Here is a 55816-nt window from a genome sequence, read left to right as displayed (position 1 = left end):
AGGGAGGGGAGGAGCTGGGAAGGAGGGAGGGAGGAGGGAGGGGAGGAGGAAGGGCAGGAGGAAGGGGAGGAGGGAGAAGAGAAGAGGAGGGGAGGAGGGAGGGGAGGAGGGAGAAGGAGAGGAGGGAGGGGAGGAGGGAGGGGGAGGAGGGAGGAGAGAAGAGGATAGGAGGAGGGAGAGGAGAAGAGGAGGAAAGGAGAGGAGAGGAAGGGAGTGAAGAAGAGGAGACAAGCTCCTGGTGGTTTTCCACTTACTGGGTTTGGGCTCTCATAAAGCTCTGACCGCCCTTGGGATCTGTGAGGTACTGAGGATTTTTATGCACCCCCCCCCCGTACACACATCTTCTCCACACTACTTTGAATACGTTTCTAGTCTTCTATCAGCAACCAGAAGACCTTTGACTAAGATAGCCAGAGCATACTTCCAATACTTCCAGTTGTTTCTGATTCCTGGAAGAGAAAATAATCCCCCTTTTCTGATTTAATTAAATATAGTAATGGGAATTTAGAGCAGGAGTTCTATCCTCCATTTGTTTTCTTTGTGAAGTGGTGGTATCTGAGGAAACCATAGCTACCCAAGGTCCCTCTTAGGCAATAGCAGAACTAGAACAAAACCAGAGGGACAATGCTGGCCCTTTGCAAGGCCTCAGTACAAAGGCTCCCTCTGTAGAGAAGCAGTCATGCCATCGGGTCAACTGAAGTGCTGTATCCAGGCCCAGTACTGTGGTAGCTCTGGTGCCACCCCATCAGCGGTGGGGTGGGCAGCAGATCCAGGCTGAGCACTTAGAGTACTTCACAGTCTGGGCTGTGCTCTCAGACATGAGACGTAGCTGAAGAACTATGCAAGGCCTTCTGGGAGAACGATCAGAACCTGGGAGAGAAGGAAGGAATTCGAATCTCTCACTTTTGGGGTACAAAGCATGTAAGTGATAGTTGCTTGGGGTTGTGCTACAGAATAAGAAGGTAGGTTGCTGAGTAGCAGGCCAGTGCTGAGGAAGAAAACAAACAGGGAGACAGAAGGAAACAGGCATTCAGCCATGCCTGTGGTTGGAATTAACTGCTAGGTTCTCAGCTACCATATTAATAATAATTATCATTACATCATATTTTAATGTGGTGTGTGTATATGTGTGTGTATGTGTGTATATGTGTGTATATATGTGTGTGTCTATGTGTGTATATGTGTATGTGTGTGTGTGTATGTGTGTGTATGTATGTATGTGTGTGTGTGTGTGTATATGTGTGTGTATGTATATGTGTGTGTATATGTGTGTATTTGGGTGTATGTGTGTATGGTGTATATGTATATGTGTGTGTATGTGTTTGTGTATGTGTGTGTATGTGTGTGTATATGTGTGATGTGTGTGTGATGTGTGTGTGTGTGTGTGTGTGTGTGTGTTGGGAAGTGGACATGCCACAGCAAGCGTGTGGAAGTCAGAGGACAACTTACAGCATTAGGTTCTCTCTTTCCACCATGTGGGTTGTACGGATTGAATGTAGGTTCTCCGGCTTAGCATCAGGGCCTTTACCCACTAAGCCACCTTGGTAGCCAAGTGTTCTTGGCTTAAGCTACTTTAACTACCTTTCTGATGTAACCACCTTGGATGTCTGTGATCATTGTTTTTGGGTGTCTCTATCAATACAAACATCTGTCGCTGCTCAAGACCTTTAAATAGAATGGCATAGCGCTTGTATTTGATTTTCGAATGGTCTCCTTCATACTTTAAATTGTCTCAGGACTACTTATCATACTGAACGCAATGTTTCTTAGTTAGGGTTTCCATTGCTGTGATAAAATGTCATGACCAAAAGTAACGTAGGGAGGAAAGTGTGTTTATTTCGTCTCACGACTCTCAAAAAAGTCCAGCCAAAATCTGAAGGTAGAAACCCGGAAGCAGAGGCCATGGAGGGGTGATGGTTAAGGGCTTGCTCCCCTGCCTACTATCTTTCTCTTCATAGAAGAAAGAATGTACTGAGGACTTACAGTTTCAGAGCTCATGTTAGTTGAGTCCATAATTATCATGGCAGCAAGCGTGCCAGCAGACAGGCAGGCATGGTGCAGGAGCAGCAGCTGAGAGCTTACATATGACCCACAAGCAGGAGGTAGGGGGTGGGGATATATCGTTAACTGGGAACCACGTGAGCTCTTGAAGTCTCAAAGCCTTCCTCCAGTGACACACCCCGTCTGTCGATGGGGACCAAGCACGACAGGACTGGATAAGCCTGTCAGGCGTTCTCACTCCAATGAGTTGGGCTGTGTTTAGTCCAAGTTCAGAAGCCCCTACAGTCTTTCACAGTCTCAAGTCTAAGGTCTCTTCTACGACTTAAGGTGCCCAGGAGTGGTGGTGCACGCCTTTAATCCCAGCACTTGGGAGGCAGAGGCAGGCGGATTTTTGAGTTCGAGGCCAGCCTGGTCTACAGAGTGAGTTCCAGGACAGCCAGGGCTACACAGAGAAACCCTGTCTTGCAAAAACCAAACCAAAACAAACAAACAAACAAAAAAGACTTAAGCCAATCTTTTAATACTAACTACCTCGTAAAAGCAAAAGTTTGTTGTGGTAAATCTCCAACCCAAATAAAAGACCAGTCAAAGAAAACACAACTCAATAATTATGAATATATGTGCAAGTCTAGATTGGGCAGATTCACCACGTCACTACTCTGTTCCCCAGATATGAGACCCTTGTAACTTTCGGGTTTTCCATACCCTGCGTTTGTCCTTCTACCTCCTGCTTCCCAGTTCTCCTCCATCGTCCTCTGTCATCTCTCTCCTCTCTCTCTGCTCTCTTCCCACCAACCTTTATTTCTCCACCTCTTCCTCTGCCCAATCACTGGCTCCAGCCTTTATTTTACAAATTAAGATGGGCAGAAAGTTCACTAGAAATCACCTGTGTAGTTCACTAGAAATCACCTGTGTAAAGACTCACACCTCCTCTGCAGCCCTTCACAGGAAAGGGGAATTAACGATTAAATACAAATTAAATACAAGGCTGAGGCTATCCACAACAAAAGTTAAATTGCATACTTCCAACATACAATAGCACAGAGAATATATTACCATCCCTAAAGGGAGGAAAGAGGGAGTCATAAGAAAAGACTGGACCAGCCGGGCGTGGTGGCGCATGCCTTTAATCCCAGCACTTGGGAGGCAGAGGCAGGCAGATTTCTGAGTTCAAGAGTTTGAGGCTAGCCTGGTCTACAGAGTGAGTTCCAGGACAGCCAGGACTACACAGAGAAACCCTGTCTCGAAACCACCCCCCCCCAAAAAAAAAAAAAGACTGGACCAAACCAAGACAAAGACCCAACAGGGCAAACTCCAAATCTTGTAGCGCCGTGTCTGATATAGCTCTAAGTCAGATGTCAAGAGTTCAGATGACTCTTCTCTTCCAGCTTTGCTGACTACAACACACTGCTCTTTGGGGCTGGCTCCATTTCCTGTGTGTAGCTCTCCTTGGCAGGTACGCCTCGGCTCTGGCATCTCTAACACCTTGGGATCTCCAACTCAATCCAGAGTTTACTTTCATAGTTTCATGAAATGGCCTCTCCAGGACTCTGTAGGATCTCCCTGACACATGCCTGGCCTCAGTGACCTTTCTTAACCTTAGAGGAAGATCCCACAACCCAAGTGACAGATGGTTTTAATCTACTATGTGGGTGATGAGAATTAAAGCTGGATCCCCTGGAAGAGCAGCCAGTGCTCTAACCACTGGATAATCTCTCTCTGTTTGTTTTAAAAAGATTTATTTAGTTATTTAGTTATTATGTATGTAGTGTTTTGCCTGCATGTATGCCTGCACACCAGAAGAGGGCACCAGATCTCACTATAGATGGTTGTGAGCCACCATGTGGTTGTGGGGAATTGAACTCAGGACCTCTGGAAGAGTAGCCAGTGCTCTTAACCTCTGAGCCATCTGTAGGCTTAGATTTTTTTCAAAGTTTACTTTAATTATGGTCCATTTTAGCCCACCACCCACCAGAGGTAGGGGAAAAGAAAGATTAATAGGAAATAGGGTTTGTGAACCTGTTTAGAAATAGTTCTTTGGGGCAATTCCAATCTTTGTAATCAGCAGTCCAGTCCACCAGTAAACCTGAAACACAAATCAGCAGCAGAGCAGCAGCTTAATCCAGAAGAAACCAAGAGGCTCTGCTGATCTACTTGAGTCAGCAGAAGCAGCAAGAAGCACCCAGATTACCACCAGAAGTTCTTTGGTGCACTTCTTTCCATGAAGTCATGACAAGCGAAGATCAGTGAAGAAAGCAAGGCAAACCAATGCAATAGTGTCATCAGTGGAGCTCAGTGATGACTAGCAAAGTGTTGCAAGGAGAACCAATGCCAGAGCATCATCCACTGTCTGTTGGGTTATACTTAGACTCTTTCCAAACATCGTGTGTCCTCTCAAACGTCTGCTTCAGCAAAACATCACATGGCCTTTCACCAGGCAGCTTTTCAGAAAAACATCATGTGTCTGTTCTCAACAAAACATACTCTCATGTGTCTGCTTCAGAAAAATATCCTAAGACAGTTTCAAAAAAAAAAAAAAGAGAGAGAGAGAGAGAGAGAAAGAGAGAAAGGAGAGAGAGAGAGAGAGAGAGAGAGAGAGAGAGAGAGAGAGAGAGAGAGAGAGAAAGGAATCACATGTAGCCACCTGCGGCCACGGATCAACTGGGTTCACCTGAAAGGGGGGCTGGGAATGAAAGGAGGATGGAGGGCGAGAAAAGATGAAACCAAGACAAAGTTCTCTGAAAAGATGAAACCAAGACAAAGTTCTCTGATCAAGGTTCAATGCTTTAATGTTCAGCTCTCAATTTAAAGGGAAAGGCCCCACCAAAACGCTTTCTGGTTTAAGGTAGAGATGGGTGGGATAATCCAGCCATGGTCAAGGCTGGAGATATCTCAAGGCAAGCCCAGGGGCAGTTCTTCTTCTAAGTTCCAGGCAGCCAAGGTGGGTAACTCCACCTAGATCCTATCACTTGGTCTGTTGTGGTAAACAAGGTCTTTCAGGCCTGCTCAAGGCTCCGGGAAGGGTACAATCACATGACACTACGGAGTCTCCAACAAAAGCAGAAGTCCCTACTTCAGCCATCTCTCCTTCTTGCTTTTTTTTTTTTTTTCTTTTGAAAAAAAGCTTTTCTGGATAAGAGCAGCAGGCCGGGCAGTATCACAAATATTGCCTTGGGCTCTTCTTTAATGATGTTTTTAAAAATCTGCCTCATTATAGTAAAGTACATGCACCCCAAAATCTATTATGCTATCCTTTGAAGTGTTAAGAAAGTCACGGTGACGATTCTAGTGAGCCCTTTGTCATGCCCCACTCCCCGACAATCATGGAAAGGTCCTGGTTTCTTTGATGCTAGGGTAAGAGTTGCTTAAGAAAGATTACCAAATCCAAAGGGATGCCTGACCTTCGGCAGGCTAATTAATATGTATGGATAAAGCATTGGGGTGAGGTTCAAAAAAAAGCCCTGGACACTCGTCAGTGCCTTGACTGTTTGTAGTTTGTTCTAATCCTCTAGGAAAATACTGATCAAGACTCTTCTAACTTGGTCTTCCTTCCTCCCTCCCTTTTTCTTTCTTTATTCCCTTTTTATTCTTTCTTTTTCTTTTCCTTTCTTTCTTTTTTCCCCTTTCCTTTCCGTTGAGAGCAGGGACTCTTATCTATTACGAGCAAGGGGTTTGAATGCCCCTCGGGGAGAGGAGCAACAGGTCCTGCTCCACTCAGGGATCCTATACTGGATTTGACTGTGAGATCATCAGCTCCTAGAGAGGGAAGAGAGTACGCCAAGAGACAGAGAGTTTGTGGAATTCAGTTACTTCTTTAATGATAATGCATAGCAAGCAAACACAAACACAAATGCTAAGGCTATTGCTACAAGATATTGTCACATTTCCTATAGGTTGCCTCTAACAATATGCATAATTAACACAAATAATAAGTTGCTAATAAATTGCTAATTACCAAAGAAACAAGCATAGCAATAGACACGTCATTCATTCATGGATTATACAACCTGAGTCCTTTTGATGGTGTCGGGTTACAGGTTCGAGTCCGAGAAGGCGGGGTCAGGGTGTGGCTTCCAGATAGTTGAATTGCTAATTTGACCTCCAAGGGTGCTTGACCACGAAGCTGGAGGCATTGGTCTCTGGGTTTGAAGCTGGGGCTTGGCCATGAAGTTGGAGGCATAGGTCTCTCAGTTAACTCTTTGATGACCGGGTGCTGAGGAGGCACTGTTCGGAGGATCACATTGGCCAGTCATGGCTACAAGTGTGATGAAGTGCTCGGGACAGGCTCCTCTTTTATGCTGAATTTGGAGTTACTGATGACATACATGGCAGATAACCACTCGTGTCTGGTTATCGCCGGGCTCTGACCATTTCCAGACATGTCTTTACAAGTACCAGACATGTCCAGAAATGTCTTACAAGTTTCCTATTACAAAATGGAGTTGGTCCTGTTTAAGGGCCTGCTCCTTACACTGTCCTTCCTTCCTCTTTCTTCCTTCTCTCTCCCTCTCCCTCTCCCTCTCTCTCTTTCTTTGAGACAAGGTTTCCCTGTATAGCCCAGCCTGTCCTGAAACTCTTTCTGTTGACCAGGCTGGCCTTGAACTCACCTGCCTCTGCCTCCCAAGTGCTGGGATTAAAAGTGTGCACCACCACCACCCAGCCGACATGGTTTTTTTTGAGCACCAAATATTGGCAATGCTTTGCCTGATCTTCTGGGAGAAGGTGTGTCTCTAGAGGTGGGTTTTGAGGTTTCAAAAGCCCATTGCTATTCCCAGCTCCCTCTCCTTCTCTGACTCAGTTGCTGCTCCAGTGCCACGCCTGCCTGTCATGGTCATGGACTCCCGCCTTTTAGAACCGTGAGTGAGGCCACAATTAAAAGCTTTCTTCTGTAAGTTGCCTTTGTCATTGTATCTTATCATAATAATAATTAGGTAACCAAGACAGTGAGGAAGACGTGGTGGCTGGAGGGAGGAAAGATTTATTTGGTCTTTCTCTTTGGAAGGTATAGTCCATCATTGGTTGGCCTCTGTGTAACCTTGCAGAACAAAATGGGAGTGAAAAGAGGGAAGAGAAAAGGTGTTGGCCCCATGGCCCACCAGGAAGCAGGAAATAGCAAGGGATAATATATCCTCTTTAAGGATCAGCTTCCTTGCTGGGAGGTGGTGGTGCACGCCTTTAATCCCAGCACTTGGGAGGCAGAGGCAGGCGGATTTCTGAGTTTGAGAGTTCGAGGCCAGCCTGGTCTACAGAGTGAGTTCCAGGACAGCCAGGGCTACACAGGGAAACCCTGTCTCGAAAAACAAAACAAAGAAAAAAAGGATCAGCTTCCTTCACCTAGTAGCTACCTCCACTAGCTCTCCTCAAACAGCACCACCATCTGGGAAGCAAGCATTCCAAATATGTGCCTGTGGGATACAATCCATGTTCAGTTCACACCAGAGACAACCCACGTTCAGTTCACACCAGAGACAGTCCATGTTCAGTTCACACCAGAGACAATCCACGTTCAGTTCACACAAGAGACAATCCACATTCAGTTCACACCAGAGACAATCCACGTTCAGTTCACACCAGAGACAGTCCACGTTCAGTTCACACCAGAGACAATCCACGTTCAGTTCACACCAGAGACTGTCCACGTTCAGTTCACACAAGAGACAATCTATGTTCAGTTCACACAAAAGACAATCTATGTTCAGTTCACGCCAGACACAATCCATATTGAGTTCACACCAGAGGATAATACTTCTTTCATCTGATTTTGGCTATCCACTGAGGTTTTTTTTGTTTATTTGTTGCAGCTTTTGAAATTGGATTGCCATATGTAGTTCAGGCTAACTTGAACTGTGTAGCCCAGGCTTTCCTCGAACTACCAATCTTCTTGCTTCAGTTTCCAACATATTAAGATTATAAACATTGTTATCATGTCTAGCTTGACTTTAAAGCTAAAGAAAACACGATTTACTTCATTCACCCACACTCACGAAGATGGCTTAGAGAGATTGTCTGACATCTGGCTTGTAAGATCCCAGCTAAAGAGGGAAAAATGTGCTACTTCCAGGAAACAAGATTTGAGGAGAATTTAAGAAGAAATAAAATCATCAAGATTTAGAGATCTGTGGATGAATGTGACTGTAAAGGTTTCTTAGCCACAGGATTACAAATCTTTTTATAATCTGTCAGATTCCTCATGGAAACGTCTAGAAAGAACTTAATTTTATACTGTATGAACCTGGATTGCACAGTACTAGACTAAACTTGTTTTGAGGCTGAGGGTGTAACTCAGTGGTAGAGCGCCTGCCTTACATGCATAAGACCCTAGCTTCAACCTCCAACACTGCCGTGATGATGATGATGGTGGTGGTGGTGATGGTGATGATGATGATAGTAATAGACAACCTTTCTTTGAGATTATTATGATCACAAAAGGAAAAGGAGTCTGTATTGGTTTGCTTTATATTGCTGTAGATTTGGAAAAAAACTAACAAAAAAAAATGACCTGGAGAGGAAAGAGTTTATTTGGGGTATATAGCCTACTCACAGTCTATCACAGTAGGAAGCCTAGGCAGTACCTGAGTCAGGAACTGGAGCTGAAACAATGGAGTCTGTTTACTGCTTGCTCTTGGGATCAAGGCCATTTTCCTGGACCCCTTGCCCAGGAGTGGCACCTCCATGGTGGACTGGGTCCTCCTACATCAGTCAACAATCAAGAAAATGTCCCACGGACATGTCTACGGGCCAATCTGAACAAGACATTCCTTTCTTTCTTTCTTTCTTTCTTTCTTTCTTTCTTTCTTTCTTTCTTTCTTTCTTTTTTTTGTTTGTTTTTTGAGACAGGGTTTCTCTGTGTAGCCCTGGCTGTCCTGGAACTCACTCTGTAGACCAGGCTGGCCTCGAACTCAGAAATCTGCCTGTCTCTGCCTCCCAAGTGATGGGGTTAAAGGCGCGTGCCACCACCGCCAGGCTGTTTTGCATTTCTGTAAGTATCATGATTTTACCTTTGAAAGAGTGGCCTGGACCTGCAGCGTATTGGGAAAGTACTTGTCTGACAAGTGAAAGGACCTGGGTTCCTCCATCCTCAACACCAATAAACAAACAAACAAAAAACAAACAAAATCAAAAAGCTTTGAAGTGGACGTTTCTGGTTATGTCATGTGATGCAGACTCACGTGGTGTTTTGCTGAGTCACGAGGACTTTGTGATGTTAGGAGAGAGTATAACTAGGACTCAAGGACAGGACCTCGACAGTGTGCTTGCAGAGCTAGCTTTGCACTGCTCCGCTGGTCCCAAGTCTTCTGCTGATTTTCACTTCCTTGAGAGAGGCACAGCAGAGAACTTCCCCTGGAGTCCGGGCGGCTCCTAGTCCCTCCCACTATCTCAGAGACCTGGCTGCTTCTGCTGGTTCATGCCACCACTGCTGGTTCCTGATTGTTATCCTGACACTACTGAACGGGACTGCTGGTATCCTGACAAACAGAGACTGGAATTGCCCCAAAGAACTACTTCTAAGTAGGTCCACATCCCTTTGTCCTATTAACCATCTTTTCTCCCCTACCTTCAGTCGGTGGGCTAGAAGAAGGGTTGAAGTGTTTGAGAACACTTATTAAAAGTAAGGTTTTAAGGGTTGAAGTGTTTGAGAATGCTTATTAAAAGTAAGGTTTTAAAACTCAGCCTAGCAAGCTTCAGCAGCCATCTACCCGAACAAGTGTCTTGGTCCTGTGCTACGCTGCCTCTGTTCTAATGTGCGTCTCTAGTGAGGCAGCAGAGATGAGTTTGTCTCAACTCAACTGTCAAGCTATATGAAGTCTCTCACTGGGAAGCCTCGTGATCAAAGGCCCGCCAGATGTGTTCTGACTGGCCCTCCTCCAGACACTGTTCCTGTGTAACAAAGATAACCCCTCCCTGCTTTTTCATTATTTCAGTCAAAATGTAGATTATGAGACATGAATGTAATTAATGCACTGTTAAATTTTAGCATCCAGAATGAATGCTAGACAGCCTCAAGCTCGCTCATATTTCTACACAGATTACATAAACGCAATGTCAAATCAGCGGGCATCGAAAATTTACCATTCAGGCTTGGTTTAACAGAATGTCGAGTTAATCAATACTGCTACACACATCGGACACCAAAGAGCATTGCTATAAGCCTAAGCAAATAATCAAATTTCTTACATTTAAAAAAACCCAGGGCTAGAGAGATGGCTCAGTGGTTAAGCTGTTCTCCCAAAGGACCTAGATGTGACTCCTAGCACACACGTGGTGGCTTACAAAGGTCTGTAGCTCCAGTCCCGGAGTATCCAATATCCTCTTCTGGTCTCTATGGGCACCAGGCATGTGCATGATATACAAATGTACATTTATGCAAAAACACTCATATGCATAAAAATAATGAATAAAATGTAAAAAAAACCCACTGGATTTCTATTCCTTACACACGCGCACACACACACACACTTTCTCAAACCCTTATTACAAGCTCATGAATATATACCCATTTTCACAGATGTGGAAACTGAGGTTCCCAGGACTTAGGTAACATACCCCAGTCACGCTGTCAAGTAGTGTACAGGTTACCATCCAAGGTCTCGCTCCCACCCATCCTGGCCTTGCATCACAGTCTGAGCTCTACTCGTGTAGCTTCTTTCCCATCACCCTCACTGATGCTGAGCACGCTTGTCCAGAGAGTTGTGCTGGTCGTCCTGGTGGCAGTGTCACAGTAACCAGACTGCAGCATAAGAAACTTGCTAAGAGAGCAACAGCTTCCAATCGGGAGGTCAGCCGGGTCCCACCTTTTCCTGGAGTAGACCCTTCATGCCCACAGGTGCTCTGGAGCAAAGCTCTTGGGACACCTCTCTAAAAGGCAAGTTTATGTCACTGGATTCTGTTAACCTCGGACGGCAGGAAGTAGAAGAAGGATCAGCCCCACAGTCTACAGGCAAACGCAAAGACAAGTAAAGAAATAAACGGAAGAAAATTCTGTCACAGAAATGATCAAAGCAGACAACTGTGGAATAACGTCTCTTGCCTGTAATAAATAGTAGGTGTATTAGCTGGGCTCCCCCTGGCTAGACTGCCAGCTTACTGAGGCGGAGACCTACCACTCAAGTTTACACCCTGGCCAGCAAGGCTTCTGGTTCAGAAGGCACACTAAAAATAACCACGGATGGATGTTTATAGAATGAATGCTATTTATTCCGTGTCCCTTCCGGAAGCCAAGTGTTCAGACGAGGACTCTTGTACTCCCTGTAATCCAGTGTGTCTGTTGGGCACGCAGCAGCCAGGACATTCAACAGGTTTAGTCAAGGGGCAGGTCCTCTGCTTTCCAAGCAGGGCGGGGGGTGTGGCTCTGTGGTGACGTGCCTGAAAAGCACGACCCTGGGGTTCAATTTCCCAGCAACTCAGAATACAAAACAAAACTTTAAACCCAACCAACAAAACAACAACTGGCCATTTTAGGTCATATAACATAAGTTCAAGCCAAATATCATAGTGAAGGCATTTGTCAGGAGCACGCACGCAGCTTGATGTGCGTGTTTGAGTACACACTTCCTTCCGAATCAGTCTAGAAAACACATTCAGGGGTCCTTGGAGGACCGAATTTTGGTTTCTGGACAAAGCAAAGCTGTTTCCTCGGGTGCTAGCAACACCTCTACAATCAGTCCTGGCAAGGACCAAGCAGCCAGTACTTCTGGGCGCGCCCCAGGCCGTTTGTAGCGGATTCCAGAGAAAGCCTTCCAAACTGGCTCCAAACCAGGGGTCCGAAGCCGGCCCCGCCCCACCCCGCCGCCACCTGCGGAGATGGGCGCGCCGCCCACATCCTGACGTCACCGGGGCTGGCGGGGCCCCGGGGTGCTCGCGGGGCGGGGCGGAGGCGGAGCGGGCGGTGTAAACAGACCCGGGAGCCCTGAGCCCCGGAGGTGGCGCGGGCGGCGCCGCCATGGACTTCCAGCAGCTGGCAGAGGTCGCGGAGAAGTGGTGTTCCAGCACGCCCTTTGAGCTCATCGCCGCCGAGGAGACCGAGTGCAGGATAGACTTCTACGCCGACCCGGGCGTCTCCTTCTACGTGCTGTGTCCGGACAACGGCTGCGGCGACAGCTTTGTGAGTACATGGGACGGGCGCGCTCCGCTTCGCCCGAGCTCCTCCAGGGCGGCCGGGTGGGGCGGAGAGCGGTGGCAGGGGGCCAGGGACTGGGGAGCGGAGGTGTGGCGACCTCTCGGACCATCCCGCACCGGGCGCGTGGTTAAGAGCATCTCAGGAGAGCCTCTGTGTGGCACCCACCGGGTGGGGCTCACAGCTCCTGCCGCAGGATCCGAGGTCCGGTCCGGGAGCGGTGTCAGTCCCCCTCGGGGTCTCAGACACAACTCTGCAGCCGCCCCTCCCAGCAGGGTCCCCTTCCCTGCCTGCGAGTCTCTGGAACGGACACAAAGCCTCTGTCCACACCCGCAATGATAGATCTTTCGGACCCTCTTTGCGGAATTACGCCCTGGAGCTTAAAAATGCAGGCGCGTGCACAGGCGCGCGCTCGCGGGGGCACGCCTATCCCGGGTCTCCTGCTTCCCTAGCTCCTCACCGAGCTGCCAGCAAGTGTGTGTAGCACATGCGGGTTCTAGCCTGCCATGAGGCTACTGTGTCCTCGCCGAGGCCTTTCGGCTTTTCCAGAGGAAGAACACACACACCCCTGTCCAGAGGGACCAGAACCGGGAACTACAGTGGCCAAACCTTTAGCCTGCATCCCTCCCACTAGGTATTCTGGCGCTGACAGTTTAGGAAGAAGATGCAGAGAACACGCGGTTGTGAGGGGAAGTGTGGAGGCAGGGCGGGGATGGCGCGCCACGGAGTGTTTGTAAGCATTGTCAATAATAGTCCCCAAATGAAAGATGGAGGCAGCTGGGGATGAGGGTTATCGCATGGTCGACGGCCTGAGGCTGGAGGCTCTGTAGCAGCAGAGGGAGATGGGATGGTGCATCGACCGTCTTGGCTCATCAGGTGGAATGATAAAGCTGGACATAACCCCCAACCCCTGGGTCGGCACACCTCATCCATCCATGGGAAGTTCAGCCTAGGATCCGTGAAACCAGGAAAGGACAGGTGTAGGCTGGTGCACATCTGCCCAATAAAGTATGCTCCTGGCTTTGGGTGGCAGCTGGACTTAGATTCTGTCCACTTGTCTTCCCTTGAGTTGTCTGTCCCGAAAATTAGTTTCCTGAGAAATTATTCCCGAGAATAAGTTCTCTGGCGATCTTAGAAGTAGACCCAGCAGGCTGATGCAGAACAAGAGTCCTGCAAACTTCAAGTTCAGAGCCCTGTGTTCTCTCCTGTCTTTGTATAAACCCTTACCTAACTAAGGATGTGGCTCAGTCAGTAGAGCACTTGTGTAGTGTGTGTAAAATCCTGGGTTGGATCCCCAACACTGCAAAAGTGTGTTGTGTATGCAGAGGATGGGGTGGGGGCACACATCTGTAATCCCTACACTTAAAGGAGGAAGCAGATGAATCAGAAGTTCAAGGTCTTCCAGGGAGGCTTCATGAGTTCAAAGTCAGCCTAGGATCCTAAAGACGCTACTTCAAAAATAGTACCTCAGGGAGGAGTTTTCACAGTAGAGACAGGTTATTGATTCATGTAAGCACAGATTAGCTCTTTTTTGTAACAGGAGTAAAGTGTTGGCTGACCATTAAATGGAGGAGATAAGGAAGGTAGAAGATAATTCCTTGGACACACTAGAACTTTCTCCAAGTTTCTAGAGGCCGTGATGTTTGCCAGCCACGGGTGGATTTTTTTTTTTTTTTTTTAGTTAAACTGTCCCTCGAATCTGTATCACACCTGCTGTGTTTTTCAATTTTGTCATTTCTCTAGGAAAATCCCTTAAGCCTTTGAAGAAATTCGAGTTAAGTGGCATTTCTGCTATTGGAGATTTTGTTAACCATGAGATTGTTACATAGCATCTTTTACTTTACAAAGTTTAAGGTCATTTAAATAGTTACAAACAGTGATGAAGGTTTGGTCTTTCCTTGGTCAGAGCTCCCTGACTTGTGGACGACACTGTGCCTATAAGGACAGGTAGCTCTGAAGGAACGTAGTAGTGCTTAGCCCTGATTCTGTTCAGACATCTAATTGTACACTTCTGTCTGTGTTCTTGGGGACATCACTCTCTGCCAAGCTTAAACAACTATGTCCTCCTGTTACCTGACTTCAAGTGGCAGCCTGTTGTCACTGAATGCCTGGCAAGACTGTTTGGGAGCACGTGGAGTGTATGCTGCTCATATCTGGGAGCCCGTGTTAGTGTAATCGCTGTAAATGTCACTGCCATCTGCACGGCAGATTCCAGGCCCAATTCTAAAAACCTCCTAACTCCCCCTGTTCCCCACTCCATGTCCATATCCTCAGAGTTCTGCCACCATCGTGAGGAAAGCATAGACAGAGCCCTTTTCCTCCATGCCTGTGAGGGCACTCCGGGGAGGAACCCTCACATGGCTTGTTCCTTCTTGTACTCCACCAGTGTCTCTCTAACGTAGCTAAAATATGATCTGGAGCTGGACATGATGAGAATTCCAGCATTCGGAAGGCAGAGGCAGAGGGATCTCAGGTCTTTACATGACCTGTCTCCTGCCACTTCCTGCTGCACATGCACTTCCTGCCTCAGGGCCTTACCACTTGCTATTCTCTGCCTTGAGCACCTTTTCTGGCCGTCAAGATCCCAAGATTTTGTCTTTTCGCGCTGGGGACGTGAATTCAGGTCTTCGTGCTTGTATGGCAAACACTTTACTCACTGAGCCGTCTGCTCAGCCTTGAAAGATGTCTTCTTACTGGGCTTCACAAAAATTCTCTGAGGTAGATGTACCCATTTTATAGATGAGGTGAGACCCAAGGAGCTGCCCAGTGGAGTGGCATTCAAAGGCATCTTTGTTCTTGAGCCTCTGGAGCTACCATGGGCCACTTAACAGTGAGGCGACAGAGATCTGGGCTATCAGAGTCTCTTACACATTAAACCCCAGTTTCCTCACCCGGATCCTCTGGGTTCTCACCTCGCAGGCTACCTGCCAACGTAGCCCCTTTCCAAATTACCCACCACTTGGGGATCATGGCTTTGCAAGTGACAGGAAGGGCTGTGACACCCAGGCAGAGGGGGCAGGAACTGGGAAACCAGCTGGCAGTTCCCTCTTCTACCAACTCGGAAGGTCTTTAAGGTCTATCAGCCCTGAGAAAGGAATTGTGGGCAACCATTCAGGTACTGGGGAACAGAAGTGTGTGTGTATGTGAGTGTGTGTGTGTGGGTGTATGTGTGTGTGTGTGCATACACATCTACGTGGGCCTCTGTATGCTCACAAATATGTCAGTTCGTGTCCAGTCAGAGCACTGGCTACCCTCCTCACCTGTCCTCTAATTAAAGAGTGCCTACACATCACCTAGAATAGAAATTACTGATTGTAGGCACGGTCGGTTTACCTTATAGTTCCACCTTCCTGACAACCCATCAGAAACATATTTGGATGCACATTTTTGTGCAGTTTCAACCTCTGTGATCCAAACAAATAGCAATAGTCATATTATTAAAGAAACAGTACTCGTGGAGGGACTCGTGGTCAGCTCTTACACGCATGTTTACACGGTTCTCATTTGTGAGCGTGCCCGTGATGGATTTAGAAGGAGCTGCACTGCAGTCTTGCGATGGTGAGAAGGAGGAAAGGCATCTCTATCTCTTTACCTACGACTTCTGGTTGCTCCATCCAGAGTGGGAAAATCAGACTCTAACCTACTAACTACTACTGTGAGCATTGTATGAGGAGTCAAATGCAAGGTGGAATCACTTCATAGAAGTTACTTCAAGGAAGAACAAAGCCACTTATATAGTGAGCTAATCATGAACAGGGTAACATTGGGGTGTTATGAGCTCAGATGATTGGGAACAAGCAGTTACTTATCTACTAATTGATAGGCAGTCTGCAGGCAGACTGTGATTTTTCAGACCCCCTCTAAATATAACTGTTGTCTGTGACTTACACATGGCTTAAGCAGCATGCACAGAGGCAGTTGAGGGCACACATACATAACCCCTGTGGGGTGTTCTCTGCCTTCTGCTGCCTGTGTAGCCACGAGCAAAGTACTTAACCTTTTAAGCACCTGTTTCCTCCCTGACAGAATGCTCAATACAGTGAGCTGGCTGCTTTAGTAATGGCTGATTGTGCTCTCCCTGCTGTGTGTGCAAGTATGTTGGGCACCACAAGGTGGCTTGTGGTTTCTGTGTTCTGTCTGTTATGTGGTCAGACAGCAATTTTAGATGAAGAGACACCGATTACAAATAGAGCGAGAATAGCAGACACTCCGCACTTAAGCTGGGATGGTCCATGGGGGTATTGGTTTGGGGACCTTTTTTTAGATTCCAAAATCTGAGGCTGCTCAGAGCTAGTATGCGAAATTATTTACACACACCCTGCACCTAACCCTGTATGTATGCCTTAACTCGGTTAGATTACTTAGAGTGTTTAGTACAGTGGGAATGGGAAGTAAATAGGTTTTGTTTTATTTTGTCCAGGGAATAATCTGTGCTCTGAACTCCTTGGTTTCACCAGCTTGTAGCTGTAAGTCTAGCAAGAAGAACTCGGGCTGGAGTTAGCTTAGTGATCTAATGTCACGTTTTGATGACCAGATCTTGTCATCTTTATACAGAAAGTGCAACACATTCCCTCCAGGTGACTTGCTTGTGCTGTCTTAGCTGGGTGAGCTCAGGCCTGATGTAACAGAAAGAGGTACAGATGGCCTACAGTCACAGTGCTCCCATGGGGCATTTGCTATAGGAGTGGTAGGTCACTCGGGGTGGGGACAGCAAAGGCTAAGTCACTGCAGCTCATGGTTGTGGCCAGTAGTGAAACTGCTTGAGTTCTCCGTGAAAATTTTGAAATGTAGCCAGCCACCATTCAGAGACTCTGGGAGGCAGGCCTGGAAGTCTACATTGTAACAAGTTTCCAGGTGACTATCAACAGTTAAGACCCCAATTCTGCTGCACTTCCTGTTCCTCGGCATCTCCTGCTATCACAGGAGGCCTGCAGCTCACCCGGGATCCAAGGGCCCTCCATACCCAGGACAGCCAGTATTCTTCAGTCTGACACTCCCAGCTCAGCTATTTCTGAGGCTGCAGCTAGTTTCTCCAGTTCCTGCTGTAGTTTTATCCAGACTAATGTGGGCATTTGGTTAAATGTGCTTGGAGTATTTTCCAAGCTGCGGTTACAGTGGCTGGACCTCATGGCCCAGGACTCTGGGACTTCAGCAACCCAATTTGTCTTTGTATGGAGTTAACTTCAGACTCTGATTGGAGGCTCTGCCCTCTCACCTGGCTACTTTCTCTCTTCTCCAATCTGGTTTCATGTTTCTTTTCTTTTATCATTTTTCTTTTAGTATAACACACACACACACACACACACACACACACACACACACACACACGCTTCAGGCTTACGTCTCAGGTTATCCTGTCTTGTATTCTAGACACTGCTAGATACCTTTACTTTTGGAAAGAAATAGTTTAAATAAAATTAAGTACTTTGTATTTGTAAAGACAGTAGAAATAAGATGATTAGTAGTAAACGGTGTCTTTACAACTGTCATGTCTGACCCAAGCTCCATGTCTCTTTGTGGTACCTTGCAGACAGTGATTCAAGTTAAGGGGTTTTGTTTTTGTTTTTCTGATTTATTTATTACTTTGTGCGTATGAGTCTTTTGCCTGCATGTATGCATGTGCACTGCGTGTGTGTGCCTGGTATCCATAGACGTGCTGGCTACCCTGGAACCGGAGTCCCAGACAGTCAGTCATGCACTGTCATGTAGGTGCCAGGGATCACACCAGCACCTCTCCAAGAGCAGCAAGTGTTCTTAACTTTTTGGTCATTTTCACAAACACTTAATTTTTTTTTTTCTTAAACCAATAAGGCTGGGACTCTGTGTAAAGCTAGACCAGTAGATGAAGGCTCTTTAGGCAGAAGACCCTTTCCTGGGGCTCAAAGTCTAAATTCTCCAACATATACCAGTAAATAGTTCCGGAAGTGGAGTCAGGAGATGGGGGTGAAGAATGTCTTCCTGAGGCTAAAGGAGTTTAGAAATGCCTCACTGGTGCTCTCCACCGCCAGGAGTCGGGCACACCGTGCCATTCTACCTTTGACTAAACAAGGCACTTCTGCTTACTTTTTAAATTTAAAACCCAAATGCACTTTTTAAAAAAGAAGTCTATAAGGCTTTGTCTATGTATTTGTTTATTTTAGATCCACCTGCTTAAGAATCGATATTTCATCCCAAGTGGCCTAGGAGAGCAGTCACAGCAAAGTCACCCTTGGTATCAGGTTTACTCAGCCTGTGACTCTTGTCTGTGGCAGGTGGGAAACCCAGCTTGTCACCCTCCTGGCTACAGATGCAGAGAGGGAGAAAAGCTCCCTGAGCCCACTACTTACAGACCAGGCCCAGGCTGCCAGCCAGCACTGCACACACACTGATACACCTCCAGCTTTTCACTCTGTACTCACACAGTGCCCAGGGAAGGCAGACAGGATGTTAAGTGCTGCTAGGTGGTCACCCCACATCTACCTTGGGTTCAACTTTGAGAGAATCTGGACCGTTTCAGATGTGGTGTAGTAGCAAGCGCTGTGCAAAGCTTATTAGCCGAGCATAGTGATGGTCTGGCTGCATCCCTGTCGACTGAGAACAGGCAATGACTTGGAGTGCTCTGTGCAGCTAGCCTTCTGTACTCAGTAAGAAGTAGTTGTATAAGTGACCCTCAGTGTTAGGGTCTGCGATAGGGAAGGATTTGAGGAGCTCTCCAGTGGCTCTGTGAGGTGGTGGAGGGAACGCTAGAGGACACTGCAGGAATAGAGCTGCTGGGTCGGAAAGCCACCAGCCAGACTGTGACACAGATAATCAGAGTCTGGAGGTGACACATGCACCTTCTTATCCTCACTTAGACCCCAGCTGTGTTGGGAATCTACGCAGCCAATCTTAGACATCCCGCAGAGAGAAGAAGACAGTGAGTGTGCTCACTGGGTGGCCAACTGAACTTTGTAAGGTGATGCCTGCTCATGTACATGAATAGAAGCAGGCAGGGGGGTGCCACACGGACCTCTTGAACCATTTTCTAACTAGCTCTTGTCTGCTCCTTCCATCCACCAAACACCTCCCTTTCCCCAGGCCTCAGCACTGCCCTTTCAGTTGAAACCGTTGAGACAGACCCATCGTACCTGTGGGGTGCCCCGTGTTCCTGGCTTGTTGGTTCTGCAGAACTACTGCTTCTTCATCCGGACTTCAAGTCTGTTTCTCCAGCTTTTTCTAGACCTTTGACCATTATGGGAAAACCTTGCTTTAATTTGAAAGATGTCATAACGTGGATTTCCTCACATAGATAAAGGGTCCCCAGCCCCAGTAACAAGAGCAAACCTGGATGCAGACTGTTGTCCTGAGTGTTCTAGGTCGATTATGATATCTGGACAGGATGTCCTCCTAATGTGCCAAGGGATATGAGGACCCTGAGCAAGACTAGGCTTCCTAAGTGACCCAGCGCCGACTTTTTATATTCTCCTAAATTCATTTCATTCTGAAGAAATTAACCAACATCCCCACTCAGGGGCCGATCTGCAGAGGGAACATGTTGTTCCAAGTTCATGATTACAAACTAGTTAATTAATTCTTCAGCTGTAGCTGGAGGCAAAGTTAAGGAACTTGAAGGCAAAGGCTCTGATTCTCTGCCCCACCCCTGGTTTAAAGTCACCCTCAGGTGCCTGCCGAGAAGGTGGGCAGGGTGATACCTGTTGGCCTCAAAGGTAAGCCTGGAAGCAAAAATCGAGGAGGAATTCTATGACTTTGACATTGATTGCTTGCCATGCAAACAAATGAAGACCAAGGGGGTGGATTTCACTCTGTAATGGAGGCTGGCTTCCAGTGAGAGACTCTCTAAAACTCTAGGGTAGTGACTTGTGTCCTTTGTTTCCTCCTCGCCCTCATGGGCCACAGCACGTGTGGAGTGAGAGCGAGGACTGCCTGCCCTTCTTACAGCTGGCGCAAGATTACATCTCTTCCTGCGGCAAGAAGACTCTCCATGAAGTCTTGGAAAAGGTCTTCAAGTCCTTCAGACCTGTAGGTGCTGCACTGCACGGCTTCTGAAGCCACCCTGTGCCCCTCTGTGACTTCACACTGATAGCAGGATGGGTGGGAAAGTAGCGGGACCCAGGACTGTTCTCCCGTCTGCTTGTTGGCTGGCATTGGAGTATGAAGATAGCAGCCACTGTGGAGAGGCTGAAAGCGGGGTGCACAGCAGCTGTTGGGTGCAGGGCCGAGAGCTATTTCTAGCCTCAGTTTAGAAGTACTGACAGGGTGGAGGCAAAGAGTCTGTATGGGAAGTCTTTATGGGTACTCTAGTTCTCACCCAGTAGACTTGAAACCCACCAGTAAGCCGTGGGTTTTCTCTGTTTGTTTTATTTTGCTTTTTATCGTGGTGGTATTTGCATCAGGGGTGTGGCTGGACATCTAGATAAAGGATGTCCACGTTTGTGCCTGTGGGGAAGGGCGCCTTTGGATCCTGAGCCCCTTCTTGTTTCAGTTCTAAAAAACACTTGCAGAAAGCTTGCCTCCTCTCTCAGGATTTCGGACTGTGTGTTTCCATGGCAAGCGAGTGTCCAGTCTGCCTTCATGCTAGCTGATGAACACGGCCAGTGAATACTCAGTCCTAATTTGATGTTTATTTACTTCCCTCCCTCTTCCAACATCATCCCCAGCATCACAGGATGCCCCGCCCTGACCTCCTTCTTCGCCCACTGTGGTTTTATTGCATGTATACGGTGGTGTGTTGTAGAATTTCTGTGTATTTCTCAAACTGTTTTTCAGTCTTCTCTACTAAAGATCTCCAGCTTGTTTTATAGTCCCCTGAACACAGGGCAGTTGGTTACATAACAGCCTGTCTGACATTCTGACCTTTCAAGGTTAGGAAGTCCGTTTGGCATCTTTTGTGTCTCCTGGCTCGCACTTCTGGTATCCCTCGTTTGTGTGTGGCATTGTCTAAATGCAGGTTAGCCTGTCTGAGAGTTCATGGACAGGAATAAATGGAGACCCAGGATGATAGCATCTTTCACACAACTTGTTGGCCCTGCTAGGACTTGAGAGCCATGTCAGTCTGAGGTGGCCCTCGCTGCTTGATTTGTAGTTCCTAGGCACTCTAGGTGACACAAAAAAACAAAACAACAAAAAAACAACAAAAAAACAGGCTTCAGAGCATGTCTGTTTTAGCTCATTGTCCCAGGAATGTGGACCTTTGGGGGCCCTCCCAGGGAAAGTGGGGACCCTGCTGGAGTCTGTTCCTTTAGAGGACCCTGGGCTTTGACCCGTATATACAGTATACTTTCTTGCTTCCCCATCCAGGTTAGGTTGACCTCTCTGGCTTCCAAGTCCTCACTGTACTCAAGAGGTTATCTTCATGTCTAATGCTTGAAAAAAAAACTTCAGCTGTTCCCAGGGGGAGGGTTGGTTATAATCATTCAGTCCACCATTAAGAGAGGTGGAACTTTGGTGGGTTTTGCCTGGGAGTCTTCAATGAGAAGGATATTTCAGAGTCAGCACAGTAACCATGGGGAGAGCCAGGGGGAGGGGGTGTCAGACACAAAGACAGCTGAGATTGCCTGTGTTCCTGATATAGGAGGTACCCATGGAACTACAGGGTTTGGAGTTGGGCACCCGGGCACAGTGAGAGAGAAGTTCAGGGAGACAGGGTCTCATAGCTGTGGAAGGACTTGTGTTTGCCAGCCATGGAGAGCCTGCAGAAGTCGAGCAGGGGTGGGGGTGGGGACATGGTGATGATGTCCTTTCTTGAGAGGTGCCCTCTTGCAGACTAAAGTGCTCGGATTGGTTGTCAGCAGGGAGAGTCGGACCAGAACAGAAAGCAGTGCCATTTTCCAGGCAGATGTGAGGCCAGCTTAAAAAGAGCAAAGTGGGACAAGAGACACAGATGCTGGAGACACCTGGAAGGCAGACCCAGCTTGCCTCGCTGTTGGGTTGAAGTGGAGTCTAAGAAAACGAGGAAAAGATGAAACCTGAGTTTCTTGGCAGTGCAGTGAAGGACCTTTACAGCGGTGGGTGAGGCTGGGAGGGCTTGTGGGAGGGAAAGCTAGGGCCTGGTGCTGTTAGAACTCAGTTTTGCATCAACAAGAAGTCAGTGGGGAGCCTTGTGCCCCTCCTCTTCCTGCTGTGCTCACCTCTTTATGGAGCTTGGAAAGAAGGCACGGGCAGGGTTCGGCTGCTGCTCTCCTAGTTGAGAGAAGACCTTATTCAGTCAGGAAGATTATGAGCCAGGAAACCAGTGCTGAGTTCCCCTGGGTATCGTATCGGTAGTTAAATGGCGGCATCCCCAAGACAAGTGCATTCACCTGTGCCTTAAGACAGCTGCATTCTGGGTGTGGGACTTTAAAATGCCAGTGTGCCCACTTGCATTCATGATTGTTTTCACAAGGTCATCAGCCAATCACCTGCCTTGTGCAGTCTCTCCACAGAGCTAAGGACATATCTCTCTGTAGCCTTCCTCTGCCCCCAAGGAGCCTCATCAACCCTGTCTGCTTGACCTTGCTAAAGCTGGGCCTGTGGCAGCCGTAGGCTAGAGCAGTATCACCACAAGGCCATGCCACCTGGATGGAGCAGTGTCTGCGAACTGCGTTCCATTCTTCTTACCTGCACTTCCTACACCAAAATAATCAGTGTCACAGAGCCTCATTCCACACACTCTGAGATCTGGTTGGATCTTTGAAGAAAATGTAACTCTTCCCCCCTCCCCCCTTTTGAGCCATCCTTCTTCCTTCTGTTTTTCTTCTGCTTCATCAGATTTCCCACAAAAAATGTTCTAATTGTCTATCACCAGAGCCCCGTTCTGAAGGTTAAAGGACAGCACAGCATATGTGGGTTTTGAAGTCAGGGTAAAGGGAGAGCCTGTGTTGGCTCAGATTGCTGCTCTCTCAGGGAGGAACCTCTCTCCCCTCTCTCCTTCATGGAGCTTGGGTATCTACCTGTGCCTGTGGCAGTGTTGAATGCTGTTTTGGCTAATGTTCCCATGATGGTCCAGGTTGGCTTTAGTTCCTGTGGCTCCTATCCCATGGCTTCTTCCTCTGGGTGGCCCAGTCTTATCTCTGAGAATGCTGTGAGACCGTTTCTTTTCTTCAGAAGGGGTTCCTACCAGAAAAACACAGTCCTGATTCTGGACACTGGTGTGAAGACCAGTGTTAAGGCTGCATCCAGCGGCTGGGGAGGCAGGGAGATGCCACACGGCCCAGAACAGTGCAATCCTTGCCTCTGTCTTTGCCATCTGGTCAGTAGCCTTGAAGAAATGAAAGACTCCACCACTGCCAAGCTGCCTAAGTGGGGCAGAAAGCCCAAGAGAAAAATATTTTTTCTTGTCCGTGTGGATTTGCAATGAATGACATTAAAAATTGGAAATTTAACCTTTCCATATCTTTTGTTTTCTGCTCATGTTATGAACACTCAAAACTTGTCATTTTTAGCCAGGTGGTGGTGACGCCTTTAATGCCAGCAACCAGGAGGCAGAAGGCGGCAAATTTCTGATATTGAGGCCAACCTGGTCTACAGAACAGATTTCAGGACAGTCAGGACTAAACTGAGAAACCATGTCTCAAGAAAACCAAAAGAAAAAAAAAAAACAGAACAAAGTAAACAAACAGAAGCAAAACCTTGTCATTTTGAGGAAGGCCCGTGCCAGTGCCACCACCACAGTGCATCTGTGGCTCTTCCTCACTTCACCCCCCACCTCCGTCTTGCCTCTCCCTCTCCCTCCTAATCTAGTGGAGACTGAAACTCACCATGAGTTTTAGGACTGACAGTTTCAACCCCCCCAATACTTTAACTAGTCTTGCTGCCCAGAATAGGGTTTCTGGGCCCCCACAGAGCAGAAATGCAGAGACAAGTTCTCCCTCAGGCTCAGTGGGTCAGGATCTCCATTGTAGGTAGTGGTCTTGGTGATCCAGAGGCATGGCCAAGTGTGAGAAATGCTCCTCCCCTGGAAGAAGCATGCAGCTGCAAGGACATGCTTCCGGCATTCTAGCAGATCCAAGATGCTCTGGACTCCAGAAGTCGCATACACCTCCACTCCCGGCATAAAGACACCAGCCCAAGGTGACTGATGTACACTCCTTCAGGGTGCCACATGCTGGCCACAGCCTCAAGTAATTTGCACCTTTGTCCACAGGACCTGAAATTAGTCCCATAGGGGACCAGGGCCTAGAGAATTTCAATTCTCAAGTGGTGGCAGCTCTTCCTTTCCAGTGGAGGCCCACGAAGCCTGGTGGGCCTAGCAGTTTATGTGATTTCGGACTGTTCCACGGGAGTTCTGTGGACAGCCAGGCCTGGGAACGCCAGTGTGTCCCTTTACACAACGAGCAGAAACTTGTTTGAGTCCCGGGTTGCTGAAGAAGGTAATCACTGAACTAGGATTGCACAGCTGTAACTGTCAAGAGTCATTCAGACAGATCAGGCCTGTCAGCGATGGTTTCGCCGTTTCCGGTTTCACATAAGAGCATGTGGGCACAGACACAATAAGGGCTCCAGCTCCTTAGCAGGCTGTTTGTCATCTCACCTCCGGTTTAGATCCTCCACCACCCATGGTATGGAACATTGGCAGCCATGCTGGATTGCTACGGATCTGTATGATGCTTTTGGAACTCTGGGCTCTAGTTCTGGTAGTTTGCCAGGCAGTTTGTGCTAACAGGTTGCCATAATGTAAATATTAATTGTATACATTTCCTACTGGGGATGCATTTTGAAAACACATATTGCCCAGTAGAAAGCATGGAAACTTCCGGGTGCCAGGCTCAGCACTGACTGGCATACCCTCAGCAGCCTGCCTGGTGGGTGGGTGTGGGAACTTGACTGCAGTCAAGTCACCAGAGTTTGAGTCCTGGCTCTGCCGTTTCGGCAGTGACTCTGGATAGTCTCTGAGTGTCTCCTGAGCGCCATACATAAAGCTGCTTGACATAGTACTAGGCACATGCTAAGTTGATAGCACAGTTTTCATTCAATCTGAAGTATAGTGAACTTGTTTTCCTCCCTTGGGTGCTACGTGCAAGTCCAAGGATGGGATGCAGAGGCTAGCAGGGAATTCTCCTTCCTGTTTCCTAGAGGGCTCATTCACAGCCAGTATCTCCCAAAGCCAGCACAGCAGGAAAGAGGCAGAAAGAGGCACAGTGGCTATTCCTCGGATCACTGAACCCACTGTACTTTAGATCAAGAAGCTAGTTGGCCCAACCAGATGCGTATCTGTAAGGCCGAACAGTGGGCAGACTGTGAACATTCGCTGTTTCCTCTGAGCTTGAGTTTCTCTGAGCCGCAGCCGAGATTCTAGTGCTTGCCGTACAGAGAAGAGTGCATGCCAAAGTCAAAGGCTTCCAGACTGAAGGTCAGGTGCCATCTTCCAGCCTCTTGATACGTTTGTAGAACCTGCATGAAGGAGTCTTAGAAGTCCAGGACACTGTAAGTGGCTTCTTCTCTTCCCCACTCTGGAAATGCCAGGCCTGCTCAGCTCTACAGAGCAGGAGGATGCTTCTTACCCCAGGGAAGGGCCTTCCTGAGGCTGGCACTGCAGAACTAGAACTGTGTGTATGAAGTCATGTGGAAGAATAAGGTAGGAGGCTGGGAAGGGGAAGAGGTGTGGTTAGCCAATTAGCCTGCTGGATCTACTTCAGCAGTGCATGCTGAGTTCATGAGGAGATTGAGAGCTACTTATGGCTTGGGTTAGGGCTGAGTAACCCGAGTGCCCCATGAGGAAGAATCATTATAGATACGTGTATTTATATATACATGCCTCGGCTGTACCATTCTTACCTGTAAATGTCACGGCTAACTAAACGACAGTTTCTCACTGAGCCTCAGAATCCTTCAGAACCCAGCATTTCTTTTCTTTCTTTCCTTCTTTCTTTCTTTTCTTTTCTTTTCTTTTCTTTTCTTTTCTTTTCTTTTTTTTTGGTTTTTCGTGACAGGGTTTCTCTGTGTAGCCCTGGGCTGTCCTGGAACTCACTCTGTAGACCAGGCTGGCCTCGAACTCAGATATCCGCCTGTCTCTGCCTCCCAAGTGCTGGGATTAAAGGCGTGCGCCACCACTGCCCAGCTAGAACCCAGCATTTCAAGTGGCCAGTTGTCACCATTGGACAGAGGCATGGGCTATTCTGCAGTTAGTGGCATTCTGCTGTACGGAGTGGTCTTGTGTCTCCTCTTCTGCTGCTCAGATGGTGTGGACGCTCCTGGTGCTGCTCCAGCATTCCCACTCTGTCAGACACTGCAGCGTGGACTGTGAGAGTTGTTGTCAGCAGCTCTTCAATAAAACCTGACCAGCAGCGTAGCAGCTGTCTACTTTCATTGTGACTACCCATCTTCTCTCTCAGGAGGCAAATTTCATCTTGTATCTCATTAGAATGTGGGAAGGAAACAGTAAGTAGTGAGGCAAGGGGGCTTCTCTTTACGTCCAAAGACACGTGAGATTGGTGTGCCAGGGCTGGACAAGCCCTCGCTGTCCTTTCCCAAGTGAGCAATAACTTTCTGAGCTGTTGGCCGCCATGAGCTCTCCAGAGACAGCATGGCATGCGTCTGCAGTTGGCTGCAGCCATCTTGACTCGTGACCAGTAATGCCTCACGGATGGTTTTACCCCGCATGCTTTCCAGTTGGTTTTACCCCGCATGCTTTCCTGGGGGTCTGAGGCTGAGAGTTCTAGAACTTAAGAGTATAGGCGTTGTCTTAGTTGAGCCACGGGGAGAGAGTGGAGGAGGAGTGGCCGGGCAATAGAGAAGCCACATGAGGAATGAACAGGCCTACCTTTAATGTCTTAATGTAGTTAATGTTTAGGTCACTGGGACCACTTAGTTAAGTGGCCTGAAGGTAACAAATCTGGGGTGTAATGTCTTGTGGTCACTCTTGACTCCGTCATCCCATACAGAAGCCCAGGAGCAATGAAGGCCATGGTGTTCTGCCAGCACAAGTTTTAGTTCATATTGATTATGAGTGATTAATACTATTTACTATCTAATGGAAGACCAATGTCATTAAAAACCATTGTCATGGGGCTGGGGAGATGGTTTAGCAGTTAAGGGTGCTTGTTCTTCTGGAGGACCTGAATTTGGCTGCCAGCTTCACACTGGGCAGCTCACAGCTACCTGTAAGGCTAGCTCACAAGCTAGCTACACCTCGAATTGCCAAAGGCACCAGTACTTGAGTGAACATACCAAAAACACAGACATGCACATGTATGCGAAATTGAAATATATTCATCTCGAACTTGTTGTGTTTCCCTGATCATAGTCATAGAGCGTCACAGAACGCTCGTGGAACGTAGATGAAAAGCTCCTTCGGGGGACCCGGGTTTGATGCCCAGAACTCACAGGATGGCTTACCAACATCCTTAATTCCAGTGTCAGGGGATCTGATGCCCTCTTCTGACCTCTGTGGGCACTATGCAGGCACATAGTACACATACATACTGGCAAAACGTTCATATACATATACATAAAATACATATATGTATATATATGTAAAATAAATACAAAAAATATAGATGAAATGGAAAAAAGTTTTTCCCAGTCCCAATTTTATAGAAATACTTTCTCTCTCTCTCTCTCTCTCTCTCTCTCTCTCTCTCTCTCCCTCCCTCCCTCCCTTCCTCTCTCTAAATGTTTACAAAAATATAAAGGGCCAATGAGATGGCTCCATGGGTTATAGCTCCTGCTGCCAAGTGTGACAACCTGAATTCTGTCTCTGGTATCACGTGATGGAATGAGAAAACTGACTCCTGTGCATTGTCCTGTGACCACATGTATGCTGCGACACGCATGTCACCACACGTATGCTGTGACATGTATGCAAACACACAAACTCAATGTAAAATTTTAAAAGAAAACTCAGTACTTGAATATATTTAATTGCCATCTTTCTTCTCTGCGCATCCATATGAATTTTAAGAAAGTCCGTATCATAATTAACAATTTTTACATTTTATATTCATATCATTAATTTAAAATTCCAGTTTTAAGTCTACGTAAGATGTTATCTTACTAACATGCCGTGACACTTAACCCTTTGCGACTGTACATCCTAGTTGATTTGCATTTTTGTTCATGTGCCACTTACCATAAATAACCATAAGTGTCTGTTGGGAGGAAGTAAAAGCAGAGGATTGATTTGGGGACATTGGCAATGCTTGCGGTGTGATTCACCAACACCCTGGGTATGGTATGTTTTGTGAGGCTGTGCCTCCCCAAGGTAGCCAGTGAAATCAGCAGCCCATGAAGGCTCGGTGTGTCCCCTGTTAAATTTGTAAAAGCCGTGGTGGGGAAGTGGAGTCCGGGGTTGCACTGTGTTAAGCAGGTGAATTTGGATGCCTGATGCCTTTGGACTTCCGCCTGCAATGCTTACAGCTGCTGCTTCTCTTGTCTAATTTCTTCTCTGTAGTTGCTGGGGCTTCCAGATGCAGATGACGACGCATTTGAAGAGTACAGTGCGGTTGTGGAGGAGGAGGAGGAGCCAGAGGCGGATCACCCCCAAATGGGAGTCAGTCAGCAGTAAACTCCTAGGTCACCTCGCAGAAGGGGAGTAAGCCCTGTGCGCCCCATGGGGTCCTGTGCTCCAGGGGTAGCCCTTTTGCATTAGCTCTTCCAAACACGACATCTGGCTCCTGGCACCCAAATGAGAATGAAATACCTTTAAATGACCGCACAATATCTATGATGAGCTTTGCTCAGAAGTGACCAGACTTTCGGCCGTACTTTGTCGGAGTCTCTATGGAGATGTCTTGGCAGCTTTTGCCTCTTTGAAGTTAGAGTCCATGTCGTGGCTGCCTGTTTCCTCTTGAGTTTATATTAGAGGATTAATGTTTCCTGACTGGAATGTCGAGAACTCTGAATGTATTAAGGATGTGTTCTGAGTCCTCACAGGTGACCTTGCTGAGGAGAAGCATGACGGAGGAGAAGCGCAGCCTGAACTTTTTATGTCCCTTTTAAGTGTCCGTAAGTGAAAGGTTTTGATTTGAAAGCATGAGTTTTAATATCTAGTCATGATCTGCACACATGCAAACGAAGAGGGGGAGAGCGGCTGAGGCTCGCTCCTCGGATCCTGGGAGAGTTCACCATCTTCGCATTGGTTACCTGGGCATGGAGCAGCCAGCCACCTGTCACTGTAAATGTTTCGTGGCTGTTTGATCATTTTTAAAACATGCTGATTCCAAAGGCACCTGTGAATTTTTGTTTTGTTTTTGTTTTTGTTTTTGTTTTTCGAGACAGGGTTTCTCTGTGTAGCCCGGGCTGTCCGGGAACTCACTCTGTAGACCAGGCCGGCCTCGAACTCAGAAATCCGCCTGCCTCTGCCTCCCAAGTGCTGGGATTAAAGGCGTGCGCCACCACCACCTGTGAATTCTAATAGTGGAAAAGTGTAGACGGGATGAAAGATATAGATGCTTGGTTTCTTTAAGCTGTTTATAAACCTCCGTATGAAACATTTACCTTTTCTCTTTATGACAAGACAGCAACTTATTAAATCATGAGAACAGCCAGGATCCGAGCAAGTGCCCCTTATGCTCTGAAGCCATAGATAAATCTAACAGGAAAATAAACTAGGATAAAAATATTAATATAATAAAATCCTTTACTTTCCTAATCTTTTATTCCTTAGAGAATGTCAGGAAAGGCTCCCAGCAAGTTGATTTATTTAAAATTATAATTAAATACTCTAGGGAACCTACTTGCAGTGAAATTTTAAAGAGACATGAAAGTAAGAATCTTAATTACAGGATTGCTTGGTTAAAAGAGGATGATTTTTAGCGATCAGGACACACAGACGACTCCTAGGAGTAACTGCTGTCTTCATTTAGCCAATAAATATTTAGCAGGACATTCTCTGATGCCATTGTGAGCCCTTCTGTGCCTCAGGTTCTCATAACTCAGGGTGCAAGCGTTCCCTTGATGATGCTTGACTCCTATGTGCACCCAGTTTGGGAGCGTTTCAGACACCCACACCAGTCAGGATACTAGTATTTTAAATTAACAAAAGGAAGATGATGATGATGATGAAGACCACGACCACCTGTGCTGACAGAAGCTTGTGCGGATGGCCAGCATGTCTGGGCATTCTGTTTAACTCAGGGGCCATTTGAAGGGTCCCACGCTCCTTGGTGCATTGCAGAATTCAGCTGCCAGTTGATATCACATACTGGTTTCTATCTGTGCTTTTGTACTTTTGTTTCCTGGGAGAAACTTATTAATGATTAATTTCAAGCCAAGCAACTTCTCTTGAAGTGGCCCATTAGCAACATCAGACTGAGTGCTCCTTCCAGGGTGCGAGGTCCAGCTTTTGCAGTCCTGCCCATGGTCCCACCTTGTGAGCCTACAGCACGGAGACTGAGCTCTCTGTCTTGTAGATACTGTCCAGGGCAGGTAACTTTCTTTTACACACAAATGTATGGCTTTTGTAGCTAAATCAGTACACCTGAGCAGTTTGCTCCATTCTGAGGTAACCTGGGATTTTATATACAGAGGCTTTAAATTTACATGTGTTTGAACATTAATATAAGATGAACTTTTTTTTATCAAAAATGTATTTAAACTTTGACCAGATATACAGATTAATGTTATCACATTAATGTTCTCTATTTTGTACAAATTGAGCTAAGACCCCTCCTACTGGTGCAGCAGGCTGCTGAAAACTCCCATCTGCCCAGGGATCAGGAAGTGAGACAGTGTGACCCCTCCCAAGCCTACAGAGGCAAGCATTCTAGTGGCATGGGAGAAAGGTCTTTGGGAGTTAGGAGAGACACTTACTCTTGACTACAGGACACTGACAAGTCATGTGACTTCTGAAACAGGGCTATTTCCTTTTCTAGCTGTCAACACTCTCCTAATGCAACTGCCGTAGGAAGTATGTGTTCAGAAGAGCAACAGCCAGGACACTGAGGGACGTGGGAAGGAAATAGTTTGTGATTTTGCCAAAGATGGTGTCCTTAAGATGCTGGCCATGCAGCTACTTTAGGATATGGTGGCCAGTGGATATCCAGATCCCTGGAACCTGAGGTGGGCATAAGCAGAGGCCCCAGAAGATGGCTTGTCTCTGCTGAATGCCAGTGGCAGGCAAAGCTGCTTCTTGCCCCCCATACACTGAAGGCTTTGGAGGTGGTGGGCAGGTAGCCCAAGAGGGGAGATTGGCATGACGACTAGCTGGAAGAGAATGGCGGTGAACACTTTGCTCATCCTGTCACTCAGGAAAGAGAAAGTGACAGTGAAGACTTGGTAGGTGGCAGACAGAGGCAGTGAGAATCAACATATAGGGAAGGACTGATCGCTTGCTGGTCAGTGTGACCAGCTGAAATCCGTATTACGCCACGGACAGCACTGCAAAGGTGGATCCTATCATTGTGTGACCCATGAAGACGTTTTCCTCGTGTCTGCCTGGTTAGTTTCCTCTGCCTGATGATGTCACTGAGCCAAGCAGGCTTCAGACATCGAAGAACAGAGCCAGGGAGGGTAGTGAGGTCCCATACAGTGCCTAGCATCCCTAGGGTTCAGCCAGATGGAAGGGTCCACTTGTGACTCCTAGGCTTGATGCAGCACACGCTACAGTCTGTGTTTCCATGACCAAAGCACAAAACCTCTGCTGCATGAGGAGACTGTCCTTGCACACTGGTGTCAGAACTAGGTTTGCAGTGCGCTTAAGTCAAACTGTCTGGGAGCGACACCACCGCTCAGCACAGAAAGAAACGATTCTCTAGCACAATGCATGTCTCTGAATATCGTTTCAGTTTCTCTGAGCACAAAGAGTATGCCCGGGGTGTTGTGATCCCAGAGTGGAAATTTTAGTTATTGCATGTTAAAGCTCGATAGTTGGGAAACAGTTTAATCAAGTCTGGTTTTCTACAGTGAGAAGAATGTAGTATGGACAAGACTTTCGTGTGTTGGGAGGAGGTGAACAGGCACGGCGAGGAGTTAAGTCTCCATCTTAGTTGTAAACAAAGCACATAGTCCACACTTACCTCCTGGGGGCATAGGATGACTTGTGTCCTTGGCTGTCTAGAGAACTGAGTGCTTAGCGGATGCTGGTAATAGCTTTGTGACTTTCACGATGCCCCCTGCCAAGCCAAAGGCATGGCAAGTATCCTGCGCACCTGGTGGAATTCCTTCCCTTAAAAATAAAATCAGCCGCCAGCCAGGGAAGCTCACCTTCAAGAGTGCTGGCTCAGGAGGGACTGTGATGACAGAACATGGCCATACCCACCCTCTCCTCCACTGGTGCTCCGGTGTCAGTGAAACTCGGGTGGAGGCTCTTGTCCCTAGACCAAACCTGGAGGGAGATGCCAGGCATGGCTTCTTGCATCCTGTCCAGAGATGCATAAAATATTTTTTACATTAGAAACACTCCTCTCAGCCAGGCGGTGGTGGCACGTGCCTTTGATCCCAGCACTTGGGAGGCAGAAGCAGGTGGATTTGTGAGTTCAAGGCCAGCCTGGTCTACAGAGTGAGTTCCAGGACAGCCAGGGCTACACAGAGAAACCCTGTCTTGAAAAACCAAAAAGAAAAAAAAAAAAAAGAAACACTCCTCTTTCGTATAAACTCGGGCGAGTTTCTTTGGTTTGATGGTAGCCGACATGACTTGAGAAGCTGAGGTCTCTTAGGTTTCATAGAGAGTAGGAGTAGTGTTTTTGGGGATGCTGGGAGCCCGTGGTCTATGGCAGTGACCTTGAGCATTTTCTATTAGAAGCCCCATTCACCACACTGCAAGGCTGAGTAGTTCCGAGTAGTTGAAAGTGTGTACCAAGCTACATAGGAGGCAGTGTTCAGTTTGATTAGGACTGTGTTCATGTTCGGTGTCAGGGGAAGAGCTGGCAGCGTGCTCCTCACGAACTACCTTTCCCTGGGCTTCCCTTTTTGTTTCTCAAGGTTCTGTTTTAGCAAGAACCTTCTGAACTGGCAGAGACCAACACTCTGTACAAATGCCAGCTTTTTTTTGTTTTGTTTTGTTTTGTTTTGTTTTTCGAGGCAGAGTTTCTCTGTGTAGCCCTGGCTGTCCTGGAACTCACTCTGTAGACCAGGCTGGCCTCGAACTCAGAAATCCGCCTGCCTCTGACTCCCAAGTGAAATGCCAGCTTTCTAAAAGGCATTGAAATAAATATTTAGTGCCGGGCAAATCTGAACCCAGCTTTCAATCCAGTGCTTATTTGCATACAAGTGAGATTTCTCCAGAGAAGCAAATCAGAAGGGACATTGTTGTTTGTTTCTGGTTTGGGTTTTTTTTTTTTTTTTTTTTTTAAGACAGGGAGTTTTTCCTGTGTGATGTGTAAGCTTTCTTTGAGTTTGCATTTCTTTTCAGAGATCTCTTTTGTAAGTGACAAACTGTGAAATGGGTTGCTAAAAACTATGTCCTTTGTTAGATGCTTCAGAGGGAACTGTGGAAATTCTCTCTGCACCTTGTCTGCTTCCTCCTCCCTCCCATGAGAGCAAGGCCCACATCAGAGGATGTAATTACCATACGCTTGCTATTAAAGAGCCTTCGAGCCCCGGTGTTCTTTGTCTTCTTTGCTCGTTCCACAGATTTCCGTTACAGAACACTGTGTGTTATTCATCAATGCAGAGCCGGGACCATGGGCACTGGGGCGGGAGGGAGCAGTTACCTCAGAGGTGGGTTTAAAAGTCGGTAATTCACGTGCTTGGGAGCATTGCATCTAACTAAATACTTTGGCTAGTATTTAACAATGTATCATCTCCCTTTCAACTAGCACTGGTTTCATATGGGAGAATTCCTTTTTGCAAACCTAGTTAGGAGTGCCTTGTGGCACAATTAGAAATCTGTATCCTGTGACAGTCCAGTAACGGCAGGATGACACTTCCTCAACCCCTTACTCCCAGTTGCTTTTATTCACTAGACAAAGGCGTGTCAGAAGGAGCTCCGAAAGTTGGCAGGAAGTTTCATCCTTTGTTTGAAGATCCAGTTTCTCCCTCCGAATGAGGGGGTCTCTAAACTTGAAAATGGCTTAGCAGCCCCAACTGGAGGCTGTGTGTGTTTAATGTCATTGGAGGTCCTTGGTATTGGCCAAAGGTTCCAAATCCAGAGGAAAGCTGTGTGTGCACATTCTAAGGCTCTCTGGTCAAAGACCGGCTCCAGAAGGGCCATGTAGACAGATTTTTATCATGAGAAATTTCCTGTTTCTATGACTTGATCACACAGGCTCGGCTCCTTTACGTGTAGGGACAGATCTCAGTGTTACTCATCTCTCCTCTCACCCTGCTAATCTCTGGCAGGAGGAAGGTTCTGGCCTAGACAGGTCCCTCCCTGACAGTCTGTGTGGCACTGTCCCCATCCCCCATCCTTTTGATTTCTCATAGGTAAGAGTAAGCCTGGTGACCTCATTTCTGATTTCCCTTGGGGGAGGAGCATCAGTAGAACACCTGTACAGCCCTGCTGTAGAAGAGGGAGTACCACAAGGTCCCTTAAAGCAATGATGGTGATACTTTTCCCCAGGATCCCTTTTCCAAGTGATAATCCACAGCCGCATATCAGCTCAAATGCTTGGAGGTGTCCTCCTGCCTCAGCATACACCCCTTCCCTTTATAGTACATCACAGGATTCAAACTACAGCAAAGACGGAAGGACAGGGTTCCTTGCTTAGGGATATAATAAACAATTGTTTCCATAGTGATGTCAGGCAGGTGGGGTAGGTACCACAGTGTCCCCAGGGCTTGCTGAACACACATGGGTGGATTCACAACAGGGAAAAACAACCCACACCCCAGTATTTGGAAACTCCAGGGCTGGGTGTCTAGCCCAGTGTCCTGCTGAGTTAGTCAACTAAATATTCCTCCATTTGTCAGGTTTAGCCGTCTGGTAGTTTAGAAGCTGGGCTGAAATGCCTCTGGAACCCACTCACGCTTTTCCTTTTGATACCATAAGAGGCACAAAGCTCCTCTGAATCTCTGACCCATCTTTCCCCTTTTTTCTTTTTTGGAATAGAAAAGAATGCCACTTTAAAACAAAACAAAACATCCTGGGCAAGCTGTGATTAGCAGCCAAAGAAGTGTGAAAAGAATCTAGCATTTTGTTTTCTAGGGAAACAGCCCCAAAGTGGATGTGGATGCCAAAATGAAATGGCTCCTCTGGGATGTCCTTTCACTGGAAGCCTCTAGAGGTCAGCACAGTATAAACAAAGGGTTTCCGAATGCTGAGGCCACACACCCTCCTAACTGGTGCCGCCTCAGAGAGCAACCAGCCAGGGTGGGGCAGGAAGGCAGTTGGCACCCAAGGCACAAGAGACAATGTGATTCTTCAGAGCAGCCTGCTAATCTCTGACTCCAGTTATCGTCTGCCCTGGCTTGCTGGTCTGTCTCTGCAGCTCCCACACCTATGTATCCAACGGTCTGCTGATTGTCAGCTGAAGCAACAGCTGGGATACATCTTGTACTGGGCGGACTCAGCTCAGGACTCTTTCTCCTGCTGGTCAGCCTGGGGGATTTACTACAATGCTACAATGTCTACCCTGCTGCTGGTGTGAGGTTGGAGGCTAGCCTAAATCAGGTCCTGTAGAGCCTGCGGGCGGGCGAGACAGATGGGGAAGGATCAGATGGGAACAGGTGGCTACAAACTGCTAGACACCAGGATGCAAACGTAAGGTGCAGAGCTCCAGGCAGGGATGCCTCAGGTTTCACAGGACATGTCTCCAGTCCTAAAAGGGTGGACTGGAATGCACCCAGGACACAAACATGGAGAAAGGAAAAGTCAAAATATTCCCCAGACTCTCCATTTTAACACCTAGTAGCTTAGCAATTTGACTTGATTCCTTACATTTCAAAACGATGGCTTTTTTATTCCAATGAGCGTAGACTACATGGTATGGTTCCAGAATAGCCTGGTGATTTTCCAGTTCTTTTTCTCATGAATTAAACAGTGCTAAGTGAGTAGATGCTAGCTGTATGTGCCTATTACATACTAAACCATTTAATTTTCTGTTAAAAAAAAAAAATACAGGGTCTGCCGTAGACCAGCCTGGCCTTCGGCTAGCCTTTTAGCCAAGGACCTTGAACACTTGATCTTGACAGCTTGTCCATTGCTGGAATTGTTACAGCCTAAGTTCCTTTTAACTTTGTTCCTTTTCTCACTAGTTTTTGGATAGGTGTGTGTGTGTGTGTGTGTGTGTGTCTGTCTGTCTGTCTGTCTGTCTACTGTCTTTTTCATCAGCTCCCTGGGCCCTTAGCACCGGATGGAATGTTGACAATGTTTCATCTTTGCCTCACCCTTGACCAGATTAGCCTGCTGCTGGACACCATGAAATTGAATACAGTTTCCAATATTCAGACCCTGGCACAGACAAGCAATCAGCTGGAAGAAAGGACTTTGAAAAGGATGCTTAGACCTGGTTTGTGCTGAGAAAACAGCCTGCTTGCCTTCCTCCCGGTCCTCTGACTGGTCCTTCACCAGGACGTGCAGGTTCTTTTACGTGCCTTTCCTCTTGATGAAGGCTTTTACTCCAAATCCCCTGAAACTTTGCACAGCAGAGATCAAACCCCTCAGTCAGACAAAGTAGAGAAGCAGGAAGAAGATTCTGCCCTCCGTCCTTGGTCAGGCTCAGTGGAGTCCAGCACTCACCTATCAGACCTCACAGTGTTCCCAGACTCACCCGGGTGTAGTCCAGCAGGCCTTCTAGCACCTTGGTTCCCCAGTGACAGGAGCACATTTGTGGCTTTAAGCCTTGTGCACAGATAGCGGTAAGGACACCATTTCAAGCCACATTATTTTCACGTTTGAGCTGCATGAGAGGTTCATTGCTGCAGATGCCCAGAAAGGCTGTTGGGACTCAAAACAGCTTTTCTTCCTTCTAGGGCCTTGGGCTTCCTGGTAACTTGCTATGGAAAGTGTGCTTAGTCCCTAACAATGTTTATCTGGCTCCTGAGATGGTGCACAGAGAGAGTAGAACTGGGAAGGCATGCCTAATGAAGAGCCATGGAGATTGGAATATTCTAAGTTCCATAAGGAGGCCAGGTTTTTTTGAGGGGACTGTGTCACAAAGTTGCAAAGGTTTCTTTTCTGGGTCTGACTCTTAATTTCCAAAGAAATTTGGTCCCTTAGATCTTGGTTTCCTCTACTCAGAAAGGTTAAGGGGACACTTGACTAGGACTATAACAGATCCTAAAATCAGAAACATGTACTAGGCATGGTGGACATGCCTATAAAGCTCAACTGCTTAGGAGGCTGAGGCAGGAGGATCACAAGTCAGGGCCACACTGGGCTCTAGAATGAGTAATGAGTTCAGAACCAATCCAGTATGAGTGTAGCTCTGTGGTAATGCAATTGCCTAGCATACAAGAGGCCCTCAGTTCAGTACCTAGCATGGAACAGTTTTGTTGTTGTTGTTGTTGTTTTGTTTTTGGTTTTTCGAGACAGGGTTTCTCTGTGTAGCCCTGGCTGTCCTGGAACTCACTCTATAGACCAGGCTGGCCTTGAACTCAGAAATCCACCTGTCTCTGCCTCCCAAGTGCTGGGATTAAAGGCATGCGCCACCACCGCCTGGCTCAGAATAGTTTTTAAAACAGAGAAAAAACAAAACGCACAAAGAATCAACTTTAGCATGAGTCACCCAAATGGGTGAATTGAGTGCTTCGTGAGATCAGAACTGACTGAAACCCTCGTAACTGGAAGTGACATTCATGTGTCCCTCCCTCTGGTTCTGCAGCAACACTGGGATACAGTGCTAACCTGATCAGGTATGTCCCTGGCAAAGTTAGCCTTGGGTCTAGCTTTCACACCAGAATCACCCCCTCTCCATCAACTTCTCACCCACTTTCCAGATAATAGGCCTCATGGCTGTGAATTCTACATCTGTCCTACCAGCCAGCAGATATTCAGGGAGAAATAAGCTGACCTCTAAGCTGAGTATATAGCAGACCATTTTTTGTCATTATTCCCTAAAGGGTACAATATGTCAGCTATATTGTAATATTTGCGGAATAGAAGGCATTGGTAGAGATGTTCTAAGATACATGGGAACAAGCTCACAGCTTCTATACAAACAGGCATCTGAAGGTTTGTTATTTGCCAGACATTCTCAACAACCCACCCCAAGTCCCAAGGGACAACTGTAATTCAAAGTCCATTGTTTCAGTGTAGGCCATTACTTACCAAAACATGTCGTTCCTATCTCTAAGTGCCCTTAGTTTTCACATTGTGCTTGGACAACAAAAAATTCCTATATGAAAATGACTTTTTTTGGGGTTGGTTTAGTTTTTTTCGAGATAGGGTTTCTCTGTGTAGCCCTGGCTGTCCTGGAATTCACTTTGTAGACTAGACTGGCCTCAAACCCACAGAGGTCTGTCTGTCTCTGCCTCCCAGAGTGCTGGAATTTAAAGGCAGGCATTACCATGCCAGGTGACTCTTACATAGCTGAGAAAAAGACAGAAGGCATGGTGCCATACAAAGCCCAGCTCCAGCTACACTGCTCTCAGGCACACGGGACAGGACAGGAATATAGGGGCTGCTCCTCCAGAGGGTAGCCTGAGCAGTCTCATCCTCAGGACAAATGCGCACCCTCAAAGACTCACATCCAGTTCAGGTGAGAATGACTCCTCCACAGATAGTCAGCAGTGGGAGGAATCCCATTCTGTCACACCTTGGGAAGTAGAAGGCGGTGCCTGGGTACCACCTGGAGAGGGAACTCCTTTTTTTAAAGCTGAGCATGAAAATGGGGAATAGCCACAGTGCGGTATGCCTCAATTTATCCTCCCTCAGTTCCAGAGGAAGCCAGCTCTAGCAGAAGCTGTGGAGAATGGCAGGAAGTTGACAAGCTGAAATGTTCAGGCAGCAGGAGGCTTGCCTCAGACAGTGGCGATGTGCAATAGCCCTGGCCCCAGTGGTAGCCTAGAGTCTGATAACGCTGAGCTTCTCTTAGTATGTGATTAGTAGCCAGGACTGTCTGCTTTCCACAGCTATAGAGCCAAAATGTAAGTGCATCCCCGGCAGAGTCATTATTATTTAAGAGATCGTGAAAGCATGAAGACATGCCCTCTGCCTGTACAGATCTCAGTATTGTGGTTACTTACCGCACTCAGAATACACTTAGGAGACACTCCCAGCTGAGTGTCAGACACCCTAGCCGGCGTGATTAGGGAAATCTTCAGAGTGAGAAGGTTTGCTCACCTCAGTGGCCCTGGTGTTCAAAGAAGGGAAGCTATTCAAGTAAAGGTGGCTCCAGTGGACATCAGGCACCTGTCCAATCCTGTCTCCACGCCAGCACAAACTATAGGAAAGATGAGTTCAAAAGTGCCCCCTCCCTCCATGCATACAACTGGCTATCTCTAAGACTTTCAGGACACAGAGAAGCTGCTTCTAGCTCTTCCTCCCCATCCCTTCCTTAGACACCCCCTCTCAGTAGCCTTCCTCAACTCCCCCTTTTTTCCTTCTAACTACATGTCTAGCAGTATTTTTACTTAATATTTCAAGATTTTGATGTTCCCCCCTTTCATACTTGATATAATTTTAAACTCAATTTTATTTAGTATTATTAGTGTGGATGAGTATGGGTACACATGTGTGAAGACCAGAGGTAACTTTCAGGAGTCTGCATTACTTCTACCTTCCTAACACAAGATCTCGCTTGTTTCTGCTACGATGCATACCCCAGGCTAGCTGGCCCCCACACTTCTAGGTGATTCTCCTGTGTCTTAGTTAGATTTTTCTATTGCTGTGAAGGGACTCCATGACCAAGGCAACTCTTAAAAAAGAAAACGTTTAATTGGGGCTGGCTTGTAGTTCAGATATTCAGTCCATTATCATGGCAGGAATCATAGTGGCATACAGGCAGACGTGGTGCTGGAGAAGGAGCTGAGAGTTTTATAGCTGAATCCGCAGGCAGCAGGAAGAGACAGTATACTACTGAGTCTGGGTTTGAGTTTCTGAGACCTCAAAACCCATCCCTTAGTGACTCACTTCCTCCAACAAAGCCACACCTACACCAGCAAGGCCACACCTGCTAATAGTGCCACTCCCTATAGACCCGGGGGGGCCATTTTTACTCAAACCACTAGATCCAGTCTCCAGCGTCCGTCTCAGTGTAGGAGCGCTGGGATCACAGTGCGAGCCATTGCATTTTTGTGGGGTTTGTGACCATATTCTGGTCACCAGGCCTGCTCGGAAAGCACCTTTACCAGCCAATCCATCTCACTGTGAGCATATTTCTATATATTGTATGATTTTTTTTGGTCATCATAGAAACATGTTTTCTTTTTGTTAAATGGCATTGGGGATTGAGTCGTCAAGAGCAGCCTTCACAATAAAATTTCTCCAAAATAAAACTGGAAGACTTCTCCAGCAGATACGCAACAGAGAAATACAATAAACACGGAAAACAAAGTCCAACTCCAAATGTCCTGACTATAGATTTCAGAAATACTGAAATAGCTAAAATGGAAGGTGATAATCTCAAAAATTTAGAGAAGGAAATCAGTGACTCCATGGAGATTACAAACAAGCAAATTAATTAAATCCAGAACACAAAGAGCAAAGGCAGCAAAATGAATGAGAAAATCAGTAAAATGGAAGAAAAGGCAACATGAAAGAAAATCTGAGTGAGGAAGTGGAGATTTAAGAAAACGAAGCAAACGCAAATATTGAAAATGAGAATTCAATGAACTAAATAAAAAGCACAATGAAGAGTTTACTAATAGGCTCAACCAAGCAGAGAAAAAAAATTACCAAGGCTGATGCCCACACTCAATGAAACAGTCAATAAAGTAAAAGTGAACACGCATGACCACAGCATCTGAGAACACTGGAACGCTATCAGGAGAGCAACCTAAGAACCCATGGAACAGAAGAAGGGGCTAAAGTTAAAAACTAAAGAAATAAGTATCTATTAAAGGAAATAATAATAGAAAATTTCCAAGTCTAGGGAAGGAAATGGACATCCAGACAGGAGAGGCATACATCATCCTAGCTTGACATGATAAAAGTAGAAGGTCTTCTCAACACACTATTGTCGGGATATAAAAAATGTGAAGCACAGAAACACTATTAAAGGATAAAAGGAAACTGTTGACATACCCACAAAGGCAAACATTCCAAGAAAACACCAGGTTTCTTAACAACTCTAAAAGACAAGAAAGTATGGTTTATTTCAAACCATGAAAGTAAGTAACCAGCCGGGCAGTGGTGGCGGACGCCTTTAATCCCAGCACTTGGGAGGCAGAGGCAGGTGGATTTCTGAGTTGGAGGCCAGCCTGGTCTACAGAGTGAGTTCCAGGACAGCCAGGGCTACACAGAGAAACCCTGTCTCAAAAAAAAATAACAACAAAAAAAAAATGCCTCCTTAATATTGGGTTGTACACAAGCCTGTATGGCATCTTCTTAATTAGTGATTGATGGAGCAAGGCCCAGTCCATTGTGGGTGGGACCATCCCTGGGCTGGTGGTCCTGGGTTCTATAAGAAAGCAGGCTGAGCAAGCCATGAGGAGCAAGCCGGTAAGCAGCACTCTTCCATGGCCTCTGCTTCAGCTCCTGCCTCCAGGCTTCTGCCCTGTTTGAGTTGGTGCCCTCAGTGCTTTTAACGATGAACTGTTACATGGAACTGTGAATAAAATAAACCCCTTTCTCCCCAAGCTGCATTTGCCATGGTACCTTATCACAGAAATAGTAACCCTAACTAAGACAGGAAGAAACCAGCAAATTCCTGTTACTAGTAGGAAGAAAGAATTCCTGTTTCTAGTAGAAGAAAGAATCCATGCAACTAGAAAAGAAAAGGTAGTAAGAATTAGTAAATATCTCTCAATAATAGTCTTGGCTTGCCGGGCGGTGGTGGCGCACGCCTTTAATCCCAGCACTTGGGAGGTAGAGGCAGGCGGATTTCTGAGTTCGAGAGTTTGAGGCTAGCCTGGTCTACAGAGTGAGTTCCAGGACAGCCAGGGCTACACAGAGAAACCCTGTCTCGAAAAAACAAAAACAAAACAAAACAAAAAAAAAATAGTCTTGGCTGTTGCCGGGCGGTGGTGGCACATGCCTTTAATCCCAGCACTTGGGAGGCAGGCGAATTTCTGAGTTTGAGGTCAGCCTGGTCTACAGAGTGAGTTCCAGGACAGCCAGAACTACACAGGGAAACCCTGTCTTGAAAAACCAAAGAAAAAAAAGGCTTGGCTGTAAATTACCTCACTCATTAATGGAGAAGCACTGGCTGCTTTGGTTAAAAAAAAAAAAAAAAAAAACTAAACTAGATTTAACTGTGTAGTCACCAAGAAACACACCTCACTGGCAAAGATGCCCACAAAGTATGGTAGTTCATCTATCAAGAAAGTGAAATGAGCTGTGGCAGCTATTCTAGTATCTTACAGATTCAACTTCAAATAAAAGTTACTCAGAAGAGATAAATAAAGAAGGGTACTACATATTAATAAATTTACACAAATTATAAATGTATGACTGCATTGGAGCTCTCAATTTTATAAAACACTAGTAGGCAAAAAAGGAACAGATAGGCCCCAGTACAATCATAACTTCCAAACCCTACTTCTATCTTTAGATAGGTCATCTAAGCTGGAAACCACCTCAGAGTTAAACTAAATTATGGGTCAAATGCACTGAACAGATATCAAATGTTCCATCTGACAGATACAGAATACATATTCTTCTCAGCAACCTGGAGAAAATTCTCTAAAATGAATTGCATTATGAGTCACAAAACTAAACAAAGACAAAGCCATTAAAATAAATTCTTTTATCTTACAAAAATTGTAATGGAAGAAAGCTACAAAGCAATAGCAGAAGAAATTACAGAAACTACATAAATATTTGGAGAATAAAGAATAGACCTTTGAATAAACAGATGTGTGAAGAAATCGGGGAGGAGATTTTAAAATACCTAGAACCTATTAAAAATGGAAGCACAGCTTGCTAGAACCTTTGCAGTACAGAGGATGCAGTTTCAAGAGGGAAATTTATGGCTATAAGAGCTTACATTAAAAAGACCACACATCTCAAATAAATAGCTTTGCTCTGTCCTTCGAGATCTTAAAGGGTGGGGAGAGTGAGAGAAGACAAGAGAGGGAGGGAGGGAGGGAGGGAGAGAGGGAGAGAAAAGAGAGGGAGGGAGGGAGGAAGAAAGGCAAAAATAAGCTAAACCTAAAAGCAAGAGGCATTGGGAAGTAGTGATGAGCAGAGTTAAAAAAAGATCAATGAAATTGATACTAAACGAAGACTAGATAGAAACAGTGGAACAAAAAGGTACTTCTTTGGAAAGACAAATAAGATACAAAGTTCAAAAGTAAACTAATCGAAAGAAAGGGATGACACAGATGAATTAAACTAGAGACGGAAAGGGGAAGTTGCAACCAATTTCAGTGAAATGTAGAGAATCATTAGGGAGTATTTGTTAAACTTCTATTTTAAACTCGATAAGAAATGGGTTAAATTCTAGGCCATATGGTCTATCAAAAGTAAAAAGACAAACAACTTAAACAACTGGAGGGTGATATTTAGAAAACAGTGCCTGCCCTGGCTTGTTCCTGAGCAGCCACTAAGTTCCTGCTGCTCCTCAGCTCTGACCAGGGCTATGGCTAGCGAGATATGCAGGCCCTGACATCCATGAGATGCCAGCATGGGGGATGGCTCTGCCAATCCCCCACGCTGCATCCACAAAGCTCGGCTGAACCCCAGACAATATCTGCCATCCTCGCAGGACCCGGTAGAAATGAGACTCTTAAAGCTTAATGATTATCTAAAGGATTTATATATTTATAAGTCCTCAATCAACAAGATGTCCACACAATTAGAGTTGTTACCCAATATCTAACCTTTTGATAGAAGTTGCTACCCAGGACAGCTTTTGACCCAGCTGTGGTTCTCTGCCTCCTTCTTCTCCTCCCCTTCCTCTATTTCTCCCCTCCCCTTCCTCTATTTCTCCCCTCCCCTTCCTCTATTTCTCCCCTCCCCTTCCTCTCTTTCTCTCCCAGCTCCACCTCCTCTTCTACTGCCTAATCACGGAGCTCCACTGCGAATACAATGTAGCAGAGTAAGTATCCTGCTACAAACAACTTCATACAAACAGGGAGAATGTAGTAGAAATTAAAAGTCTATCCACATAGAGAAACCCAGGACTAGATAGAGCTACTTCTGAAGTCTACCAAACCTTTAAGGAAGAGTTAACACCAATGCTCTACAAAGTAACAAGTGAAACAGCACTACCAGACAGTCTGTGAAGTGAGAAACACTCTTCCCCAAACTGGACAAGGCTACATTACATGAAAATTTCCCAGATGAGCACAGATGTAAGAATCTCTTCAGTCGAAAAGAAAAAAGAAAAAAAGAAAAAAAGAAAGAAAGAAAAGAAAAAAAAGGAAAAGAATTTCTTCAGTAAGGTAGTTAGAAAAATAATTATTCTTCTGTTTGATTGCTCCTGTGTACATGAAGACATTAAAAGGATTATATATCATGAGCAGGTTGGTTTCCTCTGAAGAATGTGAGGCTTCAACATCAATGAGTCAATAAATAAACTTAAGGACATAGTCACATGATCAACTCAATAGATGCAGGAAGGTTTCTGACAACGTGGAACATGATCAGAAACTAGAAAGATAAGGAAGAGACTTAACAAAAGCTCACAGCTTCAGCTGACATCACATGAAACATTAAAAGCTGGAAGGGTTTCCTCTGAAATTATACAAGTGTACCCCTCTCTCTCCTCACAGTTAGTATCATTCTCAAAACTGTACCTAGCGCATAGAGACAAGAGGAAGAAATAGAAGGCAACAGGAAAGTGAAAACCAATGCATCCCATATGCAGATGACATGAGTCTATACTTAAGAAGATTCACCAGGCCGGGCAGTGGTGGGGCACGCCTTTAATCCCAGCACTTGGGAGGCAGAGACAGGTGGATTTCTGAGTTCAAGGCCAGCCTGGTCTACAGAGTGAGTTCCAGAACAGTCAGGGCTATACAGAGAAACCCTTTCTCGAAAAACCAAAAAAAAAAAAAAAAAAAAAAAAAGAAGAAGAAAAAGAAGAAGAAGACTCACCAGAAAACAGAAAACTCATATACCCAATACACCCTTTGGAGGAATGTAACAGAATACAAAATTGTAACAGAAGAACCAGCAGTGGGGAAACAAAGTGGCTCGCTGAGCTAGTGTTGGCCTCTAAGCCAGACAACCTATGTTCACCTCTTGGGATGAGATGGTGGAAGGAGAAAGATAATCTCTATTAATTGTCCTCTGGCCCTCCATGCATTCTGTGGCATGCACATTTACACACTACAGTGCACGTTTATGTGTGTGTGTGTGTGACACGCACGCACACACACACACACACATACATGTGAAAAATAAATAAATAAATAAATAAATAAATCCTTTTCTTAAGTAGCTTTCCTGTATCACCAATAGTGGAAGCAAGGAATCAGGGTCGGGGGGAATCCCACTCACAGTGTCTTAAAAGTAAAATATCTGGGAATAAATTTAACCTACAAGGTACAAGACCCTTACAATGAAAACTTTAAGACACTGAAGAAATAACTGAAGATACTAGAAGATGTAAAAATCTTTCATACACTTAGACTGGCAGAACTAATGTCAATATTATTATATTAGTAAAAGAAATCTATATATTTAACACAACGCCCATCAAAACTCCAACCGCATTCTTCACAAAAGTAGAAATGACAATCCAAGTTCATCTGGTAGCACAGAAGACCCCAAATAACTGAAGCAATCCTAAACAGAAGCATAAATACTTGATCTCAAATTATACTAAAGAGCCATAGGAACCACAATAGCATACCCGACACACACAGAAGTAGACTAACAGAACAGAATAGAGGATTCAGAAAGAAACCACAAAACAGAGACTAAATCTAAACCTGGCACAAGAAAACACACTTGTGGGTAGAATAGGTGACTCAGAAACGAATCACAATGCATACAATAAACCAAACACCTAGCTTTCCATCAAGATGTCCGAAGCATACACTGGAGGAAGGATAGGCTCTTCAACAAATTGTGCTGAGCAAACTGAAGGTCACAGCAAGAAGAACGCCACTGGATGCCTAGTGCTCATCCAGTGCAAGACCAGGTCAGGATGATGACAGACATTAATGTAAGACCAGAGATGCTTGAAACTGGGAGAAGAAATCGAAGAGAACACTTTAAGATACAGGCATGGGCAAGCGTTTTCTGAAATGGATTCAAATAGCCCAGGAAATAATCCCCCAAACGGACAGATAGGATTACACGAAGTTAGAAAGTTCCTGTGGGAAAAAAAAAACATGTTAAAAGCCAGGCGGTGGTGGTACATGCCTTTAATCCCAGCACTTGGGAGGCAGAGGCAGGCGGATTTCTGAGTTCGAGGCCAGCCTGGTCTACAGGGTAAGTTCCAGGACAGCCAGGACTATACAGCGAAACCCTGTCTCGAGAAACAAAAACAAAAAAAAGTTCCTGTGCAGTAAAATCTCAAGAAATAATCAGCAAAATAGAGAGATGATGCTATGGGAGAAAAACCTTTACTCATGATACATCAGACAAAGGAGTCATATTTACAGTATATAAAGAACTAAAAAATAATAATAATTAAATATCCCTCAACCCTACACAAAGAGCTACAAGCAAATAAGGAATGCTAAGAATAGGAAACGCAGTCTTCCTCAGGGAAAAGCACACTAATTGTTTATCCAATATCAAATGGTCAGCCCTGAAAATATATGTCTAAGTAACATTATATAGACTGAGCAGAGTGTGTTTACAAATTTAGAAATATATATGTGTATATGTATATATATATATGCAACAACAGTTAATGAAACAAGAAAGCCCTGAATTTGAAAGAGAGCAAGGAGGGCTATACAGAAGGGTTGGGAGGGAGAAAGGGGAAGTGAGAAATTATGTAATTATAATATAATCCCCCAAAACAAAATAAATAATGTTTTTAAAAAATTAAATCCAAAAATTTTAATCAATAAGACGATTCTCAAAATGAGAAACCCAAATGGCCAATAAATATAGAAGGAAAGTGTTCACCACCTTTAGCCAGCAGGAAAATGCACGTCTGACCCCAGTCACAATGACTGACAGCAAATCCAAGGGCAGCCAAGACTGTTGGAACGTGGGGAAGAGCAGCCTGTGTTCACTGATGAGTTTTATATTCATCATAGGAGTATAAAATGATGCTGTTACTGTGTAAGTCAGTGTGGAAGTTCCTAAAGTACTAAAACATAGAAGGCCACGAATATGCTCTTGGGATTCTAAGCCAACAGACCGCAAATGTACACTTGTGTTTATTGCTGCGGTATAGACAATAGCTAAGAAACAAGCCTAAACATCCATTAACAGATGAAGGGGTCTAAAAAAACATGTGGAGATAAGCAAACAAAATAAGCCAGATTCAGAACAAAGCTATCTTTTCTTTTATATGCAGAATTTAGGGGTGCACGCATGTGGGTTCGTGTGTGCATTTGAGTGTGTGTGTGTGTCCGCATGCGTGTGAATGAGTGATGAAAGTAGAAAGAGGACTTGTGGGAAAGATGAGATCTTAAGGGAAGAAAGATGTAATGACCCGTTCTGCCCCATGTTTGGGGGTCACTATGCCCCGGCCTGAGCTGCTGCTCCAGTCCGCGGGTCAGAGTCTAGCAAGAGAGAGAGTGGGGATAGAGGGGCAAGAGACGTGAAGAATGAAGACAAGACAGGGAGTCTGATCAAATCTCTCTTTAGTGAAAGGAAATCCTGGGTATTTGTATACTTTACCACATGCCTTGCTCTCGTGGACAAGCAGGGGAACACAGCTGAAGGCACTATGCCACGTGCCTTGCAGTGTGGATACCATGTGCGCCTTGCAGATGGCTACACTAAACAGCAAAACAAGAAACGGGAGAAAAACAAGATGTTTATCAGAGTGTGCTCAGCTGTTGCAGGCTGTTGAAAACAAGTCTCTTGTCAGGGTATATGGCTCAAGATGGCTGCAAAGATGATAGCCACTTTCGGCTAGGAGTCGGCTCCCAACAGAAAAATGGGGAGAGGAAAGACTTTTGGGAGGAAGAGGACCAACAAGGGGCAGAGGAGGATTAAGACAGAGTAAGATAACATCTATTTGTGAGATGCTAAAATGAACCTATTGTTTATGTTAGCTTAAAAAAAAATTAAAAGTCAAGAAACACCTGAGCATGTGCCTGAAATCCCTGCATGCTGCTTGTTGAACCAGGAGGGCTGAGAGGCTAGCCTAGGTTAGTTATTTAAAGAACATACAACCAGCCTGGACTGTGTGGTGAGATACTCGAGAGAGGGGGTAGGGAAATGGAGGAGAAGCAGGAGTAAGGGGGGGGGATAAAAAGGGAAAGAAGATTCTTCACCATGCTGTCAGCTGACTTGTGCAGGGCAGTTTCTAGCAGAGGTTGGAGGCACCCAGGACAACCATATTACTAGCCCTTCCCTGTACTCTGCAATGGAAATGTGTGAGAGGGAAAGAATGATGACGTCATAATCCAACCACCACATGTCTTTGGTGGTGGGGAGAGTGAACCAGAGCCGGGCAGAGGATCTGATCTCTCTGAGTCTTGGCTTCTTGGAGATCCCTGATCCAAATGCTTCCCAAATATTCTAGGGGTGATCCTCAGGCACCAATCCATACATGTTCTAGGACTCCTATTTGGGGCACCTAGCCCCTCCATCTCTACTACTGGTGCAAGACCCTAGACGGCATCTGGGTCACCAGTGTCCACAGACATCATCTTTGCTCGAGGCAGGCGGTATGAGGCAGTGAATCTTGATGTATGGTCCAGGCTGCTCTTGGCAGTGACCAGAGTGTCAATATCAGGGAAGGTGACATCTTAACGATAGCTCTTTCAGACAGTCTTTCTTCCAGTCTCTCATAAAGGGACATGAGTCACTCAGACATCTCTGTGTGATTGATATGCAGAGTCATCTTCTTATCCAGCCATGTCACTGGGGCCATGAACCCAGTATGTGAGCCTAGTGTGCTGCCCCGCCCCTTCTGCAAACAGGCTCCTGGCCAGTCTACCTCCTGACCCAGCTTCCTGGAATGCACAAAGGCCATAGGTTTAATTCCAAGCACCACACAAACAAATGAGTCATGTTCTATATCAGAAATGGGATAAACGGAGGCTGTAGTCTGCCTGAAATGTGCCTGGCTATGTTCGGACTCTGGCTTAACTAGCTTTTCTATTGATGTGATAAAACACCATGGCCAAAAGCAACTGGGGGGGACGGTTATTTTATCTTATACCTCATAACTTCACCATCAAAGAAAGTCAGGGCAGCATCCTGGAGGCAGGAGGTGATACAGAGGTCATACAGAGGTCAAGGAGTCATGCCACTTACTGGCTTTCTCTTCCTCTTTCTCTCTTTCTTTCTTTCTTTCTTTCTTTCTTTCTTTCTTTCTTTCTCTCGTCTTTTTTTTGTTTTGTTTTGGTTTGGTTTTGGTTTTTCGAGACAGGGTTTCTCTGTGTAGCCCTGGCTGTCCTGGAACTCACTCTATAGACCAGGCTGGCCTTGAACTCAGAAATCTACCTGCCTCTGCCTCCCAAGTGCTGGGATTAAAGGTGTTCCGCCTGCTTTGTTACAGCACCTAGGGTCACCTGCCCAGGAATGGTACCACCTACAGTGAGTTAGGCCCTCCTAAATCTATCTTTAAGTAAAACAATATCCCACAGACTTGCCTACAGGCCAATCTGATTGAGGCCTTTTCTCAATTAAGATTCTCTCTTCCCAGATATGTCTATTATTTGTGTCAAGGTGTCAAAAACCAACCAACATAGACATCAAGGTGCTGAGTAGAAGCCTTAACCAGGGCAGAGGTAGGCTAAGGTCCCAGGTGACACAGTGTACCGCCCCATACAGGAAATTTTTCACTGCAGATGCTGAGGGTCAAGTGACTCTTCCAACAGAGTTGGACATTACAAGATGATTTAACTCCGGCCAACAAAAGCTTGGGCCACTAATCAATACTATGAACCACCAGCAAGTCACAAACATTAAGGCTCTTCAGATCTACTTGGAAAATATTTACATCGTCTAGGTTTTGAGAAATCACTCAGGGTCCCGCACATTTCCACATACTTGGAGAAACCAGACCGCTCTCCAGATTCACCATGCCACTCACTACATCAGCAAGATCCAAGACCACTGAGTTCAGGTCTGGGCGAAACGCCCTCCTGACTCTGACAGGTCCTGTTTCACAAAAGACAGTCCTTATAAAGATACCACAGTTGTCTTCACTGATACCTTCAGGCTTGAGGTGTAAAAGGCACCCCTCTGAGGTAACCTACACCATGGTAGAACTGACAGAAGCCAGGTCTGCCTGACTCTAAAGCCTGGCCCCTGGTCACAGGATTCTGCTTTTCTGAGATATGGGGAACAATAACACCACATCTCTTTGGCAGCAGGACACAAAAGTATCGCAAGGGACAGAGAGCCTGTGATTGGATCAAAGCTTCACACACTGTTGGTGGGATCACCGCACAAAGCAACTTGAGTAGCATCCAGAAGCACACTGCACCATCCAAGTGAGTCACAGGGCATTCAGTTTTCATCTGTGTGTTATATATCCGTCCCGCCGGAGCACGCACTGCATGAAGCAAGTATTGTATCCTATTAGCCTGTCATCACAGGGCTTAGTACAGCACCTGCTTTTAAGAAACCTTTATGGAATGAATTAGTGAATGAGTGAATGACTGCATTTCAATACTTTCTCCCTGCGGATATGTGGAACCTGCTCTGCTCCTACTCATCCATGAGAAGCAAGCACCAAAAGTCAGACAACCCCAGCCACCGACTCCGCACACCTCTGCTTTGCACTCCAGGCCTCCAGTTGTTCAGCCTCACAGATTCTCAGGAGCATCAGGGAACAGGAGATAATAGCACAGACTGGTGTGCTCCACCCCACGCCCCCTGTGTGATCATCCAGGACAGAAGCTAAGCAGATGGGAACATCCAAAAGCTGAGTTGCCTTCCACTCATCCTGGCTGGTGGCCTCGCTCCTGCTCTCCGCCTCAGAGGAGAATCCAAGCAGGCACAAAAACACCTGCTGTCTGGAGCTGCTTGCAATAGCTGCCAGGCTGCCAACTCATGTGCACTCAGAGAAGACTCAGAAGCTGCCATTGAGGCTGGGGGCCTTGGTGCCTTCCAAGCAGTAGTAAGGGGCAGGGAGGTGCCACCACTTAAAGTTGCCTACGTTTCTATGATCATATCCCATCTCCTAGCCACCTGCCCTCAGATTCACAGGAACCACGAGTCCCCAGCCCTCTTTCCAAACACTCCCTTTTCCCAGAGTCCCCAAGAAGCCTTGCTATCTGCCATCAGGTCCCACGACTTCATGATTGTCAAGGGGTGTTTTGGATTCACGAAGAGCTCACAGGGCCACCCCTCAGCTCTGTTGGCACTACTAGCCTTGGAAGCCTCTCTCTGCAGGACCGTGTGTTCCTCAATGCCATTCGTCTTCTCTCTGTGCTTACTTAGTCCTAACAGGAACTCCTTCCCAGCATCTAGTCTTTTCTCTCCCTTTGCAGTGCTGCTCAGAGACACTTTCCCCTTGCTAACTCGCAGACCTGTTCTGTCCCAGTGATTGACTGATCAGCAGGCCTAGTTTCCAAGGCACAGTCACCTCCAGCTATACAGTTGACCACACAGACACCACAGATGGCCTTTCCAAACTGTTTCCAAGATGGGAATGAGAAATTGGATTTGAGAAAACTTCCAAAGAGCTCAGGACACCTTCCCCACTGGGTGCAGGAGCAGGTTCTAACCAGGACCTCGTTCTGTTTCTAGATACCAGCTTGCAGTCAGAGTCAACATCAGGAGGCCTTCATTCAGTGCAGTGTACTATAAAGACATGCCTGGAACAAATGTCCAAGATGGGTTTTTGAGCCTAGAGTGATAAAGAGAATCAAATTCATTTTCTTGTCAGTCAACAAAATCTTTGACCTGACTGAGAATGCTGACATGAGTAGTGGTCTCCAATGAGGAGAAATCACTCGGTTGAGTTCCTAACAGATGCCAAACGGTAAGATTGCAGTCTCTGGCAAAGAAGGGCACTGTCTGTCACAAACAATGGAGGTGGCCTTGGCATAGTTTCAAATGAATTGAGAGCAGCAGATGCCAGCGTGTCCCTTTTGGGTGCTGCTGAATCCAGGGAGCAGTCTGGATTTGAATTAGGGACAATGAACAGCAAAAGGGCTGTAGCTGTCTCTGTGGGAACTGGTCATAAGCTAGGACACACTTAGCTCTGGCTGGCTGCATACTTAGGGACAATATGATTGCTAAAGGTGGTAGAATGGGGAACAAAGGCCAGCACATGGCTGCAGTAATGGCCAGATGGTCATGTGGCCTAATGGGCTGGGCCTTCTCTCTCATGTGTCTAGCCAACCCTAGACTGCTAGGCCCTGGCCAGTAGCACTCCAGGGAGTTACATCATAAAGCTGGATAGTTCAAACAAAGCAGAAGGACTGTACCTCTGCCAGAGTTGTGAGCCTGATTTTATTCCATAGCCTGTAGGTCCTTGTCCATTAGTCAACCCTGACCACACAGGAGATGGCAGAACAGCACATCTACCAGGTGAATGTACACTTTGAAGAGGCACAGAACAAAGGATAAAGTCCTGTAGTAAGTTGTAGGGTACCAAGTCAGTCTGTATCCCTAGGCCTCAGACTGTACACAAGTAATTTACAATAAGTAACTGTTGTGTGACAAAATTTTTCCTGGGGAGACACAACAAACACATCTATTCACCCCAGATAGGGAACCCAGGACACAAGAAAGTACAAATATCACCAAAGTCCTATGGGATGAACCAATGAGCTTTATTGGGGTCCAGGAATAGGGGTGAGGGATTAGTTACAGGAGCAGAAATGCCTCAAAGTCAGCTTCATCACTAAGGTCCCACCGCAGCATCAGTACAGCTCACAAGGCTGGGAACCTGCCCAGCCTGCAGGCAGCTCAACAGGTTGGAGTGTGTCCTTTCCAAGTGCCTTAGTTGATCTAAACCTCTCACAGTCAGGCCAGCTGACTTCTGCTGCAAGCCGCTGGTCTGGCCTCAGAGTCTTCTTTTTAGCTCTATTTGGCTGAGTGTGCTCTTTACAGCTCAGCTTCCTTCCATCTGAGGAGAACTCTGAGCTTTTATTGTTTACTCTGGCAAGGAGGGACTCACTAAATCTGGTCAGTTTCAGGGACTTCCTGAAGCTATCTTGAATTGTTTACCTTCCTGCTTAAGGAGCTTCCCTAAAGGATGGGATGTTTCAATCTGGGAGGAAACTGTTACACAATACTAACGGAATAGAAAAAACAAGAACAAAAAGATCCAGAGAGGCAATCATTGCACAGAAAATATGTATTTCCAATATGTGAAAATGTGTTCAGCCTCTCTGGCCACCAGGAAACATCAAGACCTTGTTCTTCCAAATTTGAGATTGAGGCTGTCAAGTGGTGGCACAGAGGTGCTGTTACATAGAACTGGTGGGAATGGTTCAGCTATGTACACTGAAGGGCTGTTTGTGAGTTTCTGTCAGATCCTAGGTTCAAGCCCTTTAACCTCGCCATCCCATTTCACAGAAGCCACCCTAATGAAATAGCTGCACGCTATAGATATGAGTGGCTGTTGCTGTCTTGCTTATGGTGCCTTAAAGTAAAGGAGGAAAAGAGTGAAAATACAAAGGGGAAAGAAAGAAAAGGACGGGAGAGGAAAAACAAAGGGGGAAGAAAAGGGAGGAGGCAGAGCGTGAGAAGGAATATGCCCATCGCAATAGAGGTGCATGTAAGCAGGCTGCAATAAACAAAGGAAAAGGACGCACAGAAGGGAGAGAAGCTGTCTGATGGTGAATAGTAAGTTGGTTGGCAAGTATGGGGTCTGTGGGTGCAGGGAGATCTCCGGGTTTTAATGCAGCCACAATGCTGCTACCCATGGCCAGTGGAGAGAATGAGCAGGACACAGTCCTTGCAGGGTGGTATCAGAACACATATTTTCATTTTTCTTAAGCAGGATAGAGTAGAAATCCAGGAGAATGAACATTCAGCTGTGCCCAGGAACTCTACGGAGCAGGAGTGCTCATTTCACTCTCTACCCCAGATACATAAATCTGTGGGTTTGCATTTCTGTAGTATTGTCTCTCTTCTCAGGTCCTAAGACGCTGTCAGCATAACGCTGGGCTAGCGGAGGCTGCAGCTTGAGCAGAGTCTGAAGGAAGTCCAGTGCAGAGGTGGCATATGACATTCCCAATGCCCACCCGATATCTCATGTGACCTTACAGCCCACACATGCTGAGTAGGGCATGGGGGTCTGACCTGAACGCAAGGTTGGGATTGGAGAATCCCAGTGGAAGACAAGGCCCCTCTGGACTTCAGGACAAAGATGCCTTGTAGGAGAGGGTGAGACTCAGGGCTAAGACCCAAGACCTAGGTTCCAGTGCTCTTTCCAGTGGCTCGGTGTCTGTATGAACTAACCCTAAACAAGTTCAGGGTTCAAGCTGATTTCCCCATGCAATGACATTGTGTTAAAGCTCTCCCACCTTATTCTTGATCTTGCAACCTGCTTTTCCTTCAAATCTGCTACTGTGTGCGGCTGAACTTTTTTATTACTAACTTTTAAAAGGATTTATGGTGTTTTGCCTGCGTGTATGTACGCCCTGTGTGCACTGCTTATAGAGAGGTCAGAGCAGGGAGTTGGATACCCTGTTCTGTTCTCTTAGTGTCCGTTGTATTCACTGATGTCTCATTCTTGACCATTGAGTCCAATGCTTTCAGCTTGACTTGCCCTTGTTTTTCTAAGGACTTGTTGGGGATCACTAGAGTTTTCTTGGATCTCTCTGATTCTTAGGGCAGCAGCCATAGTCATAAGCTTCCCTCTGGGACTGACCTTCCTGTATCCCAAAGGGTCTGATAACTTGTGCTGACTGTGGGGCTAAAAGTACAAGCCCACTAAAACCTACCAATCCCAGAGCCCCAAACCCCATCAATCTTTGAGCCCAAAGCCCCACCAATCCCTGAGCCCCAAACCCTACCAATCCCTGTGCTCAAAAACCTACCAATCCTTGGGCTCAAAATCCACCAATCCCTGGACTCAAAAACCCACCCAGTCCCTGGGCTCAAAAACCCACCAATCCCTGAGCTCAAAATCCCAGCAATTTCCATCCTGGATATCTCCAGCCTGGAAAACTCTTCTGCCAAGGAACCCTACTTAAGCCTGTCTCCTGCTCAGGTGTCCCCTGCTCCTTACCAGAACAGAGGCAGCCACCCTCTTGTGTCTCTCCCAATAAATCTCTTGTGTGAAGTTTGTTGTACAGTGTGTGACTTTGTGGTAGTCCTTGGATCCAGACTGCCAGGATAACTCTCCCTTCAGCATTGTAACACTTTATAAGGGAAATCTCCTTTAAAGCTGTAACGCCTCCACAGGGGAAGCCTTCCCCCTCAGAGCTGCAACACCTCAACTGGGGAAGCTCCCCACACCTCCAGAGCTGTAACACTTGCACAGGGGAAGCCTCCCCCTCAGCTGTAACACTTATACACTGACGTTTTCTTTGATTCCAAAGACTTCAAAATCCCTTTGTTGGTTTATTCAAATATATAATAGCCATCCAAAAATGCACTTGGCAGCTGAGGAAGAGGGTGGGGCGGGATGGGACTGGCTCAAAGGATAAACATGCTTGCTGTGCACATCAGATGAACTAAGCTCAATCCCAGGAATCCATATAAAGGCAGGAGAGAGAGTCAACTCTACAAAGTTGCTCCTTGACTTCTGCATCTATCCCATGGCATCTGTGTACGCAAACACACACACACACACACACACACACACACACACACACACACACACA

General features: G+C 46.3%; 1 protein-coding gene across 1 annotated transcript; it reads left to right on the top strand.

The window, feature by feature from the left end:
* The first annotated feature begins 11941 nt into the window (after window positions 1-11941).
* Mturn (maturin, neural progenitor differentiation regulator homolog) lies at window positions 11942-29252 on the top strand. Its single transcript, XM_028758402.1, has 4 exons — window positions 11942-12103; window positions 19991-20113; window positions 28461-28559; window positions 28943-29252. The coding sequence occupies exons 1-4, from the start codon at window positions 11942-11944 to the stop codon at window positions 29006-29008; spliced, it is 450 nt and encodes a 149-aa protein (XP_028614235.1). The 3' UTR covers window positions 29009-29252.
* The last annotated feature ends 26564 nt before the right edge of the window (window positions 29253-55816 follow it).

Source organism: Grammomys surdaster, unplaced genomic scaffold (assembly GCF_004785775.1).
Source record: "Grammomys surdaster isolate TR1022 unplaced genomic scaffold, NIH_TR_1.0 126197, whole genome shotgun sequence".
Taxonomy (NCBI): Eukaryota; Metazoa; Chordata; class Mammalia; order Rodentia; family Muridae; genus Grammomys; species Grammomys surdaster.
This window is presented reverse-complemented; position numbering and strand designations above follow the sequence as displayed.

Coding starts and splice junctions, on each gene's coding strand:
- Mturn (XM_028758402.1), top strand. CDS start 11,942: ATGGACTTCCAGCAGCTGGCAGAGGTCGCGGAGAAGTGGTGTTCCAGC. Junction 20,114..28,460: donor TCTTCAAGTCCTTCAGACCT/GTAGGTGCTGCA, acceptor TCTTCTCTGTAG/TTGCTGGGGCTTCCAGATGC. Junction 28,560..28,942: donor CGGATCACCCCCAAATGGGA/GTCAGTCAGCAG, acceptor GAGTCCTCACAG/GTGACCTTGCTGAGGAGAAG.